This window comes from Silurus aristotelis (genome assembly GCF_946808225.1).
Source record: "Silurus aristotelis genome assembly, chromosome: 27".
In the NCBI taxonomy this organism is placed as follows: Eukaryota; Metazoa; Chordata; class Actinopteri; order Siluriformes; family Siluridae; genus Silurus; species Silurus aristotelis.
This window is the reverse complement of record NC_139600.1, coordinates 16,055,454-16,127,542: the sequence shown is the minus strand read 5'-3', so window position 1 is coordinate 16,127,542 and position 72,089 is coordinate 16,055,454. Positions and strand designations below refer to the sequence as shown.

At 41.9% G+C, this 72,089-nt stretch overlaps 1 long non-coding RNA gene across 1 annotated transcript; it reads right to left on the bottom strand.

The window, feature by feature from the left end:
• Positions 1-45,478: 45,478 nt before the first annotated feature.
• LOC310721524 lies at positions 45,479-53,202 on the bottom strand. Its single transcript, XR_014532088.1, has 3 exons — positions 53,098-53,202; positions 45,798-46,039; positions 45,479-45,703 (listed from the first exon to the last, which is right to left on the bottom strand). It is a non-coding gene; the product is annotated as an uncharacterized lncRNA (long non-coding RNA).
• Positions 53,203-72,089: the final 18,887 nt, after the last annotated feature.

The following is a 72,089-nucleotide window of genomic DNA, read 5'->3' as shown; positions in this document are numbered from 1 at the left end:
ATCATCAAACGCTTCCTAATTGGATTTTCTTTCAGAACTTGAGTAAAAGTGAAAGAGGGAAAAAAAATATCCTCCCTGGTGTGGTCTTTAATGTTTAGTGCCTCAGTGTCTCTTTCTTTCTTTCGTTCTTTCTTACTTTTTGAAGAAAAGCAATACATTTATTTTGACGGCATTTCAAATTGTGAAAAAGTTGAAAAAGTTCTCAGGTGACACAGAACCATGAGGAGACATGAGGAAAGGCAGAATCAAAGGGTGGTAGCAAAATCATTCAATCAATCAACCAATCAATCAATTAATCAGTTGATAATTAGAGAACTATTTAATGCTAGTATTTTACTAGCTAGTTAGATAACTATTCAGTGCTAGCAGTTTATTAGCTACTTATATAACTATCTAATGCTAGCATTCTTCTAGCTAATTCGATATGAAGCTGGGGAAAAGCGAACACAGAACCATGCCATAAGTTTACTATATACTTTGTTAACTATCTAATGCTAGCAGTTTACTAGCTAATTCGAAATGAAGCTAATGCTAGCAGGCTTTTAGCTACATAAGACAACTACATAATGCTAACAGTTTGCCAGCTATATCTTTCTCTCTCTCCCCTCTCTCTTCCCGTTTATCTCTCTATCCTCCTCTCTCTACCCAACCCCCCACCCCCTCATCTCTCTCCCCCTCTCTCTTCCCCATTTATATCTCTCTACCCTCTTAGCTCTACCCCACCTCTTTCTCTCCTCCTTTCTCTTCCGCCTTCTCTCTTCCCCCCATATCTCGCTCTTTCCCCCCTCTCTCTTCTCCCCCTCTCTCTTTTCATTTCTCTTTCCCCCTTTCCCCCATCTTTTTCTCTCACTCCCTCTTTTTCCTTTTCTCCTCTCTCTCTCTCTCTCTCTCTCTCTCTCTCTCTCTCTCTCTCTCTCTCTCTCTCTCTCTCTCCCTCCCTCTCTCTCTCTTTCCCTCTATCTCCCCCCTCTCTCTTTCTCTCTCCCTCCCTCTCTCTCCCCCCCTCTCTCTGTCTCTATCTCTTTTTCCCTCTCTCTCCCCTCCCCCCCTCTATCTCCTCTCTCTCTCTCTCTCTCTCTCTCTCTCTCTCTCTCTCTCTCTCTCTCTCTCTCTCTCCCCCCTCCCCCCCTCTATCTCCCCCCCCCCTCTCTCTCTCTCTCTCTCTCTCTCTCTCTCTCTCTCTCTTCTCTCTCTCTCTCTCTCTCTCTCTCTCTCTCTCTCTCTCTCTCTCACTAACCTTTTACATGTTCAGCTTTTCACGTTCGCTGTTTGACATTTTCGCTTCTTTAGGCACAAACACTAATGCTGCGATTTTCTTTAGCACAAACCCAGACTTTCTTCTCTCACTCTTTCTTTTATTCTTTATTCACTCTTTTGTGTCAGGAATAAAGAACAACTCTTACAGCAAAAAAGAAAAAATAGTAAAGTCTTGGCTATCGCCCTTTTTCCTTACATTAGTTTCTGATATATATATATATATATATATATATACAGTACAGACCAAAAGTTTGGACACACCTGCTCATTCAAAGAGTTTTCTTTATTTTCATGAATATGAAAATTGTAGATTCACACTGAAGGCATCAAAACTATGAATGAACACATGTGGAATTATATATGGAATTATATACATAACAAAAAAGTGTGAAACAACTGAAAAATATGTCCTATTGTAGGTTCTTCAAAGTAGCCACCAAGAGAATGCCAAGAGTGTGCAAAGCAGTAATCTAAGCAAAAGGTGGCTACTTTGAAGAACCTACAATATGACATAGTTTCAGTCCCCTGAGAAACAAACCCCAACACACACACACACACACACACACACACACACACACACACACACACACACACACACACACAAAATACATTAAATACTGTTAGTGGTAAAAATCATCAGTGTGTGGATGCCTCAGAAAACTCATACTGCAAGTAAAAATGCTGTGTGTGTGTGTGTGTGTGTGTGTGTGTGTGTGTTTGTGTGTGTGTGTTTGTGTGTTTGGGGTTTGTTTCTCAGGGGAAATATGAGTGCAGGAGTTTTTATATGGCTGATAAGCACGAGTTTAATAATCCTCACCAAATTAAATCCTTTACACTTCTAATAGAAACAGATCAGAGAAACCGATTTGAGTGAAACATTCAGGAGAAACGTCTTTAGGTTATGTATGTAACCCTGGTTGGCTTTGGGAAGGCTTCTGTGTTGTCCATGCTCTAAATCACGTGTGTAATCGGTCCAATGGAAAGTGCGGTGTCATCGGCGGGTCGACGTCATGACCAGGAAGCTATAAAACGCACATGGAGTGAAACTGGCGCCAGCTTCTGTAAAGGGAAGGAAGCGTTGAAGGGATGCAGGAGGTGTAGCATGGAGACGCAGTGTCTCGTTTTATCTCAGGGATCCAGGGCTACATACGTAACCTGGTGACGCTCCCTTTTAGGATCTTGAGCTGCGTCAACAACGCTTTAGAAACGAGAGTCAAATCACGCCGGACTGACCATTTTCTGCTTAGTGTGGATGGGCATAGCTAGCTCGAAGGACTGTGGGGCCAGGAGTGGTACTAAGGTCGTGGCTAAAAACCTGACAGGGTCAGCAAGGTGGACCAGCCCACAGCGTTGCGGATGTCTTGGAGAGAAACTCCAGAGAACAAGCCTTTGAGGGTGCCACACTCTGGGTCAAGTGAGCTCTGACCCCAAGAGGAGCGGGGCAAGAAGAGGACTCGTAGGAGGATGAAATGTTATCCACAATCCATCTGCTTAACGTCTGCTGGTTCACAGGGAGGCCTCTCTTCAGAGAGCCATAGCAGACAAACAGCAGACTTTCTCCACAGACTTGTTCTGTGGATGTATTTGTACTGTGCTCGTACCGGACACAGTCAGTTCAGCTTTTACTGGTCTGGGCCTGGAAAGGAGAAGGAAGAATGCCTGGAGCATAACAGGTCATGGGATGACCGAGAGCACCTTGGGCTGTTATGATACTGTTCCTTAAGGATGCACAGGTGAATGACAGGTGTTTAGTCCAATGATTGGTAAGATTCCATTCACAAACTATACCTACCTTTTCCGGTTTGTCTGACTTGTCGTTGTGTTTTCAGAGTTGTTAATTTGTTTTCGGATTTGTTCATGTGTTTTGCACTTCTCGACCACCGTAGAATACTGATGAAATCAAACAACACACGAACACACGTCCATGTTCCCCACTTACACTGTATAACAAAAAAAAGATTATAAAAACAATAAAACTCACTTATGAACCCCCCCCACACTCTTCATACTCACTCCACGAGAGCTGGATTCTAAAGATTCTAAAAATAAGGAACATTAAATATTTAATTCAAAGAAAAGTAAAATCACAACACTGCCCCTTAGCGAACAATCTGGTCAACCTGTAATCAATCTTCTAATCCTGAAAACCTGTAAATGTAATTCTGTAAATCTGAAAAAAAAATCCTCTTTTAATGATTTTACACTACAAGAACTTCAGTGAGGAACCATTTGAAGAAACCAAAGATCTAGTCTAGATGAAACTAGGGAAGGTTCCAAGGAGAACCATGTTAGTCTTTAAGAACCTTTAAATGTGTTGCGTATGAGGGAAAAAACATTAAATTCAATTTACACACACACACACACACACACACACACACACACACACACACTGTAAGTTGAACTTCATATTGAGCTTGAGTGAGTAAAGTTCGAGTCGCCTGAGTCTCACTGTTAACATCAAGTTTGTGATCAAACTGATACTGTGTGTGTGTGTGTGTGTGTGTGTGTGTGTGTGTGAGTGTGTGTGTGTGTGTGTGAAAGAGAGAAACTGATATACGGTTCAGTATCTCTGGGGCTCTGATCAAACTGCAAATTATTGCTGCTGGTGATTGTGTGTGTGTGTGTGTGTGTGTGTGTGTGTGTGTGTGTGTGTGTGTGTGTGTGTGTGTGTGTGTGTGTGTGGACACCTGCAGAGCAAAGATTACAGCTCATCAATCCAAAATCATGTCCACTCAGACTTATTTATCAGGTTCGAAAGTCATATTTATACAGAAATGTCTTCAACTTTTTTTGAAGTTCTCCTCAACTTTCACAGAAGAAGGCACACAGTCTGTGGTGGGGTTCTACAGAGAAACAAATGAACCTGAAATGTAGGTAATTCGGTCTTCTCTAAAAGTTCCTCTGAGGTTCCTTGAAAATTTCAGAGTGCATAGCTGCCTGAAAAGGTTCTCCTTGGAACCCTGAATGTCCAGGAACCCATTTTAGGTATTCCCTTCTTTTCTTGAGAACCTTGATGAGTTCCTATACCCACGTGAACTGAACAAGTTCTGAATGGATTTACCTTGAAAGAATGAGGCTTGCACGGACATGTTCCTCATGTAGGTTCTTCATGCAGAATTCTGAAACCAAAGAACCCCCAGAGGAACAATTTTTTAATAAAGGCTCTACAGCATGCATGCAGAAGCTTGGTGGTGAGGGGATTTTAACTAATGACCTTCTCATCAGAAGTCCATTGTATTAACCACTGGAGCTCCTCATAATTTCTCTTTATAGTAAACCTTTATTCTATCTATCTATCTATCTATCTATCTATCTATCTATCTATCTATCTATCTATCTATCTATCTGTCTGTCTGTCTGTCTGTCTGTCTGTCTGTCTGTCTGTCTGTCTGTCTGTCTGTCTGTCTGTCTGAAGCTCGTTGATAAAAGCACTTTACAAATAAAACAGAATTTAATCCATTGAATTTGGTCTTCAATATAAAATGTAAATGTGTCTCCTTCAGTGTCTTTTGTAGCTTCAGTTCAGTTCATGTCACTCAGATGAAAGTTCAGGTGATGCCGTTTAGGATAATTATAATGTAAATGAATGTAAATGAATTCAAATCATAAAAAAATACACCAAATTAGTGCCTCAGGGACTTTTATACTTTAAACAAGTTTAAAAGGTAACCATGTTGACTTTCTGAGGTTAAAGACAAAACCGAAAGTACGGGTTTTGGAGTAAAAGAGAAACTCTCCTTGAAATGAAGGTTCAATATGGTCCAGTGGTGAACAGAGTAGTGATGAATGACGTGAATGTAATTCGCTACTGCACTTAAGTAGCTTTTTCATGTATCTGTACTTTACTGAAGTATTTCTACTTGAAGACACGTTTACTTGAACTTCACTACATTTCAAACTCAAATATTTTCCTTTTTATTTACGAGGATTAAAACGTAACTGGTGAAACACGTGGCGAGTCACCAATCAGGATTCGAGCACACGCTCTGTTTTACACGTGTTCTGATCGGCGCTCGGTGATTCTACTGATCACCAACATACAGTTCAGCATCAGTTCAACATCAAGCAGAACATTTAGAGAGGAATAAATGATGAAGAAACTCCAGACTCGAACTCACCACCACACACGTGACCTCATTTACACGTTTTATTAAAGAAGGTTTTGTGTTCATGATCATTATAATAGAAAACAATCAGTGTTTGAGTCATAAATCTCATTCTATTAATAGATCAGTGTGCTGAGAGTCACATTCGAGTCTTTACACAGAAACTGAGGTGATTAAGTGAAGAATCTTGTGATAAAAATGATAACAGGAACATTAGAGTTATAATAAATCACTACTTTGGAAACTTAAGTAAATTTTAAGGCAAAAACTTTTGTACTTTTACTCAAGTGAAAGTTTAAAGAGACATTTTTACTTTCACTGGAGTCACATTTTACAAAGTGAATCTCTACTTTAACTACATGGTCTGTGTACTTTGTCCACCAGTGTATTGGTATAGTGGAAATGGAGGGACCTGATACTGGTACCAGTGTAGCAGTTTTGGAGTAACAGTAAATGTGTTCTTTCAGAATCTGTTCCAGAGGTAAAAAAATGAGTTTCTATCGAATTTCTAATTTATTGGAAAAAAAATTAAGACTAGTAAAAAAACATTTTCTTACTCTCAATTACACGTCAAATATAGAGCCTCGCTGTCATTAAATAGGTCAGTCGTGTGTGTGTGTGTGTGTGTGTGTGTGTGTGTGTGAGCATGTGTGTAATAGAGAGAGAGAGAAGATCTTTCATCAGGCACCAATATTTGAGGTCATATTATGACACCTTTAAGGCAAACACAGGTGCAGGAAAGTCACATGACCTTCACACACACACACACACACACACACACACACACACACACACACACACACACAAACTCACAAACTCATTAGTGTGTGTGTGTGTGTGTAATGAGTGAAATATATTCATTACACATAGTGATGAAATGCTCAGTACATCAATAATGGATGCAACTTGTAAATGGAAACTGCACTGTGCTCTATTTTCGTGTGTCTGGGAGAGAGAGATAAAGTAAGAGAGAGAGGGGGAGAGAGGGATAAAGTAAAAGAAAGAGACAGAAAGAGAGATATAGCGAGAGAGAGTAAGCTGTGTGTATATATGGATAGAATACAGAATAAGTGAGGAGAGAACAGAAGATAGATAGATAGATAGATAGATAGATAGATAGATAGATAGATAGATAGATAGATAGATAGATAGATAGATAGATAGATAGATAGATAGATAAAAGAAAGCCTGATGGTCACTCAAGCTTCGTATCTGCTCTGAGAGTTGCTTTAGAAAACGCTGAGCATGTGATCACACAGAGGGTTTATGAGGTGCCCCAGCGTTGGGAATCAGTGAATATGGGAATATGAACTGACCAACCAACACAAGCCTTGATGATAGAACTGATTAAGAATAAAACCCCAGCAGGTGTGACAGATGTCCTCGGACTACAGAAAACCTTCGATGCTGCTAAAAGTGACTGATAACACAGATTAGAAACAGATGCTTATCAGGTCCAAACCAGCAGCTCTTGTTAACAGTGAGGTCACAGCAGGTTCTGAGCAGCTTGTGAGGGAAAAGGCATTATTCTGGACCTGAGATCCACTTGTCCTTGTCTCCTTTCTTGTATTGGAAGTACAATGTGACTGATTGGACCCAGTATTAGTCTGTACAACCCACCGTACGATGGGCTGAAGACCAGCATTCTCTTTTATTTAGTTTCTATGTGAAAGTTGTGAATGTAGTGGGGTTTGAAGTGCAGCAGTCATGTTGAATCTGGGATAATGGTCGGAAGGATGGAAAAAAACTTTTGGTCCTGAAGTGGTCAGAAGGATCTGACAGGGGGCAAAGGAAAGGGTTTCTCGCTTCGTTGCAGGAGCGGACTTTGACTGGAGCCTTCCTGAAAGAAAGAGCTTTCTAGAAAGAGAGACTCGAAAAAACACCACGTTAAAAAGAACTTCAGCTTCTCCGGAGTCCTTTCATATCCTCCAGCACTCTTAAAAAACGGTGACGAGCTGCCGTGCTAATTATCTGCCACCAGCCATGCACTATTTCTCCTCCACGTGTCTCCCGGTTTTCCACAATAGTAATGCTGAGCCGGTGCTGTCCGTTCAGCACTACACCAGCAGTGGTGTTCAAAGTAACTTCTCTTTGTTGGGTCTGCGGCTTGTCATCACACCAATTAGACTGGGACACAGTTTACAAAAAAACGTGTAATAAAGGCCGAGAAGTACACATTGGTTACGAACCTGAGAAGCCCTGAATGAGCAACGAAATCATGCTGACATGCCGACAATGATGACTTCATTAGTTTCCTGCAATCGAGTGTCTTCTTTAAAAAACACCAGAAAGCTGGTTTCTCCTGGACATCTGACGAATTACTCGATGCAACAAGCATAGACACGATCGCTGTTTTCTCCGCTGCATGCAACAGCACCAAAAGAAAGAAAGAAACACGAATATATGTTGGGTCATGTCCTATCCTCTGGGCATGTTTAGATAACGTAAGATAAAAAACAAATAAAGTCGGGTTTGATGGAATCAAGGGAAACCAATCTTGGGAACGTTGGGCTCAAGTGCACTCATATTTACACCACTGCAAACATGCCGTGTAAAAACTACCCACATTTGTGTTAAAGAGCGAGGGACTTTTTCCCTGTAGGACATGGAGGTAGGAATCATTTCCAGTAACACGACTAAGTCCTCGCTCCACTACACCTTCCCAATTCTGTCTCTGAAGCTATTCAGAAAGCACCCAAAACCTTTCCCCTTCTACCCAACTTCATGCTCCTGACCTGCACCTCACATTTGACTTTGGCCCTTTTGAATTTAGCTGAAGATTATTACTGGTAAATCTCAAAAGCCTCAGATGATACTTTGATGCCCTCATCATTATAAATTAAACCTGAAGAGAGCACCAGTCCCATTAAGCCCAGCATGCAACAACTGTACAACTGACCCAGTTTTCAGACCAAATTCTGGTCAAAACATCCAACTTGAGTGATGAAACCTTCTGCTGAAAAAAAAACCTGTTTAGTATATAAATAGATTCAGTCGAGCAGTGCCTCGCAGCACAAACTCTTCTGGGTCGGATTCTTAACTCTCCACATCTGCAGAAGGTTAGATTCCTTTAGTAGTTTTGACAGACGAGTGGTGCAATCTGCAGTCAAGTCCACTGTGTAGAACCAATCCCCTCCAACCTTAAGCCTGAAAAAATCTTTCCTCTATAATATCTGTTAACCATTAACTCTTCATGGTTAGTAACTACTACTATCTGACCTCTGGCTATTTTGTCCACATATTCCTTAAATGCAAGCACCTCTTTTCAGTCGAATTCTGCTCTTTTCTGTAGCGCTGTAACAGAACTTTCAGACTTCCACCTTCATCCAGAAAGAAATCTCTGACATTAGAACAGAAGCCTCACCTGAAAAAGTGATCTACCAGAGAAACAGCTTTAAATAGACAAAGAGAGAGAGATTCATAAACATTAAGATACAGAGAGACAGAAAGAGCAAAAGGTAGATAAAAAAGGAGATCAAAAGCAAGAGATAGTAAGATGAGAGACAGTTAACCAGAGACTGAGAGACAGTCAGTGTGAGAGAGAAAGAAAAGAGAGCGAGAGTAAAATAGATGGATAGATAGAATAGATGATGAGGAAACACAGAATGAACTGCGAGATGAAAGAGGGCAAACCAAGAAAGGAGGGATTAATAAATGATAAGAGGAAAAAATATGGAAGTGGCGACAGAAAGAATAGTGGAAAGATATGGAGTTACAGTGATGGATTGGGATGGATGATGGAGAAATGAGAAGAAGAGACGGATGGAAAGAAATGAAACACAAGTGCAATAATTGTGTATTGGAATTTCGGAAAGTCTTACTGAGACCTGCTCTAGCACAGAGGCCGAGAGAAGTCGAAACTGCAATAAAATGGACTCGCGATCGATTTAGAGATTTTATCGACTGAAAAAAGAAACAACTCTCACCAGGAAGTTATTAATGTCACGAGCAGTACGGAGACGAGAACGAGCACAGTGTATCAGGTTCTAATTGTGTCATGCATTCTCTATCACAATGGGGTTGGGCGGTCACTTTCTGGGCAACGTGTATGAGTGTGTGTGTGTGGGGGGGAGGGGGTGAAAGAAAGGCAGCCGGTGCATGAGAGCCTACATTGCCCTTCCATTAAGCTCACTGACCTTCCACGTCCTTCTGATTCGAGCTTCTAATTGCGGCGTGACCGTCAGCGACCTCCATGTAAAGGCTTTTTACACCCCTGTGCGGAGACAAAGTCAGCCGAAAGTAACACGATCACTCTGGAATTGCACTTGTTATATTTCTCACTCGGAGTCTTTGAGAGCACTCACGCCGTTTTCCTAGGAGCAGAATTTCTTTAAACCTGACCCTGAGCTTCATCATTCCGAGGTGTTATCCGTGATAGAAAGCTGGTTTGGGATCAGTAGAATTGAGTGTTAATGCGTTTAATACTGACGGAGAACAAGGGTGGAGCCCCGATGACCTTTTCCTTCCTCGCGATAAATGCGACGGTTTTGCTTGGGATAAGCGTTTTAGAAGTGATATGAGAGCAGGATTATGTTTCGATTCATCTGCCGGATCGGCTATGCTGCAATGCAAACAGGCCAAGTGAGGAATAAAAGGCCCTGCATCACGCCATTATAGAAAATTAATGGAGTAAAGTGGAGTTATTGTTACGACATCAAAGGCTTTTATTCGCCAATAACATCATGTCCTGGGGTGTTTTATTCCATCATAAAACAAGCTTTTTATTTATGAAACATTGGCACGTCATCGTCTTTTTATCCCTGCACAGCAAATATAATCCATTCCCTCGCTTAGGACACCTCCTACACCCGAGACTCCTTTCAGAAACGTTCATAAACATGTCCTCATAGAGAGCCTCATTTTACACACGCGTTTTGTTATTTGTTTATGCAGAGCCTCAGTGCGACAAGACGAGCCGTTAGATATCCTAAAACAGCAGCGCAGTCATATTGCGTGTCGACAAAACAAATCTGGATAACGAATTACGCTATTGCGGTAAATCAAATAAACCCCATCAAATATCTGTAACGAATATATCGAACTCAAACGATGTTTCGTCGACCGCCTTTCTTACACCGTCCGTCTACGCCTCATGTGTTTTCTTAATACCCTCGCAGTCTGTAGAATCAACATGACCGGCACATTTCCAGGTCCGTCTACATCCTTGACCTGTCCTTGTGCTCATCCTCACCTGTTTTGTCCTTCGGGAGAACAGAGAGATTTCTATGCGGAAGGCGCAAGGGGGCGACCCGAAGTAGCGCCGAAGTAATGATTCCGCATTAATTTAGAACTCGCCCCGCCTAAACGCTCCCCGAGGTAGGCTCGGTCAACTCATGAATTTAAAACCCTGTTTATTTCTTGTGTTAATATGTGGCACGTATAGCAGGGAGAATGGATTTGTGCTGACCTCATGGCTTCACGCCAGTGCCGGCTCATAAAAGGTCTTGTAAACAAAAAGGGACAGGACAGCCCGAGCGAGAGAGTGAGTGATGGAGCGAGGGAGAGAGAGAGAGAGATGGAACAGAACGGAACTTTCTGAAAATTTTGCGCGTCATTAAATTCGAAAGGCAACACATCAAATTCGGAACAACCTGATCCCGAGAAAAGGAGTTAAAACGGGATAAAATGGCGAATCCTCAACTCCGAGTTCAGTTCCAGTCCATTACTTTATCAGTGTGAGTTGTTAGACAGCTGTTAGATGGCGACGCAGCGCCGTAAACCCAGACAGTACTTCAGTCTGATGCAATATCAAGTCAAACTTCACTTTCACACCACCGTCTGATCATAGCCAAGTGTCAGGCAGGTTTGTTCAGATAAAGCTGACAAACACAGACAATCGTCAGTGTGTACAAGATAATACTCAAACACTGTGACCTGGGCAAACTAAAGTGTACTTTAAGACCTTCTGACCAGATGTCACTGGTAGGTCTCAAACTTGTACTCAAAATTCAACACCAAAAGTGTTCTTTAAGCCACACTAACAGTTATGATACAGCATTATGATACAGCATTCCTAGAGAGGAGACAGTCAAGGGCCTTGCTCAAGGGCCCCAAGTGTGGCAGTTTAGCAATACCAGGGCTCCAACCCCCTGACCTTCCACTCAGTAACCAAGAGTCTCAACCACTGAGTTACTGCCTTCCGATAAAGGAAGTTCTTAAGCATTCTTAGTTCTATGAAGATATGTGGTAACTAAGTTACATTCTCATTTATGGCATTTGGCAAATGCTCTTATCCAGAGCAGCGTACAACTGTGGAGCTGAGGGTTAAGGGCCTTGTTTAAGGGCCCAGCAGTGCCAGCTTTCAATGCAGAGCCTTAACCAATAAGCTACAACCTCCCTACATTTCCCACAGCAAATACATTCAAGACCTCATCATTTCCACTTGGTAGATTTATCCCAATTGGATTTAAGCAGCACTTCCAACAATGGATTTGGTCACAAGGCAGCTTTGCATTCATCTGGCTTAAACATCAATTTGGATCCAAAATGGTGACTGTATAAGCAGCTAGAAAATGGAAGAACCCTACAGAGAAACTCAACTCGAAATGGAACCTGTTCTCTTCTGGGTGACACCAATTTCAAAGACATTGTTGCTGGCAAAAGACAAGCTCATTGGGGCAAAGAACATCTACACAGACTGGTGTATGAGAGCAGAGCCACTTTACCTCTCCTCGCTAGATCCTTCTTTCTTTGTAAACAGGCAATTATACATGCATTGGCCATTGTACATATATGAAATGGTGCAAATAATTCACAAAGACATCCAGGAAGTAAAGAATAGAGAATGAGCAAGGAATTTAAAAAAAGTGCACTGATAGCTTTGGTTTGGAGTGTTTTGTTACACTGCATTCAGTTGAACTTGCAGGAAGTGGGAAACTGGAGCTCGGAAGGACGTAATTGTTGACCTTGATGCCCTCCCTGTGCACCTATGTGTTATGCTGTACAAGAAATTACTTATAGATTAAAAGCAGTTCAAACTGCAGGGACTTTCAAGACTTGAGTTGCATCAATGAACAAATGAACAACGATTTCAAAAACAAATCCTGTGGAATTCCAGGACCATCCATCTGAGAGAGGATAGGATTCCAAAAGTCTTCTGGTTGTGTTTCTGCTCTTTCCTCCATTAATCAGAGCCACACTAACCAAACCTGGGCATGTGTGAAGGACATCATTAGACACTTTAAGAATGATCAAGCTGCAGTTTGAATTTAGAAGGAGTAATATAATGCTAGCTTTAGATGAATCGCTGCAAGGTTTGGAGTTTTATGTTACATTGCATTTGATTTACCTTGTAAGTCCGAGCTACAACTACCTACTACAGCACTTTTGTACGTCGCTCTGGATAAGGGCGTCTAATAAATGCCGCAAATGTAAAATGTAATGTAATGTACCTACTTCAGGACTCTGTCGCTTGTCCGGCAAAAGCAAGCGAGCCAGCTAATCATGCCGATGCTTTCAGCTGCGATATTGATTTGAGGTTGCTCGCTAAACTCAGGAGTTGATTGGAATTATGAATTAATTGGACATGTTTACATTTTTGTAATCAGAGATCAGAAACGATGACTTTCATTTAAACATCTGTAATAATTTTACTTTCTTGGTACGACTTGCGAACAGTTCTGTCACACATCAATAAAATTTGATTTGGTTCTTCAAGGGTTCTTGAACCATTCACCATCCCATTTCACATTTAGTCCCCATTTGCTGTTATAATAAGAGGATTTGTAAAGTTTCATTCAGTCAAAAGGGTGTTAGTAAAGTCAGGTACTGATGTGATGAGGTGAGAGGACATTATTGTAGGAGATCTTCCACTCCAACCCATGTAAAGCATACTTTCATGGAACACACTTTGTGCAATTGTCATACTGCTGCAGATTTGGGATCAGGGGAAATGAAAATTTCCAGCTACCACATCCCAAGGCGAACTTTACAATTGTGTGCCTCCAACTTTATGCTCACACTTTGAACAACAAATGACTAGAAAATTCATGTGCCCCAATATTTCTCTCCATATAATGCAGTGACGGTGTTTTTCTTTAACCTCAAACACTTAAAAGAAGTTTCTGTAAAAGTTCTGCAGAAGGAACAACCTGAAGAACACTTGAAGTTTAGCAAGTTCCATTCGAATCAGATTGGTATTGTTTTAAAGAATAGAGTAAATTAGTGCCTTTCTTCTTCAACAACACTTGACAATGTGCTGGTGTCTCGCCGGCCTGTCAGCGGAGCAGCTCTGCTCTCCAGAGAAGCCTTTAGAAGATCAGAGTCAATCCAAGGTCTCACCAGCAGCCTGAGAGAACATGCGACACACCACTCTGCATGAGAATTAGACTTGATGACTCACATACACGTGCTTGTGTGTGTTTGCACTCTTCCTCCATCTCTCTCCATCTCAAAGGTTGAAACAACCAGTGGCCTGTTGCTACGGTAACGCCAAAGTCAAACTGCCTGTTTCTCGATCGAGTGGGATTTGTATCCCGGAGTGTGAGATCGTTCTGTGCAGATTGTATGCAAAGGCTTTTCTTTCGTTCTGTCCTGAAATATGTTTTTTATTGAAGACAAAAAATGAAGAAACAAAAACGCAGCTTGTCGAATTTTCTTAAAAAAAAATCTTAACTGCTTTGAAAATTCCGGAAATTTCTAAAGTTACAGCTTGTTACAAAGATCTAACATTAAGGAATACCACAGTGTTCTAAAACAGGGTTCTACTTCAGGGTTTACAGCAAAGTTCAACCAGAAGGTTTTAACCACAGTTTTCTAACACAGGGTTCTAGCACATAGTCCAACCACTGGGTTCTAACCTAAGGTTCAACCAGAGTGTTCTAATACAAGGTTCTAACATGTGGTCCAACCACATGGTTCTAACATAAGGTTGGATCACAATGTTCTAGCATAAGGTTTTACCATAGGGCTTCTAACACAGGGTTCTAGCAGAGGGTTCTAGTACATGGTCCAACCACGGGGGTGTAACACAATACTTTAAGACTGTAATAATAATAACTTTGCACAACAGACATATAAACACACAAACCATGAAGCTAATGAATTCCGACATGGTCCTAATAATGTTTTGATTATTACCTCCATCACAATCGATCCTGTTAGAGTGCTTAGACGAAGGTTATGTCACGCCGCTATCGCAATCAGACCCGTCTCCCTCCCAATGCCCTCGAAAACCCCACCTAAACTACACCCCATAACTATCGCAATCCCACATTCATTTCACACTCGTTCCAAGCTCGGAGTCTGAGAGGGAGAGATGGGGACATTTACAATCAACCCTGTGAGATCTAGCTAAGCGCTGCTAGCTCGAGTGGATAATTAGCAATCCAGTTTCATATCACTTCCACAAATAAAGGTAAAAAGGAAACAGTGCTGCGTTTAGCCACATGCTAAATTAAATTATCGGTGAAGAAGCTAGGAGCTCAGGAAGCCAAACACACACACACACACACACACACACACACACACACACACACACACACACACACACACACACACTGATCAAACACTGAATGTCTTTTTGTCCTCGATCATGTTTGACTCATGCAGTTATAAAACTTTCAATTTCATACAAAAACTACTTTTGATTCTTTTCTTATTCTTGTGTGTGTGTGTGTGTGTGTGTGTGTGTGTGTGTGTGTCTAATAGTTTGTCTGTATATGTGCGTGCATGTGTGTGTATTGTGTATGTATATGTTTGTGTATGTGTGTCTGTATATATGTTTGTGAATGTATGTGTGTCTTTGAGTGTGTGTGTGTATTTTGTATGTAGATGCGAGTGTGTCTGTGAATGTGTGTCTATATATGTTTGTGTATGAGTGTGTGTGTCTATGTGTGTGTGTGTGTAAAGTGTATGTAGATATGAGTGTGTATCCGTTTGTGAATATGTATATATGCATATGAATATCTGTATATATGCTCGTGTGTGTGTGTGTGTGTGTATGTGTGTCTGTATATATGTTTGTGTGTGTGTGTGTGTGTGTGTCTGTGAATTTGTGTCTGTATATATGTTTGTGTATGAGTGTGTGTCTATGTGTGTGTATTGTGTATGTAGAAATAAGTGTATATATATATGTTTGTGTGTGTATGTGTGTCTGTATATATGTTTGTCTATGTGTGTGTGTGTTTGTCTGTGGATATGTGTGTCTGAATATATGTGTGGGTGTGTGTATTGTGTATGCAGATGTGAGTGTTTGTGGATGTGTGTGTCTGTATATATGTTGTGTGTGTGGGTGTGTGTATTGTGTATGTAGATGTGAGTGTTTGTGGATGTGTGTGTCTGTATATATGTTGTGTGTGTGGGTGTGTGTGTGTGTGTATTGTGGATGTAGATGTGAGTGTTTGTGGATGTGTGTGTCTGTATATATGTTGTGTGTGTGTGTGTGTGTGTGTGTGTATGTGTGTGTGTGTGTGTGTGTGTGTGTATTGTGTATGTAGATGTGAGTGTTTGTGGATATGTGTGTCTGTATATATGTTGTGTGGGTGTGTGTATTGTGTATGTAGATGTGAGTGTTTGTGGATGTGTGTGTCTGTATATATGTTGTGTGTGTATGTGTGTGTATTGTGTATGTAGATGTGAGTGTTTGTGGATGTGTATGTCTGTATATATGTTGTGTGTGTGGGTGTGTTTATTGTGTATGTAGATATCAGTGTTTGTGGATGTGTGTGTCTGTATATATGTTGTGTGTGTATGTGTGTGTATTGTGTATTTAGATGTGAGTGTTTGTGGATGTGTGTGTCTGTATATATGTTGTGTGTGTGGGTGTGTGTATTGTGTATGTAGATGTGAGTGTTTGTGGATGTGTGTGTCTGTATATATATTGTGTGTGTGGGTGTGTGTATTGTGTATGTAGATGTGAGTGTTTGTGGATGTCTGTGTCTGTATATATGTTGTGTGTGTGGGTGTGTGTGTGTATTGTGTATGTAGATGTGAGTGTTTGTGGATGTGTGTGTCTGTATATATGTTGTGTGTGTGGGTGTGTGTATTGTGTATGTAGATGTGAGTGTTTGTGGATGTGTGTGTCTGTATATATGTTGTGTGTGTGTGTGTGTGTGTGTGTGTGTGTGTATTGTGGATGTAGATGTGAGTGTTTGTGGATGTGTGTGTCTGTATATATGTTGTGTGTGTGTGTGTGTGTGTGTGTGTATTGTGTATGTAGATGTGAGTGTTTGTGGATGTGTGTGTCTGTATATATGTTGTGTGTGTGGGTGTGTGTATTGTGTATGTAGATGTGAGTGTTTGTGGATATGTGTGTCTGTATATATGTTGTGTGGGTGTGTGTATTGTGTATGTAGATGTGAGTGTTTGTGGATGTGTGTGTCTGTATATATGTTGTGTGTGTATGTGTGTGTATTGTGTATGTAGATGTGAGTGTTTGTGGATGTGTATGTCTGTATATATGTTGTGTGTGTGGGTGTGTGTATTGTGTATGTAGATGTGAGTGTTTGTGGATGTGTGTGTCTGTATATATGTTGTGTGTGTATGTGTGTGTGTATTGTGAATGTAGATGTGAGTGTTTGTGGTTGTGTGTGTCTGTATATATGTTGTGTGTGTGTGTGGGTGTGTGTATTGTGTATTTAGATGTGAGTGTTTGTGGATGTGTGTGTCTGTATATATGTTGTGTGTGTGGGTGTGTGTGTATTGTGTATTTAGATGTGAGTGTTTGTGGATGTGTGTGTCTGTATATATGTTGTGTGTGTGGGTGTGTGTATTGTGTATGTAGATGTGAGTGTTTGTGGATGTGTGTGTCTGTATATATATTGTGTGTGTGGGTGTGTGTATTGTGTATGTAGATGTATGTGTTTGTGGATGTGTGTGTGTCTGTATATATGTTGTGTGTGTGGGTGTGTGTGTGTATTGTGTATGTAGATGTGAGTGTTTGTGGATGTGTGTGTCTGTATATATGTTGTGTGTGTGGGTGTGTGTGTGTATTGTGTATGTAGATGTGAGTGTTTGTGGATGTGTGTGTCTGTATATATGTTGTGTGTGTGGGTGTGTGCATTGTGTATGTAGATGTAAGTGTTTGTGGATGTGTGTCTGTATATATGTTGTGTGTATGTGTGGGTGTGTGTACTGTGTATGTAGATGTGAGTGTTTGTGGATGTGTGTGTCTGTATATATATTGTGTGTGTGGGTGTGTGTATTGTGTATGTAGATGTGAGTGTTTGTGGATGTGTGTGTCTGTATATATGTTGTGTGTGTGGGTGTGTGTGTGTATTGTGTATGTAGATGTGAGTGTTTGTGGATGTGTGTGTCTGTATATATGTTGTGTGTGTGGGTGTGTGTGTGTATTGTGTATGTAGATGTGAGTGTTTGTGGATGTGTGTGTCTGTATATATGTTGTGTGTGTGGGTGTGTGCATTGTGTATGTAGATGTAAGTGTTTGTGGATGTGTGTGTCTGTATATATGTTGTGTGTATGTGTGGGTGTGTGTACTGTGTATGTAGATGTGAGTGTTTGTGGATGTGTGTGTCTGTATATATGTTGTGTGTGTGGGTGTGTGTATTGTGTATGTAGATGTAAGTGTTTGTGGATGTGTGTGTCTGTATATATATTGTGTGTGTGGGTGTGTGTATTGTGTATGTAGATGTGAGTGTTTGTGGATGTGTGTGTCTGTATATATGTTGTGTGTGTGGGTGTGTGTGTGTATTGTGTATGTAGATGTGAGTGTTTGTGGATGTGTGTGTCTGTATATATGTTGTGTGTGTGGGTGTGTGTGTATTGTGTATGTAGATGTGAGTGTTTGTGGATGTGTGTGTCTGTATATATGTTGTGTCTGTGGGTGTGTGCATTGTGTATGTAGATGTAAGTGTTTGTGGATGTGTGTGTCTGTATATATGTTGTGTGTATGTGTGGGTGTGTGTACTGTGTATGTAGATGTGAGTGTTTGTGGATGTGTGTGTCTGTATACATGTCGTGTGTGTGTGTGTGTGTATTGTGTATGTAGATGTGAGTGTTTGTGGATGTGTGTGTCTGTATATATGTTGTGTGTGTGTGTGTGTGTGGGTGTGTGTATTGTGTATGTAGATGTGAGTGTTTGTGGATGTGTGTGTTTATATATATGTTGTGTGTGGGTGTGTGTATTGTGTATGTAGATGTGAGTGTTTGTGGATGTGTGTGTCTGTATATATGTTGTGTGTGTGGGTGTGTGTATTGTGTATGTAGATGTGAGTGTTTGTGGATGTGTGTGTCTGTATATATGTTGTGTGTGTGGGTGTGTGTATTGTGTATGTAGATGTGAGTGTTTGTGGATGTGTGTGTCTGTATATATGTTGTGTGTGTGGGTGTGTGTATTGTGTATGTAGATGTGAGTGTTTGTGGATGTGTGTGTCTATATATATGTTGTGTGTGGGTGTATGTATTGTGTATGTAGATGTGAGTGTTTGTGGATGTGTGTGTCTGTATATATGTTGTGTGTGTGTGTGTGTGTGTGTGTGTATTGTGTATGTAGATGTGAGTGTTTGTGGATGTGTGTGTCTGTATATATGTTGTGTGTGTGGGTGTGTGTATTGTGTATGTAGATGTGAGTGTTTGTGGATGTGTGTGTCTGTATATATGTTGTGTGTGTGGGTGTGTGTGTGTATTGTGTATGTAGATGTGAGTGTTTGTGGATGTGTGTGTCTGTATATATGTTGTGTGTGTGGGTGTGTGTGTGTATTGTGTATGTAGATGTGAGTGTTTGTGGATGTGTGTGTCTGTATATATGTTGTGTGTGTGGGTGTGTGCATTGTGTATGTAGATGTAAGTGTTTGTGGATGTGTGTCTGTATATATGTTGTGTGTATGTGTGGGTGTGTGTACTGTGTATGTAGATGTGAGTGTTTGTGGATGTGTGTGTCTGTATATATATTGTGTGTGTGGGTGTGTGTATTGTGTATGTAGATGTGAGTGTTTGTGGATGTGTGTGTCTGTATATATATTGTGTGTGTGGGTGTGTGTATTGTGTATGTAGATGTGAGTGTTTGTGGATGTGTGTGTCTGTATATATGTTGTGTGTGTGTGTGTGTGTGGGTGTGTGTATTGTGTATGTAGATGTGAGTGTTTGTGGATGTGTGTGTCTGTATATATGTTGTGTGTGTGGGTGTGTGTGTGTATTGTGTATGTAGATGTGAGTGTTTGTGGATGTGTGTGTCTGTATATATGTTGTGTGTGTGGGTGTGTGCATTGTGTATGTAGATGTAAGTGTTTGTGGATGTGTGTGTCTGTATATATGTTGTGTGTATGTGTGGGTGTGTGTACTGTGTATGTAGATGTGAGTGTTTGTGGATGTGTGTGTCTGTATATATGTTGTGTGTGTGGGTGTGTGTATTGTGTATGTAGATGTAAGTGTTTGTGGATGTGTGTGTCTGTATATATGTTGTGTGTGTGTGTGTGTGTATTGTGTATGTAGATGTGAGTGTTTGTGGATGTGTGTGTCTGTATATATGTTGTGTGTGTGTGTGTGTGTATTGTGTATGTAGATGTGAGTGTTTGTGGATGTGTGTGTCTATATATATGTTGTGTGTGGGTGTGTGTATTGTGTATGTAGATGTGAGTGTTTGTGGATGTGTGTGTCTGTATATATGTTGTGTGTGTGGGTGTGTGTATTGTGTATGTAGATGTGAGTGTTTGTGGATGTGTGTGTCTGTATATATGTTGTGTGTGTGGGTGTGTGTATTGTGTATGTAGATGTGAGTGTTTGTGGATGTGTGTGTCTGTATATATGTTGTGTGTGTGTGTGTATTGGGTATGTAGATGTGAGTGTTTGTGGATGTGTGTGTCTGTATATATGTTGTGTGTGTGTGTGTGTGTGTGTATTGTGTATGTAGATGTCAGTGTTTGTGGATGTGTGTGTCTGTATATATGTTGTGTGTGTGTGGGTGTGTGTATTGTGTATGTAGATGTGAGTGTTTGTGGATGTGTGTGTCTGTGTATATATGTTGTGTGTGTGTGTGTGTGGGTGTGTGTATTGTGTATGTAGATGTGAGTGTTTGTGGATGTGTGTGTCTGTATATATGTTGTGTGTGTGTGTGTGTGTGTGTATTGTGTATGTAGATGTGAGTGTTTGTGGATGTGTGTGTCTGTATATATGTTGTGTGTGTGTGTGTGTGTATTGTGTATGTAGATGTGAGTGTTTGTGGATGTGTGTGTCTATATATATGTTGTGTGTGGGTGTGTGTATTGTGTATGTAGATGTGAGTGTTTGTGGATGTGTGTGTCTGTATATATGTTGTGTGTGTGTGTGTGTGTATTGTGTATGTAGATGTGAGTGTTTGTGGATGTGTGTGTCTATATATATGTTGTGTGTGGGTGTGTGTATTGTGTATGTAGATGTGAGTGTTTGTGGATGTGTGTGTCTGTATATATGTTGTGTGTGTGGGTGTGTGTATTGTGTATGTAGATGTGAGTGTTTGTGGATGTGTGTGTCTGTATATATGTTGTGTGTGTGTGTGTGTGTGTGTATTGTGTATGTAGATGTGAGTGTTTGTGGATGTGTGTGTCTGTATATATGTTGTGTGTGTGTGGGTGTGTGTATTGTGTATGTAGATGTGAGTGTTTGTGGATGTGTGTGTCTGTGTATATATGTTGTGTGTGTGTGTGTGTGTGTGTATTGTGTATGTAGATGTAAGTGTTTGTGGATGTGTGTGTCTGTATATATGTTGTGTGTGTGTGGGTGTGTGTATTGTGTATGTAGATGTGAGTGTTTGTGGATGTGTGTGTCTGTGTATATATGTTGTGTGTGTGGGTGTGTGTATTGTGTATGTAGATGTGAGTGTTTGTGGATGTGTGTGTCTGTATATATGTTTTGTGTGTGGTGTGTGTATTGTGTATGTAGATGTGTGTTTGTGGATGTGTGTGTCTGTATATATGTTGTGTGTGTGGTGTGTGTATTGTGTATGTAGATGTAAGTCTTTGTGGATGTGTGTGTCTGTGTATATATGTTGTGTGTGTGTGTGTGTGTATTGTGTATGTAGATGTAAGTGTTTGTGGATGTGTGTGTCTGTATATATGTTGTGTGTGTGTGGGTGTGTGTATTGTGTATGTAGATGTGAGTGTTTGTGGATGTGTGTGTCTGTGTATATATGTTGTGTGTGTGGGTGTGTGTATTGTGTATGTAGATGTGAGTGTTTGTGGATGTGTGTGTCTGTATATATGTTGTGTGTGTGGGTGTGTGTATTGTGTATGTAGATGTGAGTGTTTGTGGATGTGTGTGTCTGTATATATGTTGTGTGTGTGTGTGTGTGTGTGTATTGTGTATGTAGATGTGAGTGTTTGTGGATGTGTGTGTCTGTATATATGTTGTGTGTGTGGGTGTGTGTATTGTGTATGTAGATGTGAGTGTTTGTGGATGTGTGTGTCTGTATATATGTTGTGTGTGTGTGTGTGTGTGTGTATTGTGTATGTAGATGTAAGTGTTTGTGGATGTGTGTGTCTGTATATATGTTGTGTGTGTGGGTGTGTGTATTGTGTATGTAGATGTGAGTGTTTGTGGATGTGTGTGTCTGTGTATATATGTTGTGTGTGTGGGTGTGTGTATTGTGTATGTAGATGTGAGTGTTTGTGGATGTGTGTGTCTGTATATATGTTGTGTGTGTGGGTGTGTGTATTGTGTATGTAGATGTGAGTGTTTGTGGATGTGTGTGTCTGTATATATGTTGTGTGTGTGTGTGTGTGTGTATTGTGTATGTAGATGTGAGTGTTTGTGGATGTGTGTGTCTGTATATATGTTGTGTGTGTGGGTGTGTGTATTGTGTATGTAGATGTGAGTGTTTGTGGATGTGTGTGTCTGTATATATGTTGTGTGTGTGTGTGTGTGTGTGTGTATTGTGTATGTAGATGTAAGTGTTTGTGGATGTGTGTGTCTGTATATATGTTGTGTGTGTGGGTGTGTGTATTGTGTATGTAGATGTGAGTGTTTGTGGATGTGTGTGTCTGTGTATATATGTTGTGTGTGTGGGTGTGTGTATTGTGTATGTAGATGTGAGTGTTTGTGGATGTGTGTGTCTGTATATATGTTGTGTGTGTGGGTGTGTGTATTGTGTATGTAGATGTGAGTGTTTGTGGATGTGTGTGTCTGTATATATGTTGTGTGTGTGTGTGTGTGTGTATTGTGTATGTAGATGTGAGTGTTTGTGGATGTGTGTGTCTGTATATATGTTGTGTGTGTGTGTGTGTGTGTATTGTGTATGTAGATGTGAGTGTTTGTGGATGTGTGTGTCTGTATATATGTTGTGTGTGTGTGTGTGTGTGTGTGTATTGTGTATGTAGATGTGAGTGTTTGTGGATGTGTGTGTCTGTATATATGTTGTGTGTGTGTGTGTGTGTGTGTATTGTGTATGTAGATGTAAGTGTTTGTGGATGTGTGTGTCTGTGTATATATGTTGTGTGTGTGTGTGTGTGTGTGTGTATTGTGTATGTAGATGTGAGTGTTTGTGGATGTGTGTGTCTGTATATATGTTGTGTGTGCGAGTTGCCTGGCGCATGTGCAGACGTTGCAGTTCGGCAGCTTCACTGTAACACAGTTACACACAGTCACTTAAATACATTGTTCTCTCAAAAGTCTGGTTTACGTTGTGTGTTGTTGTTGTTAGTGCATAATTTAGGTAAGTAACAATAATAACACTGTTGTTGATGGTTTGCAGTGTATCAAAATATGATATAGTTATTATCACAGCTTTATTTACTTCTGGACGCTCGTCTTTCAATAGTTTGTAATTCATACTCTGTTGAAGGAAATTCAACCGTGCATACGAACATACACTCGTCAATTCTCAGGTGTCTACTGTATCTAGTTCACGTCTGTGGTGTGTGAGAGACAGGAGATGATGCAGCAGTGGATTTAAAAAGCTACGCAAGGACAGGAAGCAGGTTGATGTGCTGAAAACGGTGCAGTGAGAAGAAAAAATATTTCACTATTAAAGTAAAATTGTCCGAAAAATAAATAATAAAGTAAAAAACTGATACCTGAAAAAAACAACTTAAGTACAGTAACAAAATATTTGTACTTCATTTCTTCTTATCTCTGGTGTGTGTGTGTGTGTGTGTGTAGGTGGGTGTTAATACACCCCCAGGTCTGATTCATTACCCACAATTCATCTGGGCCGCACTTCAGGGGAATAAAGTGAGTGTGAGTGACTCTCCACTTCAGCTCGGCAAAATCGAACTCCATGTTTTAAGTGGAATACCGGAATAAAGCGCACACGCACGCACGCACACACACACACACACACACACGCACACACACACTTTAAAAAACACACACAAGCTCCAAGCAGATGAAGTAGCAGCAATGTTTTATTTCAAATAAATTAAAAGATTATGGGGATTAAAATGTTCACTCGTCACTGTGTGTGTTTCTGCTGAAAAGAAAGAAAGAAAGAAAGAAAGAAAGAAAGAAAGAAAGAAAGAAAGAAAGAAAGAAAGTAAGAAAGAAAGAAAAAAAGTAAGAAAGAAAGAAAGAAAGAAAGTAAGAAAGAAAGAAAGAAAGAAAAAGACATGGTGAGAAAAAGAAAAAACAAATCATTAGCAAAATGTGCAATTTTTTTCAGATAAAGATGAAAGCAAAAAGAAAGAGAACACAGAGAGAGAGAGAGAATTTTGTAAAAGACAGAGGTAGAAGAGAGATAGAGATAGAAAGACAGATAGACAAACAGAGAAACAGTGATTAGAGACACCAATATAAAAAAGAGACATGCAGACAGACAGACAGACAGTCTCTCAACTCACTCTGATTAGCATGCAGCGCTCATCATTGTGTGAGGAGAAAGTGTGCATGAAATAAATTGAATGACCTTTACACTGCTCTGTCTAATATAGAGTGTGTGTGTGTGTGTGTGTGTGTGTGTGTGTGTGTGTGTGTATTTGTGCGCGTCCAGCTTCAGCCAGGATGCTATTATTTCTCTGCACAGTGTAACCGATTCAATCACGACACCCACTCGTGCGACTCTCAGTGTATTATTAAGGATTTTATTTGCTTTTTTCTGAATGCACGCGCTGTATTTTCTCTAATCTGTAACTCTGCGTCAAAACACCACTCGCCTTCAATGTGCTTCTCAAAATTGTTTTCTAAGGGGGCAAGACCCTGGGAATGTAGAACTCAGGAAGAAAAAGACCATGGGAACATAGAAAACTAGGAAATATAGGACCCTGGGGACATAGAATTTAAAAACCGTAGGACCCTGAGAACATAGCACCCAGGATCTATAGGAGCCTGAATGTAGAAACCTAGAAATAAAGGATCCTGGGAGCAAATAGACCAGTTTTTTGTGGACCTTGTTGACCGCCATAGGACCTTAGAGACATAGAACACAGGACCTGGAAACAAAGAATCCAGGAACTACAGGACCCTGGAAACATACCCCTAAGAATTATAGTATTCTGGGAACAAAGAACCTGGTTCTTTTGTGGAGATATCAAACATTGAGAAAACCCTGGAAACAATGATTACAGAAACCATTGGACCTTGGAAACATAAAACCAAATGAACTTATGGCCCTTTGAAACATAAATCCTGAGGAACCAATCCTAAAACCCAGGAACCATAGGACCCTGGAAACAAAGCATCCAGACAACTATCGTACCCTGAAAAGATGGAACATGGAACTGAAGGCAATACTGTGCTCTGGAAACCCTGTAAACAAAGAAACCAGGAACCATAGGACCCTGGGAACAAAGAACCAAAACTATTAGGCCTTGAAGAACAACTATATGTCCCTGGAAACAAAGAATCCAGGAACAATAGAACCCTGAATACAACGAATCCAAGAACTATTGGACCCTGAGAAGATTGAAGATACAACTGAAGAAAATACTGTGTGCTGGAAAATAAGAACCCCAAAAAAATAAAGAACCCAGTAACCATAGAACATTTGGAGCTTAGAACCTAAGATTAATAGGACACTGAACATAGAATCCACTAACCATATGACCTTGTAAACAAAGCACCCAGGAACTATAGGACACTGTAAACATAGAATTCAGGACTCAATGGTCCCTGAAAACATAAGAACCGACTAGACCCTTGGAATATTTTGCACTGAAACTTTAGGCATGTTGGTCCCTGAGAACATTGAGCCCATAGTATATTAAAGAGTAATAGGAAACAAGGAAACATGGAAATGTTGGCCCTGGGGAACATAGGACCCTCAATACAGTATATAGCACCATGTGAAATAGGAGCCCCTTGGAAAAGGATGGCCATGTCACCTCAAACCTGGGATCCATAAAGCCCCAGAAGCAAAGGCCCTGTGAAATGTTGATGCTGGAAACATGGGGCCTCAGTATATAAGATCATCAGGAACACTAAGTTCTCAGAATATAGGACCCTGATAACAAAGTCCACAATATATCTAGGTTATACAGGTCACCCTATCCAGTAAATACAGAACCAGGAAGAAATGCCACTGGTTAAATTGGATGCTAAGAACAGTGCTGCTTCTTCATGAAGAGAATAGTGAGGTGATATTTCCAGGCAGGCAGTGAGGTCCCTGGGGAAGGCAAATTGTTTGTCAGAGATGGAGCGCAAAAAATTCCCCCTAGGCTTGGGACAACTTGCGCAATACCGCTTTGTTCGAAGACAATCCACTGAAGTAGCACTTACTTTGGCAGCACTGCAAAATATATACCAGCGTAGGCTTCCGTTGTCTTTTCACGTATCCTGACTCCATAATCGCCTGCTCTCGTGGTCGCGCTTTTCTTTTGTTTTTTTGTCGTGGCCTCCATCCTCTCCGTTCGATTTCTGGAGCAGCACCATTGAAATGGAAATGTTTAAAGAGCTCTTAAGCGATGTCAAATCACCTGGTGCTACCGAGATGCTGGATTACTGTCAGCAAATTGGCCTCTGTGCTTCATTTGGCTGTACACTTAATTCTCGCTTACACTCTTCTCTCTGAATCAAGTAATGGATAGGAATCCATAAATCCCAAAGCAAAGCAGAGGAGGGAAATAAGCATGCCTATTAGGGTGCAAAAGCAAAATGGATGCTAAGCAAAAATGTTTTGTGTTGGGAGCTGGTGTGGAAGCATCCATTATTTAAAACTGCGCTTAAATTCGACACTAACCTGTAAAGAACTGCTCTGAATCACACCTTTAGGATCCCTATATGGCCCTGGAGATCTACTTGCTTTGACAATTCTCTCTTCCTCTGATTGCCTGAAATAAAGTTGCAGCCTTTCTTCTGATGGTGTTTGATACTTAGTCGAGCATACATCCTAAAAAACGACTCCATTAGGAGCGCTGGATGCTTGCATTGGAATATTTGTCTCACAAGGCACCTAAATACAGAATGTAACCTTGTAAAAAAGGGACTTCTACATTGAGGCTGCATCAAAAAGTTTGATCTAAAGAAGTAAATAAAAAAAAAAAACAAAAAAAAACATGCTGGTGTTTGCATGAAACATTGTTATGGTGTATTGCAAGGGGAAATAAACATCATCTGAAAAGCACCAGAAGGAAAGCATGGAGCTTGCAGAATTTAAAGTGTAAAAACTCACATTTGAGGCTCCAGCAATATGGAAATAAGACCTTAGGAATGTAAGTCAAAGCAGCACCATGGGAATGTAGGAGCCTGAGAATAAGAACTTGTAACTGGAGGACTCTACATTTATTAGTTACATTTATGGCATTTGGAAAACACCCTTTATCCAGAACGACTTATGTTTATCTCAATTATACAACTGAGCAGCTATGGAGTTCAGGGCCTTGCTCAGGGGCCCAGGAGTGGTAGCTTGGTGTGGCTGGGATTTGAACTTACCAGCTACATGAGCCTAAAAGCTCCTCAGGGCATTTGGTCGAAAGCTTATTCGAGATAGCTTACAGGTAATTTTTTTTTTTTTATATACCTGAGCATTTAAGGGTTAAGGGCCCAGTAGTGGCCATAGGAATACAGGATCCTGGGAACATTGGGTCTGCGGAAATAGGACTCTGGGATAATAAGACCCTGTGACTATAAGGTTCTAGAAACAGAATCCTGAGGAAATAAACTCTGACTATTTGGTGCTATGAACATAGGATGCTAAAAAACATATGAGGCCCTCAGAAATTAGAACTTGAGAAGTATAAGAACCATAGGTGATGCCGAGAACATGAGAACCTCTGAATATAGGCTTCTACAAACATAGGAACCTGAGAACATATAAACCTAAGGGAATGGGACTTTGCATAATGAGTTTTGAGCATGGGCTTCAAGAAACATAGGATCCTTATAGAAACATATGACCTATAAAGTCACTATAGGGTTCTAGAAACATGGCATCCTGAGAACATGGGAACCTGGGACTATAGGGTTCTAGAAACATCATATTCTAGGACCATCGGGCTCTTGGAGAATAGGACTTGGAAATCATAAGAACTTTTGTCCATAGGCTTCTAGAAACGTAGGATACTGTGAACATGAGAACATGTGACTACAGGGTTCTAGAATTATAGGATCCTGGGAACATTGGGACCTAGAGGAATGGAACTTAAGAAGCAAGAGAACCTTAGACGATAGGCTTCCTGGATCCTGAGAACATGAGAACCTGTGATCAAACAGTTCTAGGAACATAGGCCCAAAGTAAATGGGATTCTGGGAACATAACATCAATGGGGTTACAGACCCAAAGGATCCTGAAAAAAAAAGACACTGGAATATACAACATGGGAACATTGGATTTAGGGTTTTCATTTCAAATCCAACTAGAAGCTCTGCAGAAGCCCTGGAACCACCCAAAAGAAACTTCTGGAGAGGAACTCCATTTTGTATTTTACATTCAAGGTTCCATCAAGCGTCCTTATGCATATCTGAGTCTTCCCTGTAGTGGTTCCTCAACAGAAGCTGCAGAAGGATAAAGAAAAACAGCATGGCTTCATCCCTCACTACAGGAAACACAGAATCAGCACTCTTTGTGTGTGGGGGAGGAAGAAGAAGAAGACAGAGAAGAACAACAGGGAATGTGTATGTAGGAGTTACAACGAGGAGAACTCGCATGAATCCGAAAATCCTGCCAAAAACTGGCTCTGGGTTTCTGGCTCTCGAGTCATCATTCGTTCTGCACATTTTTTGTAATCTAACTGAACTGAAACGCTTGTTGATGAGCTGATGAGTTGAGCGGCGTGTATTAGGACTAGAAGTGGGAATCTTGTGATTCCAGCCAATTTCTATTTAGCATGACAAAAAGCTATTTTAAAGCATTTCTCAGAGCATACTGAGGGATCATGATGATGGTGTGACCTCATTTAACTGTTAAAGCAAAAATGTCAAAATGCTTTAGCCTGGTTCATGCATGTACAGGATCTGGATTTCAACAATGAAATTTTAAATCAAGAGTGTACAATCACTTTTAAATTAGAGAATGCAAATTTCACGGAGGCGTTATTTGTCAACGGAAACGTAGCTTATTGAAAACGCTCTCCAAAGTGGATACATTTTAAAATGGAGTGTAGACTTCAAAAAATAATGACGCATTTTTACAGAGCCAGAAAGTAAATAAACAGCAGGTGGAAATGATGCAGGTCGAATTTCTCTTACAGTTTGTACATGCGCAGTACAGGGACTTAATTGATCCTGTATAATAACTGACCCTGTATAATAACTGACCCTGCATCATAACTGACCCTGAATAATAACTGACCCTGCATCTATAACTGACCCTGAATAATAACTGACCCTGCATCATAACTGACCCTGTATAATAACTGACCCTGCATCATAACTGACCCTGTATAATAATAACTGACCCTGTATCATAACTGACCCTGTATAACAACTGACCCTGTATCATAACTGACCCTGTATTATAACTGACCCTGTATAATAACTGACCCTGTATCATAACTGACCCTGCATCATAACTGATCCTGTTTAATAACTGACCCTGCATCATAACTGACCCTGTATAATAACTGACCCTGCATCATAACTGACCCTGTATCATAACTGACCCTGTATCATAACTGACCCTGTATGATAACTGACCCTGTATAATAACTGACCCTGCATCAAACCTGACCCTGTATAATAACTGACCCTGCATCATAACTGACCCTGTATAATAACTGACCCTGTATCATAACTGACCCTGTATAATAACTGACCCTGCATCATAACTGACCCTGTATAATAACTGACCCTGTATCATAACTGACCCTGCATCATAACAGACCCTGTATAACAACTGACCCTGAATAATAACTGACCCTGTATAATAACTGACCCTGTATAACAACTGACCCTGAATAATAACTGACCCTGTATCATAACTGACCCTGTATAATAACTGACCCTGAATAATAACTGACCCTGTATCATAACTGACCCTGTATAATAACTGACCCTGAATAATAACTGACCCTGTATCATAACTGACCCTGCATCATAACTGACCCTGCATCATAACTGACCCTGTATCATAACTGACCCTGCATCATAACTGACCCTGTATCATAACTGACCCTGTATAATAACTGACCCTGCATCATAACTGACCCTGCATCATAACTGACCCTGTATAATAACTGACCCTGTATCATAACTGACCCTGTTTAATAACTGACCCTGTATCATAACTGACCCTGCATCATAACTGACCCTGTTTAATAACTGACCCTGTATCATAACTGACCCTGCATCATAACTGACCCTGTATAATAACTGACCCTGTATCATAACTGACCCTGTTTAATAACTGACCCTGTATCATAACTGACCCTGCATCATAACTGACCCTGCATCATAACTGACCCTGTATAATAACTGACCCTGCATCATAACTGACCCTGTATCATAACTGACCCTGTTTAATAACTGACCCTGTTTAATAACTGACCCTGTATCATAACTGACCCTGCATCATAACTGACCCTGTATAATAACTGACCCTGTATCATAACTGACCCTGCATCATAACTGACCCTGTATAATAACTGACCCTGTTTAATAACTGACCCTGTATCATAACTGACCCTGCATCATAACTGACCCTGTATAATAACTGACCCTGCATCATAACTGACCCTGCATCATAACTGACCCTGTTTAATAACTGACCCTGTATCATAACTGACCCTGCATCATAACTGACCCTGTATAATAACTGACCCTGTATAACAACTGACCCTGTATCATAACTAACCCTGTTTAATAACTGACCCTGCATCATAACTGACCCTGTATAATAACTGACCCTGTATCATAACTGACCCTGTTTAATAACTGACCCTGTATCATAACTGACCCTGTATCATAACTGACCCCGTATCATAACTGACCCTGCATCATAACTGACCCTGTATAATAACTGACCCTGTATAATAACTGACCCTGCATCATAACTGACCCTGTATAATAATAACTGACCCTGTATAATAACTGACCCTGTATAACAACTGACCCTGTATCATAACTGACCCTGTATCATAACTGACCCTGTATAATAACTGACCCTGTATCATAACTGACCCTGCATCATAACTGATCCTGTTTAATAACTGACCCTGCATCATAACTGACCCTGTATAATAACTGACCCTGCATCATAACTGACCCTGTATCATAACTGACCCTGCATCATAACTGACCCTGTATGATAACTGACCCTGTATAATAACTGACCCTGCATCATAACTGACCCTGTATAATAACTGACCCTGCATCATAACTGACCCTGTATAATAACTGACCCTGTATCATAACTGACCCTGTATAATAACTGACCCTGTATAATAACTGACCCTGCATCATAACTGACCCTGTATCATAACTGACCCTGCATCATAACAGACCCTGTATAACAACTGACCCTGAATAATAACTGACCCTGTATAATAACTGACCCTGTATAACAACTGACCCTGAATAATAACTGACCCTGTATCATAACTGACCCTGTATAATAACTGACCCTGAATAATAACTGACCCTGTATCATAACTGACTCTGTATAATAACTGACCCTGTATAACAACTGACCCTGAATAATAACTGACCCTGTATCATAACTGACCCTGCATCATAACTGACCCTGCATCATAACTGACCCTGTATCATAACTGACCCTGCATCATAACTGACCCTGTATAACAACTGACCCTGTATCATAACTGACCCTGTATAATAACTGACCCTGCATCATAACTGACCCTGCATCATAACTGACCCTGTATAATAACTGACCCTGTATCATAACTGACCCTGTTTAATAACTGACCCTGTATCATAACTGACCCTGCATCATAACTGACCCTGTTTAATAACTGACCCTGTATCATAACTGACCCTGTTTAATAACTGACCCTGTATCATAACTGACCCTGCATCATAACTGACCCTGTATAATAACTGACCCTGTATAACAACTGACCCTGTATCATAACTAACCCTGTTTAATAACTGACCCTGCATCATAACTGACCCTGTATAATAACTGACCCTGTATCATAACTGACCCTGTTTAATAACTGACCCTGTATCATAACTGACCCTGTATCATAACTGACCCTGCATCATAACTGACCCTGTATCATAACTAACCCTGTTTAATAACTGACCCTGCATCATAACTGACCCTGTATAATAACTGACCCTGTATCATAACTGACCCTGTATAACAACTGACCCTGTATCATAACTAACCCTGTTTAATAACTGACCCTGCATCATAACTGACCCTGTATAATAACTGACCCTGTATCATAACTGACCCTGTATAATAACTGACCCTGTATCATAACTGACCCTGCATCATAACTGATCCTGTTTAATAACTGACCCTGCATCATAACTGACCCTGTATAATAACTGACCCTGCATCATAACTGACCCTGTATCATAACTGACCCTGTATCATAACTGACCCTGCATCATAACTGACCCTGTATGATAACTGACCCTGTATAATAACTGACCCTGCATCATAACTGACCCTGTATAATAACTGACCCTGCATCATAACTGACCCTGTATAATAACTGACCCTGTATCATAACTGACCCTGTATAATAACTGACCCTGTATAATAACTGACCCTGCATCATAACTGACCCTGTATCATAACTGACCCTGCATCATAACAGACCCTGTATAACAACTGACCCTGAATAATAACTGACCCTGTATAATAACTGACCCTGTATAACAACTGACCCTGAATAATAACTGACCCTGTATCATAACTGACCCTGTATAATAACTGACCCTGAATAATAACTGACCCTGTATCATAACTGACCCTGTATAATAACTGACCCTGTATAACAACTGACCCTGAATAATAACTGACCCTGTATCATAACTGACCCTGCATCATAACTGACCCTGCATCATAACTGACCCTGTATCATAACTGACCCTGCATCATAACTGACCCTGTATAACAACTGACCCTGTATCATAACTGACCCTGTATAATAACTGACCCTGCATCATAACTGACCCTGCATCATAACTGACCCTGTATAATAACTGACCCTGTATCATAACTGACCCTGTTTAATAACTGACCCTGTATCATAACTGACCCTGCATCATAACTGACCCTGTTTAATAACTGACCCTGTATCATAACTGACCCTGTTTAATAACTGACCCTGTATCATAACTGACCCTGCATCATAACTGACCCTGTATAATAACTGACCCTGTATAACAACTGACCCTGTATCATAACTAACCCTGTTTAATAACTGACCCTGCATCATAACTGACCCTGTATAATAACTGACCCTGTATCATAACTGACCCTGTTTAATAACTGACCCTGTATCATAACTGACCCTGTATCATAACTGACCCTGCATCATAACTGACCCTGTATCATAACTGACCCTGTATAATAACTGACCCTGTATCATAACTGACCCTGAATAATAACTGACCCTGAATAACAACTGACCCTGTATACCAACTGACCCTGTATAACAACTGACCCTGTATAATAACTGACCCTGTATCATAACTGATCCTGAATAATAACTGACCCTGTATCATAACTGACCCTGTATTATAACTGACCCTGCATCATGGCTGACTGCAGTTTGGTAATAAGCTAGGATATGCAAGGAAAGAATTGCACTGTGCTGTAAAATGACAAAAACATATAAAGGAACAAGCAGTGCTCTACACTGGCTTCCTGGCGGACATGGGATTTAAACCTTTTACTGAGGGCAGAACATTTCCTGCTGTGCTGCCACTACCTGTCAAAAGAAGGGGAAGATTAAAAAGGCACTTTTGGAAGTGCACAACAAGACATATTGCTATTAGTCGATATCAAAAAGCCATCTGAATGAACCAACATGGCATCCCTCTCTCTCTTTCTCTCTCTCTCTCTCTCTCTCTGAGTGAAATGTTTGGTAAAATGTTTGAAATAATAATTATTTTAATAGCCACCACAGAAAGAGCATCATTAAAAAAAAAACTTTCAAACATGTATAGCACATAATAATGTCACATAATTAGAAACATTAAACTTTCCATCCAAGGGCTCCCCAGTTTAACCCAAACTGTCGTTCACTGCTGCTTTCATTGCTGCTCTGCCCCATTATTTAAAAAATAGAGTCATGGTCTTTGCATTTTGATAAAAGACAACCTTGACCCTTATGCGTGCCACATGGAAAGCCCTGAGCAAGTTCAATATTGTACCTTTGTGTGAAGCCCATCACAATGTAACCTGAAGGACTTCAACTCGGCTAATTTTACTTGGTCAAGAAGGAAATTTAAATCTATATTTATGATTTTAATGAAGTTCAGAAACGAAGACCTGCAGCCAAAAATGAATAAAATATAGGCAAGAGGAAACTCTCAACCCTTTGAGGGCTTGTCCTACTGGTTCAAAGAAGAGAATCAATCTGGGACATGCATTAAAGGGAAAACATAAAATATAGTACTAAGGGACAGACACGGAGAGAAAGAAAGAGAGGGAGTGAGTCTGCCAAAGAAATTCCACCTTTCAGAAAAAAAAGAAAAAAGAACAAAAGTTTGGGGTCCACCATTTCAGTAGATGTTGTGAGTGTGTTTGCATTAAAAGTTAATTGTCCTTGGAAAAAAACAATAAATAAATAAATAAAAGCCACTGGTTAGTCAGAACCTCTTACTTTATTCCACTCATGTTTTGCAAGGGGGAAAATTCAACCCAAAGATTCGGCTCATGAACCAAAACTCATCAATGGTGGTCATTAACCCCAAAGAGTCAAGAATTAATCACAGACTGAGACTGACATGCTTTATAATAGGACCAATCACAGAATGCCTGATTGAAGTCACTCTAGAACCAGGACCAATCTTAGACCACCTTAGACTCCAAACAAGTCAATTCAAGTCAATTCAATATATTTTATTCAATAAAATACATTTTGCGCTTTTAACAATAGACATTGTATCAAAGCAGCTTTACACAGATAATGGGGTGATAAAGGATAAATAAGATGTTCTTAAGTGTTAGTTTGTCTCTGATGAACAAGCCGGTGAAAACTGTGGTGAAGGAAAAACTCACAGAGATGCTGCAGGAAGAAACCTTGAGAGGAACCAGACTCAAGAGGGAAACTCATCCTCATCTGGGAAGCATTTATTACAGATAAATGATGTTGAGTCCAAATCCATCTTTAAAGCTCCTGTGCTACTCCGTAATTTCATGGATCTCCAGGGCGTTGATAAGAAACCGTCCCCAGCTGCACAGAGTCGCCTCCAATCGAAGAGAACTCTATCCAGAGGCCTGGACGAAGAGGGTGACAGGAAGAGAAGGATATGGATTATTATGTCTCCTTATTGTTGTATGAAAGTTAATGTCACTGTGCAGTTTGGACTCCAGAAGGTAACACAGACATGAGGGATCTCTGGGATAAGAGATGACCCACCACACCACCGTCAACAAACCTGAGTGAGCATGTGAGAGTGAGGGGATGACAGCATCTATATATCCCAGTTTACCAAACACTCTATATCCATGCTCCCTCCAAATCTGCTCCTTTACCTCACAAACACCTACTGACTAAAGACTTCACTAAATATATGTTTATTTGTCTTTGACTACCAGATCCCAAACACTCTAAGATAAGCACTTGGGGGACACCTCAATTCATCCATCAATTCTAAATCCTGAAGAAAGCAGAGCAGTTTGGATCTGTTGGAAAACACTTGGATCTGGACAGCTACACAACAATTCCAGAACAATGTCAGAACAATCCAGAAATTTTTTGACTTCAATGATTCCATAAGAAGGACCAGATTTGAAATACATAAAATCACAGAACACCTAAACGTATAACAAAAGTTCCCAAGCAAGCCCAGATTTTGCAGAAGAAAGACGCATCACAGATCATCTTTGGACTGCTAAAGACTGCAGTCAGAGGCTCTCTAAACCTAACCATTTCTGAAGAAGACCAAAAATCCTAACCAATCACAGTAATTTAAAGAAGAACTATGGGCGGAAGGGAAGAGAATTGACACTGTATTCGGTCCGAATGTAGCCACATAACCACACGATTCTTCTACTTCAAACCTCATTTCTAAAACTCTTCTTCTGACGGACAAATCAAAGTGGCTCTTAAAACTGACTGACATGAAAGTGAATGGAGGCTGTTGTTGCTGTTGTCTTTCTGTAGAGCCGCACTGTAAGTGCCCTCCACACACTCTTTAATAATACACACACACACACACACACACACACACACACACACACACACACACACACACACACACACACACACACACACACACACACACACAAGGTGCTTTATGCTCCAAATGCGAACAAACCAAACAACTCATTAGAGCAACATCCTGTTTTGGTCCTCGGTCATGTTTCATTATTTAAAGCCGTGCTCTGTGTGACATCGCCGAAGGTCTTCTCTTCCGATTGCATGTGTTTTTTTTAATTTATTTTTGATTTCTATACATTTGTTTAGTCGCTAGAAGCATTAACAACATTACTGGCAGCGAGCTCTTAGAAGCCGAACATTCAGAAGCCAGACTGAACACTGAACGTCGCCAATCAGGTCTCCAGCCAAAGCAGAGAAACAAAGCCGGACCAGTGAGTATCGGTGGACTTGGATGCAAATGGATCTTGTGTAATTGGATTAACAGTAGACCAGCAATCAGTAGATCGGGGCAGATGTGAAAAGACCCGTGAGGAGCCAGAGCAGACCCTGCGTAGTGCGTTTTGGTCAATCAAACCTACAGCCAAGGCAAAAATTTCATCAGAATGTTCTGAAAATGGCCAATTACATTAAGAGCAGACCAACAACCAGCCAATCAGGATCAATCTGGCACCACGACCTGGGACAGACTCCTGTACAAAAAAGAACGATTATTTAATTAAACCCCGAGCCAAACAAATCAGAATCAGGTGAGTTGGTGGGAAATTTTCTTCCAATCCGTTTTTTTCCAATTCACGAAGCAAACAAATAGCTGAGAACGTGGTAATCCTAATAGGTAGCCAAATTATATTTTTTCTTAATTTCTTTGGCCAATTATACCCAATGCGGAGCAATTGAATGCTCAGAATACGATTTAATGCTGTAAACGAATCAAAATCGGGGCTCCATTGAAAGACCTGTCAACTAGAAATGGGCGTTTCCAATCACCGACAGGTCACTCGTCCAGAATTGCACACGATCCCGATGATGAGCCAATCAAGGACCCCAGACGTGACGCCTGAGCGCCGTCTTCGACTGCACATTGTAAACAACAAGCGCAAGACTAGGCACGTTGCGCTACAATGAACACACAAATTTACTTAATAGAGTGAACATAATGTCACACGCTGCCTCGTTAGACGAGCCGAGCGACGGCTATAAAGTTTAGCTCTCCACATAAACAGTATAAAATATGACGCCGGAACGCTAAATGGCTTTGAATAATCAGCAACATAGACAAGACAAGCAGCCGCTCAGGTTACAAATGACTTTTCTCATTAAGGATAATAAGATCCATCTACGTATCTATCGCTATAATTAATAGATCAGAGGTAGAGTCATTGCTCGGGCTCTCGCTAATTACCTCCGCGGCGTGATTAAAAGCCGAGCAGATTTATAACCAGTCACCCAAAACAGAAGCAGCACGAGGACAAGCCTGCTTTTAAAAGTCGCAGTATACATCCGTCTGGCTAAAGTTTTTTTGTAGTATGGTAAATATACTTTTCATTCTTTTTAATATTTCATTATAATGAGCGGAAAAAGGTTGTATTATGTACAGGATATCACAGAAACCTTCAGCGGCAGCTTGAAAAATAAAGAAATAAAGAATTAAATAATTATATATTCAGAAACGACTATTTTAAGTAATAAATAAACAATAGACAAAACATTGTCAATTATTTGGTGTACTGTAATTATCTGAATTATAAAGGGTTATTTTCATGTGCATTTTTCTTTTCTTTTTTTACTTTGAAGTGCAACTATACGCTTAAAAAAACTATAACTTGAAAAAATGTGAAAAATTATGAATGAGTACATTTCAAATATATTTTTTTTATTTTAAACAGTAAAGTGCACATTTATTATAAATAATTGTAGAACTTTTAGAATATTGTAAAAAAAAAAGGAAAAAAAAGTTAAAAAATACCAAAAAAACAATAAATATATATAAAAATTGTGTAACAGTTTCGAATTTTTAAATAATAATATCAAAATAACGATAAATAGGTAAATAATAATAATAATTAAAGTGTTGTTTATTTAATAAAATATTGTAACAAGTCTGAGTTTTGTAAATTAATGTGTACTTTCTTTCGGCTTCTCCCAATAGGGGGCGCCACAGCGGATCATCCGCATGTTTGATTTGGCACATGTTTTTACGCTGGATGCCCTTCCTAACGCAACCCTCCCCATTTATCCGGGCTTGAGACCGGCACTAAGAGTGGCTGGGGTCGGTTCCCTGACCGGGGATCGAACCCAGGCCGCAGCAGTGAGAGCGCCGCATCCTAACCACTAGACCACCAGGGAACCTGAGTTTTGTAAATTAATAATAACTAAATAATTAAATAAAATAATAAAAACAACAATCTTCTTCTTCTTCTTCTTTCGGCTGCTCCCATTAGGGGTCGCCACAGCGGATCATCCGTCTCCATACCACCCTGTCCTCTATATCTGCCTCTTCTACACCAACTACCTGCATGTCTTAATAGTAATAAAAATACTACTACTACTAATACTTATTTAGTAACAGTTAAAAAAAATTAAAAACATTTCTATGCCAATTTTTCAATCCCTTTTTCATTCTCATGGAATGGATACAATTGCCAAGGACATGTTAAAATAAACTCGCTGCTGTATAAGAGAAATAAAGCACTTCTGTCAGGCTGCAGACGCGGAAGCAGATAAAGTCCAATCATGTTCTTTATTGAGGTGCAAAAAACAAAACACTCATACACCAATGAAAACAAAAGCAAACCCAGACATCCGCTCGTAACGAAGTATCCACTATGAGCGCGAATGTCAAACGCCTAATCCCAATGCAAGTAAAGCTTTCGGCAATGAGTACTTCAATAAGGAAATGGAGTTCGGAGAAATAGCCAGCGGTGAATCCCGGCGTTTGAGCAGCCACGCGATTTACCTGCATGACAATACAACGACCGACAGCCTGTGACTCAAGAACGTGAGTTTATGTAGTCTGATCTTTCATGAGCCACAGCTGTCGGTAATCTTGGAAAGCAGCGTGACTGCTATCGAGGGGGGCGTGGCAGGGTGAATCTCTGACAGCTACAGAGGGGGGCGTGGCAGGGTGAATCCCTGACAGTACCCCCCCCTCCAGGGGCGACACCTGACGCCCCAAAACCCACCTATGCCAGGCGGGCCAGGGCACTCCGAGGAAGGCCTCCTTAGACGCCTGGGAGCAACGGAGGCCTGGTAAGCATCCTCTGCGGAGAGCCGGCATGGAACACCTTGCAGGAGGATCCGGAACGGAGCCACGCCCTCGGTGCTGACGGGAGGCTGAGTAAAGCCCCTGGCGGGGATCGAAGCCGGAGCGATCTCCATGGCGGGGAACCGGAACTGGACGCCAACCATGACAATGACCGGGGAGTGGAGGACGTCCCGGGCGGAGACCAGGAACGTCGTACCACCCTCAGAGGGACCTGGAGGACCGACGTCGCCGTCAGAGGGACCTGGAGGACCGACGTCGCTGTCAGAGGGACCTGGAGGACCGCCGTCGCCGTCAGAGGGACCTGGAGGACCGACGTCGCCGTGCGGGGATCCTGTAGGCGATCCGTCGTCCTGAAGAGGACCTGGGGGCGAGACGTCGCCCTGCGTGGAGCCTGGATGCGATCCTTCGCCCTGAAGAGGACCCGGGGGCGATCCTTCGCCCTGAAGAGGACCCGGGGGCGAGACGTCGCCTTCTGTGGAGCCCGGGGGCGAGACGTCGCCTTCTGTGGAGCCCGGGGGCGAGACGTCGCCTTCTGTGGAGCCCGGGGGCGAGACGTCGCCTTCTGCGGGCGCTGGAGACGAGCCGTCGCCTTCTGCGGGCGCTGGAGACGAGCCGTCGCCTTCTGCGGGCGCTGGAGATGAGCCGTCGCCTTCTGCGGGCGCTGGAGACGAGCCATCGCCTTCTGCGGGCGCTGGAGACGAGCCGTCGCCTTCTGCGGGACTGTGGGGTGAGCCGTCGCCTTCTGCGGGACTGTGGGGTGAGCCGTCGCCGTCGGTGGAACCCGGGGGCAGCGGTTCAACTTCCCTTTTGCAGTCCTGGAGCCGGGGTGAGTGCACAAGGAAACCCCTGGGCGTAGGGGCGCTCCTTGGGACCCTTAGGAGCAGATCGGAGCCCACTGAGCAGCCTGGAAATGAGGTGAAGCCTGCCTGGAGATCCACGAGCGGAGAAGGGCTCGCCTGGAGGTCCACGACATCAGTGGAGCTCTCTTTGGGACACTGAAGCGGAGACGAGCTCGTGGGGTCGCTCGGAGGCGGAGACGAGCTCTCGGGAGGAGCCTGGAGCGGAGTCGTGCCCTCTGGAGGGACCTGGAGCTGGGCGGAGCTCTATGGAGGGACCTGGAGCTGGGCGGAGCTCTCTGGAGGGACCTGGAGCTGGGCGGAGCTCTCTGGAGGGACCTGGAGCTGGGCGGAGCTCTCTGGAGGGACCTGGAGCTGGGCGGAGCTCTCTGGGAGATCCTGAGGCGGAGCCGAGCTTTTCGTGGGCATGTCGCCTTGAAAGGGGCTCTGGGATGTGGCGTCGTCTGGAGAGGGACTCGGAGAAGTCACTTCGCCTTCTGTGACCGGAGGTGGCGGCGCGGCGCTCTCGTGAAGACTCTGTGGCGGCGCGGCGCTCTCGTGAAGACTCTGTGGTGGCGCGGCGCTCTCGTGAAGACTCTGTGGCGGCGCGGCGCTCTCGTGAAGACTCTGTGGCGGCGCGGCGCTCTCGTGAAGACTCTGTGGCGGGAAAGCACGCTCCTGGAGACACTGTGGCGGCGTGGCACGCCCACGGGAACCTCGGAACAGAGCGGCACGCCTGTAGAAGCTCTGTGACGGCATGGTGTGCTCGCCGACGCTCGGAGATGGTGTGGTGAGCCCACGAGAACCCCGGAACACAGCGGCACGCCTGTAGAAGCTCTGTGACGGCATGGTGTGCTCGCCGACGCTCGGAGATGGTGTGCTGCGTCCACGAGAACCCCGGAACACAGCAGCATGCTGGTAGAGATCCTGAGATGAAGCAGCCCTTTCATTAAAACATTGGGGCTGAGCTGCAGGCTCATGGGAAATCCGGCACGGAGCCACGTGCTCTTGAGAACCTTGGAATGGAGCACATTCCTCCTCAAGGGAACTGTAGTGGAGATCCACCACCTCAATCCCCAACTTCCCCAGAAGCAGCCCGCTGAATTCGGCGAGTGAGCCGAATTTGCCCCCTTTGGCGCTCCATAGTGAGCTGGCTTTGGCAAGAACTTCACCAGACAGGAGGGAAATACAGAGGGCAATCTTGGCTCGTTCGGAAGGAAACCGGGAAATGTTAACAGCCACATACTCGCCGATGCCTTGCAGAAATCCGCCCAATTCGTCTTTTTTCCCCGAGTAACGAGCCGGTAATCCCCTCGCGCTCTCTGAGGGGCGTGGCGCAGCCGCGCTCTCATGATCCGGCTTCTGTGGATCTGATCCGCGAGGAGCGGCACCGAGCTTCCGGAGGAAATCCGAAGCCGGGTTCAGCTGCCGATCCGTCGCGGTCGGAATCGCGGAATGGCGAATCCGCGTTCGGTATAGGTCGGTCGTTCTGTCAGGCTGCAGACGCGGAAGCAGATAAAGTCCAATCATGTTCTTTATTGAGGTGCAAAAAACAAAACACTCATACACCAATGAAAACAAAAGCAAACCCAGACATCCGCTCGTAACGAAGTATCCACTATGAGCGCGAATGTCAAACGCCTAATCCCAATGCAAGTAAAGCTTTCGGCAATGAGTACTTCAATAAGGAAATGGAGTTCGGAGAAATAGCCAGCGGTGAATCCCGGCGTTTGAGCAGCCACGCGATTTACCTGCATGACAATACAACGACCGACAGCCTGTGACTCAAGAACGTGAGTTTATGTAGTCTGATCTTTCATGAGCCACAGCTGTCGGTAATCTTGGGAAGCAGCGTGACTGCTATCGAGGGGGGCGTGGCAGGGTGAATCTCTGACAGCTACAGAGGGGGGCGTGGCAGGGTGAATCCCTGACAACTTCATTCCATGTTGTTAAAAGAAAACGATCAATTTGCAGGTCAAGAGGCTTCATAGTCATTTCAACCAATTACAGTGCAGAACACAGTAAAATGAGACAACGATTATCCAAAACCGCGGAGCTCCATGGAACAACCAAAATTACATAACGTGTGCAAACAACATTTAGTGCAACAAGACAACAAAATATCACCAACACCGAGCAATGCAAATATACTGTCCATATAATCTAAATTCTCTACATCTAAATGCCTGGTGATGACTGGGTAGAAGTTGGAAAAAAAAACCTGTGCTGATGGAGGCAACATAGCCCAATGATCTTCTCCACTGTCTTCAGCTTCAGTGTCAGGATGCAAAATGGTGCGATTCCCAAGTCAAGCAGTGATACGACTGCTCAGGTTCTCAGGCTCTCGACAGTCCTTGTGTAGGATGTGGTGAGAGCTGGGCTTTCCTCAGGCTCCACTGGAAGTAAAGATGCTGCTGTTCTTTCTTGTTGGAGTTGGTGTTAAGAGACCAGATGAGGTTCTTGACACAGAGTAGCTGTTGATGTTCAGCAAATTGTGGTTCAGTATGAATTCTAATCACTAATGAAAGCGCTTTAACACAAGCAGCACCAAATCCCAAACGCATTGATATTCCAAAAGCCAGGCCACTTGGGGTCAAGAGAGTTTGCGCATGCAGTACCGTCCTCCGTTTGATCGACAGTGTACATGCCAATTAGCAGGAATTTCACCTATAATTGAACAGAAAATCGGAACATAATTACTGATTAACTGATCTACTCTGTGTGATTGGAATGATTCAGTAATTTCACACTCCCAGCGAGGCGATAATGGGTGTCACTTGCCTGTCTTCATCACTGTTTGTTGACCTTTTGCACATGTTAAACCGAAAAAAAAAAAAAAAAAAGAATTAATATTCGAGCCCGACGCTGGATAATCTGCACCGACGCGGTTCGAGCCGGGAGACGTGTTTACTCAGAGTGTTTAGGAGCCGCAGTTAACCTCGGCCAAGGTCGCTTATTTCAGCTGCCGTTCTCCATTTTCAGGCTTGTTGTGGCCTTGTATTGCTTTCTGTGAATCCTATCAGCTTTACCATTACCCACAAGGCTTTCTAATTTCGCTCGATTTGAGCCCGCGGTGGTGGCGAGCGAAAGGAAATTGCAGGGTCACGCCTGAAAAAGCAAAGATACGGGACAGAGCGGGTTTCGCTTCGCCTTTGTTTGCTTATTGTTTAACATTTTTAAATAAGGCTCGCCTGAATTCAAGATCGGGCCGCCTTTTTATTTATTTATTTGTTCTTTTATTCTCAGTGTCTCGCTGTAAACAAGAACCCAGGGGCTTTATGTCATATTAAAGTGTAAAAGAAATATTCGGAGGTTATGAGGCGTGATCTGGCGGCCGAAGACAAATGGAGCGAGTACACAAGCGTTAAATTCCTCTAATAGCGAAATCTAAGAGCAATAAACAGCTAACGAGCTCTGATATGATCTACTAGCTGGAGGACTAAGCATTATCGAATGAATATAAATGAAGTCCAAGTGAATTACACAGTCTGAAAAACATTAACAACAACATAAAGAGTCTAAACAAAAAGGGCCTATTGTGTCTAGAACAAAGAAAACAGAAAAACCTTTTCCAATCTGCGTGGCTGAAAAAGAAAAAGCATCGTCCTTTCACGCGTACATGAAAACGACACCCAATTAAATATGATTTCAGGGTCAGGCTTTCCAAAAGGTTTATGGCGTCTTCATAGCCATATTACGAAGCACTTCTTCTTCTTCTTCTTCTTCAAATAGCAGTCATTGTGGAACTGTCTGACTGCCATCTAATTCCCGACAGCACAATAAGATCACTTTTAGCCCAACAAAAGACGTCGGGGGAAGCGGCGAATTTGATTGGCGCCCCATTATCGTCCACGGCGACGATTTATTTTGGAAACGACAAGCTGTTACCGTGTTCTTTCGCCTCCGTGTGCTAAAACAATGCGGACAGCATATGGGGCTTATCTAATTAATGTGAAAATCATTCATTAATCACGTCATACAAACTAGCATGTTATAATCTGGATTTAATGAGCTAGCAGCATGCCGTGACAGATGACACGTTTCTCTGAGTGTAAGCAAGATGGGGATGAGATCTGCAGGGAGAAGGAGGTCTGGTCCATTCCAGTAGCCATCTATCCATCTCTCTAAATGTGTATTAATCACTGTTTTTACTCATGAAATCCATCCACTTATTCATCCATACATCCGGTCGTTTATCAGTCCGTCCGTCTGCCCATCTGTCTGTGTATTCATCTGTTTGTCTTTCCATCCACTGATCCATTTATTACCCATCTAATACATCTATTTACCTATTTATCGAACTGCCCATTCACACATTCAGCCTTTATTTTTTCAAAGAATTAATCCATCCATCCATCCATCCATCCATCCATCCATCCATCAATACATCTACATAATTTGTCCACCAATCTAGTCAAGTCAGCCAACCAGCCATCCCTCCTTTAAATTGTTTACCCTGCCAGCCACTGATTTATACACCAACCCATCCATCCATCCATCCTTCCAGATTTTTTCTCTCTATTTAGTAACTATTTAGTCTATGAAATCCATCCATAATTCCTTTCAATTATCTTTTGAGTTATTAATTACTTAACAGTCCACCAATCTACCATTCCATGCATCCATCCATCCATCCATCAATCCATCCTTCCATCAATCCATCCATCAAAACATACATTCATGATCCATCTATCTATTCATGTGTCCATTCAGTCATCAATCCATTAATGCATCTAAGTGTAACCCATTTATGTTTTCATGGAATCCATCCATCATTTTAGTTAATAGTTTTTCTCTATTTACTAAGTTATGAAAATGCATTTATAAATTGTGCCTTAATTGTAGTTTTTTTTTAGATTTGAAAAATCTGCCAATCCATCCATCCATCCATCCATCCATCCATCCATCCAGATATCTTACCAGTCACTTCATCTATCTATCTATCTATTCATAATTTATTTTTTTTATAATTCTTCCTTTCAACTGTGTTTTGAGACATTTTATCAGTCCCACCCTCCATCCATCCATCTAGCCATCCATCCATCCATCCATATATAAATAAATAGCTAAAAGAGGAGTCAAAAACCTGCACGAAACAGTGAAAATACCCAAATTCTGCTAAAACAAAGACAAAAAGACAGAATAATCAGCAGCGAAATGAAAGAACAACAGAGAGACAGAACTCGATCACTAAGTAAAAGTGGGTTCAAGAGGAACTTTACATATTGTACTTTACCTGTAGGGTTTATTGAGAGAAAAAAAAACAGAGCTGTTTCTATTGTATATAAATATTAATAAAAGCATTGCTTTGTTTCAGGCTGAATTTCATTCTTCTGTTTATGATTCGCAGATTTATTTAATCAAAGATTTAGCGTTTTCTGTCTCCCTCCTGAACTCTGTCCTTTGAATTGCTGTGTAATTGCATCACACTCAGGGCATGTTCTCACTCTCGACGTCCATACTTACACATATTCCTTTCCCCCGAAGCTGCTCATTGAAGAGAGATTTGAACATTAGCTGATGTGCTAAATCATGCGTGGTGCTGGACGGAGAGGAATCAGAGAAGCTTCTCTTCTCTACTCTCTCACGAGACAAATCCCGTTGCCTGGCCATCCATATCCGTATCCAAATCCATATCATGCTCCCTCATATCCTTGCCAGTGATTGGATTCGTTGACCCGCTCAGTGGTTTTTATGCTAATGATGAAAAGATTGTAAGTTCTGCAGACAGCGCTGGTCCTCGAGCAAGAACATTAATCTTCAGAGGATAGCCTAAATTAAATTTGCTCACTTATTAATCGCTTTATATCTTATTCGTGCGTTCATCTTCAAGTAAGCTCTTTATCCTGGTCAGGGTCTCTGTGGGATTCCAGTCCATCGCAGGAAAGCACATACATTCATTACCATCGAAGGACGATTCTGCTGATAGGATAACCAGATATCGGGTTGTTTTCAGGTCAGAGGAAACTAGAGAACTGGAGTAAAACCCATGTGGACAATGTGGATCCAGAGGCTGTCACTGAACCATGAATGCTATAAAAGGAAATGGAGAACCTAAAAAAAACATTAACATTGGAAGAACATGCAAAAATCCACACACGCGTTTAACCCGAGCTAATTAGACAGGAGAAGGTTTAAAAATTCTACTAATTAGTGTACAAACGGTCACAGGTTCTCTTCTGATCCAAAAAACATCACCACTTAATGTCATGCCAGATCACCTGAGTTCCTAAAAAATACACTTCAGTTCCTTGTTGATTAATACTGCATTAACTAAAGGGTTCTACTTCTTCTGGACGGAGTTCTCTTAAAATATAAACCGGTCGCTCCTGACAAGCATGTTCTCTCCATCCTTGAGAAAAGACCCATAAGGTCCAATTACATGAGGACATAAACATGAGGAGAACTCTCAAGTTGAGGAGATATTTTTAAACCAGGTTCCTCTCAAGGTTTCTCCCTCATTTCATCACTGGGAGTTTTTCTTATCTTGTCATCTCCGGCTCAGATTAAATACAAACATACGATATGCTGGGAGCGTTAGCCCCGCCCCCTCATTCTAACCTTTATTATAACCGGCTATATCGTTTCATTGACGGTTGGCTTCATAAGGATTCGCAATAACGAGACACAAACAAAACGCTTCTGGATGCAGTGGAACCGCAGGCGGGTGCGATTTCATCGCGCTTAGTCAGAGTCTGGAAATCGGCCTGCGGTTTCCCTGCCAGTATCATTCCATCGTCGCTCCTCGATGAGCCATCTCCACCGATAAGTAAGAGTCCTGTTGGTGATATTTAAAATGACATTTTATTTATGGAGGACGTCAGAGCCGAAGGAAGACTAAAGCTCTTTGTGATGGAAATTGAAAAATGAACAGCGCTTTGTTATTACCGAATGCATAAATGTATTTAAATTCATGAGATTCGACCGCCGCCGTGGCCCGGAGAACAAACGTCTGAGTGTGTGTCCTTATCGAGACGGCGGATCTGAAACCTGCTAATTTACTCTCAAGGAGTTGCTATGATAACGGATTTGGGGTGATATGCTAGCGCTGGGCTAACTTTTACATTGCTATTCTCATGTTAATAACATCGACGTACGCTAGAATTACGCTAATGCACATTTTTGGTAATTCATCACAAGTCTGTGGGCACCACCATAAAATTGGTTCAACATCTCATTTCTCATTCAGTCTCCATTTGCTCTCCACTCTTTTCTGAGATGGTCCATTAGATGTTGCGGAGATTCATTGAGCCGCATGGGCGCTTTTACCGTCAGATACTGATGTCGGTGAGGTGAGGAGGGTCCTGGAGTGCAGTCAGCATGAGAAATCCACCCCAAAGATGTTCAAAAGGGATGAAGAGCCTCCACAAGGCAAAATTCCATGCCACTGCATCCAAAGATGTCCAATACAATTGGGTGACTTTGTGGGAACGTTTTAGGGAAGCACAGATAGCTGGAAAAATTAGGTGTCCCATTACTTTTGGCAACAACATGTATGTTAATTTTTTTTCGCCTCAGAAAATCATCAACTAGAAACACTTTCTTGCATCAGTAACCCGTAATTTATTATTATTATTATTATTTTTTCCAATTGAATGAAAAATTGAGGTTATTGTGCTCTTTAACGTCCATCAGACTGACAGGCATTCTGCTCCTTCACAGAGTTCTCTCTCTCTCTCTCTCTCTCTCTCTCTCTCTCTCTCTCTCTCTCTTTCTCTCCATTTCTTTCTCTCTGTATACCCTGATATAAAAATGTCTCATTGAGGATGTGGATCCTTTTTTCATATTTTCCTCATTTCCTCCTCTCATCTTTACGTCTCTGTCGACGTGTGGTTTCCCAACCAAATGAAAATGTAGGCTTTTCTATTTTCAGAGGCCATAATTATATATTTTTTTCTCTCTCTCTCTCTCTCTCTCTCTCTCTCTCTCTCTCTCTCTCTCTCTCTCTCTCTCTCTCCATCCTTTCCTCCCTCCTCTTTCTACCCTTCATGCAGGTCTGCGCTCCACTCGGCCTCCCTGTCTTCAGAGACCGAGCCTGGCAGAAAGTTGGCACGAGGCAGAAGCGAGGCTGGCGGAACACGAGCCGTTCATTGCCCTCGGGTTAAACGGACAAGATGGCGGCATGGTGGAGGGGGAGGAAAAAGAGTTTTCTCAGGGAGGAAGAAAAAGGCTGTTAGCGTTCCATTCAAGCGGAAAGCCAAGACAAAAAGCCTTTGTCAAGAGCAAGCAGAGTTCGTATGATCCCAGCGGTCATGCTAGTGCACTCGCCATCATTCAGCGCTAGTTTCTCAATCTGAGTCTGGTTCGTGTCGTGCCTCGGAGCACAAGAACTTCCCATCAAATTCGACGGCATCATTTCACAAAAACGACTAGTCCAGAATGACTGAACTTAAATCCAAGCTATTCTGAAAAATCGTAGACTATGGCGAGAGAAAAGATGATTAATAATTATATAACGCTGAGATCGCTAACTTTCAATTCTGTCAGTCAACAACCCTGACGACCTTTCAGAGAAAGCTATTTCTGAAGGGATGTTTACCCTGATGCTCAAACACTTGCCAAAGCAAAGCAGGAAAAAAGTGGTATAAAAGTGTAATCAGGTGAGAGTAAATGATGACAGGATCCACAGTCTGAGACTTTAGGAACCAAACTCAGATTCGGTTTAGGCGTGATGAATCCTTTAAGCAGAGTTGTTGAAAAAAAAAACCTGTCAAACTGAACAGAAATGTCAAAGCATGGAAACGAATAATACAAAGAAATAGGAAAAGTTCAGGTGAGAATGTAAGATATAAAAAGATGCACATGCAGACATACAGATAGACAAATGGTGAGGATGGTAGAGGAGAATAGTGGAGAGGCGACACCTTCACTGTCAATAAAAATCACAGAGGCCACACCTCCTATATCAGGACCAACATACAGAAAGGCCACACCTCCTTAATTAAGACTGAGATACAGACAGGCCACACCTCCTTAATTAAGACTGAGATACAGACAGGCCACACCTCCTCTTCACTGCAGCACTTAATTAGAATCAGCTTATTTGCAGTTATAAATCCACTCAGCTTTTCTCCTCTAATTTCAGTCAGAAAGAAAACGTGTAGTCAAAAGCGTGACTGTAAATAAATAACCGTACAGTTTCATTTTGATGTTGATGGACGTTGTTCTTGCTGTAAGGTCTGCACTGACCAGAAGAATATCGAAGAGGACGTGGCTGAAATATTAAGAAAGCGCGTTTTAGCGTTGGCATGGAAATCCACACTCGAGTAATAAGAGGAAAGGCTCGTGCCCACACAATGAGATCTTAAACCTGTTTTCCCATCGACTCTGAAGAAAAAGGATCAAACACACCAACACACACTCAGAGAGTCTGGCAGGCGGTGAGGGGTATGAGCAAGATGAGGATGAATGCATAAAGAAAGAGAAAGAGGCAGGAAGACAAAGCAAGCGTGTGTGGAAGGTTGAAAAAAAAAAACCATGAGCCATCAAATGATAATGGAATGTAATTATACAGATGGGATTTAAATGGAAAAGACAGTTTGGAGTGAATTGTAATTAGGAACGATACGCTTGACCTGTTACAACGCAGGACATTTTCCTCTTACTGACACCCCTGAACATTAATCTATACTGTACTCCAGGAGAAATTCCTAAACGTCCTAATGAATCTGCCTGAAGATTAAATGAATAAAAGAATGAAATAAAACATTATCATATGCGTCCAGCGTTTCTGCTATAACTCCACCTCCAAATTTTAGTGTGCAGAGCCTAGATGTAGCTGATTCCTGTCCTAAATCATCTAAAACATAATTTAAATCATTTTTTTTGTTACCCTATACAGCTCATTCATTTATCTCATTTCACATTTAGTCCCCATTTGCCATTGTAATAACCTCCATTCTTCTGGGAAGATGTTCCACTAGATTTTCTTTCAGCCACAAGGGGGCATCAGGTACTGATGTTGGTAGGGAGGCCTGAGGTGGCATTCCAATTTAGGATTGGTTCTCCAAGTTCAAGTGAAGGGAAACAGTTTAGGGAAGGACCTCATACACAGATCAGGCATAACATTACGACCACCTGCCTAATACTGTGTTGGTCCTTTCTGCTGCTAAAACAATCGTGACCCGTCGATCATCAACAGTCTGAACTTCTTCAGCTGTTTGAGCTAGAGGAGCTTGTCTGTTGGATTGGACCACACGGACCAGCCTTCACGGACCAGAGTTTTGGAGACACTCTGACCCAGTCATCTAGACGTCACCATGTCAAACTCGCTCAAATCCTTACGCGCGCCCATTTTTACTGCTTCTAACATCAACTTTGAGCACAAAATGCCTAATAAATTATTTACCCACTAACAGGTGCCATGATGAAGACATCATTCATGTTCACTTCACCTGCCAGTGATCTTAAAGTTATGCCTGATCTGTGTATATGGCTGGACAAATTAGACATTAGACACCCAAGATGCCACAGGTACATTGTGGAAAAGAGGTCTTTTACTTTCCTGTGAAAAAAGTGTTGAAAATTGTATGTTTCCTTTTTCTATTTTGTGATGAAAGTGAAGAAATTGTAGCCTGCAGCTCTATACAGTGCATGGAACAACATTCAAATGTTAAAGATGTATTATTGGACTGTATTAGTGTACTGCATTAGCTGGATTATTTGATTTTGATGCTTACAAAACACACACACGTCTCTCAACATAGTTTTCTATCTTGATATCATTTAACCAAGTAACCACTGGGAAAAATCTCAGCACCGATTTCTTTAAACTACAGCCATTACAGCATACAATGTAGATGTCCATCAGGTGTAATGACTTTTCCAAACCATGTCAGTCAAAACACGACCACGGCGAACAAAGGAAGAACAAAAATGGCTGAAGTTTGGGCTGTTTATCTACACTTGATAGACACAACCTAGCACCATCTAAAAAAAAAAAAAAAAACTACCTGAGCTCTTTAAATCTGTCCAATCCTACCACCATGTAGAACCTTCCAACCCCCTCTGCTTAAACACTGGCCCTGGAGATTTATTATCAGAGTTTAACCCTTGACGACCTTCCACCTTGCAGAACCATCCAACCACCTGCCAAGGGTTCATCTTAAACCCCACACAGATTTATAATTATGGAGTTTATTCCTTTATAATCTACCACCTTGTACAACCTCCCAACCTCCAGAAACAGCCTCACTAGTAACTCATAAGCATTTAGAATGCGGCACAATCCTCACCAGGAGTTTTTTCCCCTCAAGACAAACCACATTATAAAACCTTTTACCACCTCGTTCCTCGTAATTTAGAACCATCAAGCTTTCAGCTCGACACCTGCTTGTGAAGAATCAGCATTTGCAGAGTTCACTTCCAGATGATCTTCCACAGGAGTGTCCAATCTCTTACACAAAGGGCTGGTGTGGGTGCAGGTTTTAATTCCAACAAATCAATGGCCACACCAGATAGTCATTAAAAATGAAAATCATTAGATTTAAACAGGTAGAATTTGGTGTGGACTTGCTTGGTTAGATTTAAAACCTGCACGGCTCTTTGCAGAAAAGATTGGACACCCCTGATGCAGATGTTTCAGAGTTTAATTCCTAAAGAAGTCCCAACCCCTGGAGCTCCTTGTTTAAGTGTCTAACCATCTTCCACCCAGTTCCTGGTCATTTATAAGCACTAAGCTTTCAGCCTGGACAGCTTTCAGATCTGAAACTACAGGTTTTTTAATTCCTTGGATTTCGACCACAAAGTGGAACCATCCCAAACCTCCAGAGTACACCAGAGCAGTGTAAAGCACAACTTGCAGTTTAACAACTTCCAGTCGACAACATGCTGAAGTACTGCTACCTCTGAACAGCACCAGCGTGCAGAGCTCATGTTTTATCTTTTTAACGTTAACCCCACACAAACCTCTGTTCGTACATTTCTCTTTTTTGGTTTTCTTGTTTCACCACTTTTTCTTATGTTTTATCCTCTGTGGCACCCTCTGGAAAAGTGCACACTCATTAAAAAAACTACACACAGGTGTGTGCTCATTAACACTTACTTCCTACAGCCCTCAACCACACCCTTGCTTCTACACAGATCTCCATGCAGCACAGGGACACTGTCCTGCTGGAACAAGGTTAGGTCTCCTAGTTCAAGTTAAGGAAAAACTTACTTCTAACACATCCAGTGATGTCCTGTACATCTGGTGTCCTAATACACCTATGTCTATGTCTGCATTGATCCAGATAAATGTGAAAATAGTGCTTTCGTGTAAAAAAAAGTCCACACTTTAGTTTTGAATCATTTCCCAAAAGTTGTTCATTCACACTGAAACCACTGAAAATTCTTACGCAAGATGCTTCGACCTGCATTGTTTTCAAAAAGCTATGTTTTCCTCATCTGAAAAGCCGTCTTTAAAAAGGCCAAAATTTAGATAAAAATCTGCACTTTCAAAACAAATTAAATGTTGTGGACCTGGCCAAAAATTTGAGACCAACCCTGCTCTTGGGGATTTATATATCTCAATGTTATAAAGTTTCAACCACCATGGAAAAGCTCACAACCTATAGCAACAATGTTCCTGGTCTTTTTCTAAACCAGGAATTAACACCAAAGCCTGCATTTGAAGATTTAATTCAATTCAATTCACTAGCTTTATTTGTAGAGTACTTTCAACAATGGACAGATCTTCCCAGAGATAAAGTGCTTATAATGTTTATATATATATATATATATATATATATATATATATATATATATATATATATATATAAAATTGTGTCTACATTTGTAATGTATATTTGTTCCTTATAATTGTAAGTTTATCACTAATGAGTGAGCCAGTGGCGACTGTGGTGATGGAATATCTCCTTGTGATGTACCATGAAGAAGAAACCTTGAGAGGACCCAGTCTCAAAAGGGAGCCTATCCTCATCCTCAGCACCGAATGTCTATTTATTGTTGAGGTGTTCAGTGATAGCGCTTAAATGCAGTTCCTCAGGAACTTTATGGATCTTTTGGCTGTTGATTTGATTGATCAGAGTCTGTGTTTTTTTCGGTTGAACCTTCCAAACCACGCAGCAACACCAATCCTAGAGATACATTGCCATCAAAGACTTTTGTCTAAAATCCTGCTGTTTGAGGTTCCACCCCAAAGAGCCTCCAAACTCCTGTAGTCTTATTTATACCCACCAAGTCGTCACACTTTTCTCCTGAACATTTATCATGCCAGAGCCTCCATTTCCAAACGTTTACCAGTGCAGCTCCAGCCCTAATTGAGTACACCTGGCTGTAATATTCAACTGCTTCAAAACACCATGATTAGCCCGAGCAGGTAAATTAAGATTCGCCGGCTTTGGAGGCAAACTGTGCTGATTGGCAGAACTCCAGGATTTTGGACTGGCCACCATTGGTATTAATGAATAGCTCGGGCGCACACTAGATTCTGAGAGCAAATCTGAGTTGCTAATGAGGCTCCAAGGGAAAATAACCAGGATCTAATTTCTCCAAGTCTGCAGACTGTGCGGCCTGTACAGCTTTATTTTTAGTGCCAAATGTCCAGATCACTGTAGATGAATCCAAGCACATCATGCCTTCTGCTCTCACAGATTGATTTTACTGGAACATACACCAAAAAAGAAAAAAGAAAAGTCATCAAAATTGTGCTAGGAATTTGAACCAGTGTGAGCTCCTTAGGGTTATATTAATACAGATACATTTGAAAATGACATTTTTGCATAAAAAAAAGTCGCTCATACACACTCAAAGGTCTGGAAATGCGACCAGAGTAATTTCTGCCTGGCTTTTATTTTATTTTCCGGCTCTTTAAACTGTTGCAGCACTTAAAAATACTTAAAATACGTGTAATTTTTTTTCAGTTATACAAAAAATTCTGTTTCAATTAAGACTGTTTCTCCTCGCCATTTCCTCTCTTAAGCGAGCAGGGGATCTTCAGGCCCCCTCTTTTCTGGAGTTTACTCCAAGCATGGTCAGTGCCTTCTTTTACCCTAGAACGGGTTACATTTCAAAAGGTGCCTTTGGTCCTCCCACGACCTGTCAGTCTCCAGGCAATCTATCCTCCTTCTTTTCAGGCCCCAGACCAGAAAAAGCTGAATTTGCCATGTCCGGTCCGAGCACCAGGACAGGTCCGTGAAGGAAGTCAAACAACTGTCTGCTATGGCCCTCAGAGGAGAGGCCTTCCTGTGAACAAGCAGGTGTATTGTGAATGCAACTGCATCCTCCTACAGGTTCTCTTGTCACCCCACTCCCATCGGGGTTAGAGCACACTCAACCCGAAGTGTGGCAGCCTCTAATGCTTGGTTCCCTCCAAAACATCTGCAACGTTGCAGGCTGATCAACCCTGCTGACCTTTGTCAACTTCTGGTCCACTCCTGGCAACTCTGTCCTTCGACCTAGCTGTGCCCTCACACACTAGACAGGGACTGGCCAGTCTGGTGGTATTGGACTCTCGTTCCCAAAGCGTTGTTGATGCAGCTCGAGTTCCTGAAAGGGAACGTCTCCAGGTAACCCTGGTTACCTGAGAGAACGAGACGCTTGCGCCTCCATGCCACACTGCCAGCATCCCTGCAGTGCTTCCTTTTCCTTCTCAGAAGCTAGCACCAGCTTTACTCCATCCACGTTTTATAGATTCCTGGTCATGACGTAACCCTGTTGGTGACGCCGCCACAGATTACAGTGCATTATTTATATCAGAGCATGGACAACGTGGAAGCGTTCCCAAAGCATTGTTGACCAGCGTCTTATTTAACCAGGGTTAAATACCTGGAGACGTTCTTGTGGTTCTTGCCTTGAGGAAAGTGATCTTCTGAACATCTCTTTTTGTAATCAACTCCCTCTTCCCTAACAGAACTCCTCTTCCACATCTTTTAATTAACATCTCTACATTTAATTAAGACTTTTAACTACTTTGCTCACTTCTCTGGGTTAATTACGCAATTTATTAGCCGGGCAGGTTCCTCTGTCTAATCTGTGATTGTCTAGGACCACTGGTTTCTACTCAGCCATTAGTTTGTGTCTCTGCCATGTGATTGAATCCCAACTCACGGAGCGCCAGTGCTCAAGGCTCGAACTCTTGGTCATGACGGGCTCCTTCGATTAACCTCTGAATCGAAAAAAGTCACGGTGCAACTTAAACCGTTACTCACCAATTTCAAACGTCCTGATGACTTTTACAGCCAGGTCTCCAGATCTCCAGGTCTCCAAGTCTCAGTCCACTGCTAAGAAATCTTTTCAAAAATGAGTAGCTTTGAGTTGAATTACACACCTGAAAGCAACTGGGAGGAAAAAGGAGAGGGAAGAAGAGGAATTTAGTGAACAAAATGGTCAATAAATCATCTGTTATTAGCACGGAGAAAGAAAGAAAGAAAGAAAGAAAGAAAGAAAGAAAGAAAGAAAGAAAGAAAGAAAGAAAGAAAGAAAAATGAGAGAATGACTTTGCAAAAGCAGAAATTATAACTAATTGAATACAAACATGAAATATGAATGGAGAAAAGTGAAAGAATAGCACACAGGTGATGAAGGAAGGAAGGAAGAAAGAAAGAAAGAAAGAAAGAAAGAAAGAAAGAAAGAAAGAAAGAAAGAAAGAAAGAAAGAAAGAAAGAAAGAAAGAAAGAAAGAAAAAAAAAGAATTAAAGCAAACTGTTTATCCGTAAACGGCTGCATGATCAGTTTGAATTGGTGTCGACTGAGCGTGAAGATGGTGTGGTGCCAGCTGAAAACCTGCGAGCTGATGGAATTGTGAGGAGAACAGGAACAGAAATGGAACCAGGTTCCAGCTGGGGCCATCAGAAAAGCACAACGAATCGGAATGGAGCGAGGTGATTGCAGGATGGAATGAAACAAACAAAGCCAGCACACCTCTGTCCAGGTCCATTTCCACGGATAAGTCTTTGCATTAAGTAAGTCCTGGAAGCGCGATTTCCCCGGAGAAGGGGAGGAAATAAACCACTGCGGGTAATTCAGCACGGAGGAGTGTAGAGGGGTGTGAAAGAATATAAGAGAGTGGAGGAGTGTAGAAGAGTGGAGGAGTGTGAATGAATATAAGAGAGTGGAGGAGTGTAGAAGAGTGGAGGAGTGTAGAAGAGTGTGAATGAATATAAGAGAGTGGAGGAGTGTAGAAGAGTGGGGGAGTGTGAATGAATATAAGAGAGTGGAGGAGTGTAGAAGAGTGGAGGAGTGTAAAAGAGTGGAAGAGTGTGAATGAATATAAGAGAGTGGAGGAGTGTAGAAGAGTGGGGGAGTGTGAATGAATATAAGAGAGTGGAGGAGTGTAGAAGAGTGGAGGAGTGTAAAAGAGTGGAAGAGTGTGAATGAATATAAGAGAGTGGAGGAGTGTAGAAGAGTGGAGGAGTGTGAAAGAATATAAGAGGGTAGTTTAGAGGAGTCGAGGAGTGTTAAAAAGTTAAAAAACAGTGTGGCGAAGTGTAGAGGAGTGAACAAGTGTGAAGTACTAGAGTGTAGAGAAGTGTAAAGAAGTTTGTGGAGTGAAAAAGAGGGGAAAAGAGTGAATAAGTATGGATGAGTGAAGAATAATGGTGGAGTGCAGGAATGGTTAAAGAAGTGGAGGAGAATAGGAAAGTAGAAAATTGTGGAAGAGTGAAGAAGTGTAGAAGAGTGGAAACGTGTAGAGGAGTAGAAGAGGGGAGGAGTGTAAATTAGTGTGGAGGAATGAAGAGGAGTTTAAAGAAGTGGAGGAGTGTAAATGAGTGGAGGAGTGTAAATAAATGTAAATGAGTGTAAAGGTGTGGAGGAGTGTAAAGGACTTGTGGGGTGTGAAGGAGTGTAGAGGAGTGTAAAAGAATGGAGGCGCGTAAAGGAGTGGAGAAGTGTAGATGAGTGTAAAGGAGTGGAGGAGTGTGGAGGAGTGTAAAGGAGTGGAGGAGTGTGAAGGAGTGGAGGAGTGTAGTATAAAGGAGTGAAGGAGTGTAGAGAAGTGTAAAAGAATGGAGGCGCGTAAAGGAGTGGAGAAGTGTAGATGAGTGTAAAGGAGTGGAGGAGTGTGGAGGAGTGTAAAGGAGTGGAGGAGTGTGAAGGAGTGGAGGAGTGTAGTATAAAGGAGTGAAGGAGTGTAAAGGAGTGGAGAAGTGTAGTGTGAAGGAGTGGAGTGTAAAGGAGTGGAGGAGTGGAGTGTAAATGAGTGGGGGAGTGTAGTGTAAAGAAGTGGAGGAGTATGAAGGAGTATGAAGGAGTGGACGAGTGTGAAAGAGTGAAGGACTGAGTGTTCGTTTTCAAATCTGTATGATCAGAAAGTTCCCGTGATCTCGGCGTGATGTAGATGGCTTGCCGCGGCGATAATCTAGCAGGTTAGCAAAGCCGAGCCGTTGCTCATAGCCGAGATCAAAGCCACGAGGACGTGAAGTTTGAGAGAAGAAGCCGTGAACTCGTCCGTCACCTTCCCAATCTCAGCGTTCATTATTCATCAAAACTCTGAGCTAATCTTATTCACAATGAATGAGCTGTCATAGTGCTAGCGCTTAGCGCAAACCCTGCGTCAAATCGGGGTTCCTCCAGTCAGGAATCATGATCCGTCCCTAATGATCCGGTTCAGCTAGTGTGTATAGCGTGTAACGGCTAGCTCTGATAGAGCTGTAGCCTTTACAGATTTACATGTTTGCTAGCTCAACCTTTTAGCTAAATTAGAGCTAAGGGGGTTTAATGCTTCAGTTAGCATAAGCTCCATGTCAGAATGGGATGCTAGTGTAAATGTGTATGCTAGCTTCATGAGTTCACGTTGATCAGTTTATTATCAGTGACTGATTTTTTTATTTATTTACTTTATTTTATTTTTCTTATCAGCGGTTCAGTTAGCACAGGCCACGCGGGTCACCATCATCTAGCCTCATTAATGTTAGCTCTGAAAGACCACCGCGACTGGATTTCAGCTCAGGCAGGACGAACCTTCTGGCTCAGAGCTAATCATAAGGAAAACCATGGCTGCAGTTTCCTCCCTGAGTCCTCAACGATAACTGTCAAGACTTTCAGAGCCAACACACACACACACACACACACACACACACCACACACACAAATGAAACATAGCAGATATTTCCCACATTTCAAGCCGACCCCGTGAACATCCTCATTACAAAGCGTTTCTTAACTCGCGAGTTGAACAAGGACAGGGTTAGCAGGGTTAGCATGTTGCAAGTGCGGCGTGCTAATTAGTGCAGGAGCTGCACGTTCCTGGCCGGAGCTAGCAGGCTGATCCCGCTGAGGTGAAATCCATATTTTTAAAGGTTTTTAAAAGGCCTGCTTGGTCGTAATTAACACTCTGAGTGTGTGTGGTTGTGTGTGTGTGTGTGTGTGTGTGTGTGTGTGTGTGTGTGTGTGTGTGTGTGTGTGTGTGAAAGATAAAGAGTTTACTATAAGGCTAGTTTCAAAGATTGATTGCTTCTTAGGTTAGTTTCTGCATTGGCTCCATATAAATGCTAGCTAAATATCCTGTTAGTTACAATATTTTTTTTAAGCTAGTTTTTGAATTAATATGTTAATGCTAGCTATGGGGTTAGCATGTTTATTACAATTGTAGTTTCTGGATTATCATTTATAATTATAATACTAGTTTAGGAATTAGCCTGTTTTCTTTTTATGGTCCGGAGTTAGCGTGTTTAATAATCTTTCCTTAGCATGCCTAGCATCACGCTCATAGCATGTCGTATAGAACACTAGTTCCTGTGCTAGTCTGTTAATGTTATAAACACTGTATTTCATTTTCCCCGAGCATGCTGCTGTCATCACTTGTGGAGGCTGTGTGTGTGTGTGTGTGTGTGTGTGTGTGTGTGTGTGTGTGTGTGTGTGACAAGGTTTGACATTTTGAAGAACATGTTTATTTCAAACAGCCTGCAGCTAAAACTCCCATTAGCACTCGGCACAGGGAAAGAGAGAGGGAGAAGGAGAGGGGGATAGAAAGAAAGAGACAGGGGGAAAAGAGGTAACGAGAAAGAAAGAGAAAAAGAGACAAAGAAAGAGGGAGCAGAAAAGAGAAAGAAAGAGGGAAGAAGAAAGAAAAAAGAGGGAGGCAAATAGAGATAGGGAAAGGAAAAGAGAAAAAGAGAGAGAGAGAGAGAGAGGAAAAAGAAATAGGCAAAGAGAAACAGAGGGAATGAGAAAGGCCATGTTTTCTCCAAAGCACCGGGAGGCTGAGGCCCCTGGGGCCACCTAGAGTGCCTGTGTGGGACTTGGTGTCATGTTGGAGGCTCTATCTGAGCCTCCCTTAGAGCCATTGGCCAAGGCATCCTAAAGGCATCTCATAGTCAAGACTATGTTCCTCCTGGCCGTTTGCTCTCTAAAGAGACTAGGGGATTTGCAGGCCCCAGACCAGAAAAAGCTCAAATGGCTGTGTCCGGTCCGAGCAGTGGACCCTTACGTCCACAGAACAGGCTTGTGGAGGAGGTCAAAACAACTGTTCATCTGCTATGGCCGTCCGAGGAGAGGCCTTCCTGTGAACAAGCAGACACTTAGCAGGTGTATTGTCAATGCAATTGCATCTTCCTACAAGTCCTCTGGTCGCCCCGGTCCCTTCGGGGTCCGAGCGCACTCGACCCAGAGTGTGGCAGCTTCTAAAGCTTGGTCCTCTGAAGATTCTATCCATGACATCTGCAACCACCCGCTGACCTTTGTCAGGTTTTATAACACACTCAGGGCCTTCACAGCTGTGCCCTCACACACTAGGCAAGGATTGTGGTATTGGACTCTCGTTGGCAAAGCATTGTTGATGCAGTTTGAGTTCCTGAGCGTCTCCATGCCACACTGCAGCACTTCCTTCTCCTTACAGCAGCTAGCGCCGGCTTCACAAATGCGCATGTGCATTTATAGCTTCCTGGTTGCGACTTCACCCCGTTGGTGACGCCCCTTTTTCCATTGGACAGATTACACATGTAATTCAGAGTGTGGACAACACAGAATAGTTCCCAAAGCGATGTTGATGCAGCGTATCGTTTCTTCAGGGAACCAGGGTTAAATACGCCATCTGTTCTCCAGGTTTCTGCTCCCCACAGTTGGCCTGGTACCCTAACCCTGATGCAAATCAAATGAATTATAAATGCACGCATAAGTAGAAGCTCACAAGGAATAATATTTTGCTTAAGAGTTAGCGAGGAGGAAACACATGATGAAGATGAGCTCTGTGTTGGCAGGTCGTGTTTCGAACCCTTGCCACCTGAGCACACAGGTACAGGAGTTAAAATATAAACCTTTGAGCTAAAATTCCGAAAGCTAGAGTACGCTTTACTTTTTATAGTCTTAGAAAGCAAGCAAGCAAAATTCTGTTCCCTGCCACCTGATTCCCTGATACCAGCCCCTGAACTTTACTGCCCGGACCCCACCCCCAGGTGTGCACATGAGCAGCTTGCCGAGTTTATATTAAAGAGATTTCACGCGGCACGGCTTCCGCGAGCTCAGAGTGAATATTTTATTTTCACCTTGAACGCTTCCCCAGTCACCGGAGCTCCTCTGCAAACAGATTTCAATTAACTCGGCGTGATTAAACGCACTGAGACGAAGCCTTGACGCCCAGATATTTGCTGAACACTCTCTCATTAACTGCCACGGGAATTTGCGCGGGTCTTCCGCTTTCACGTTCGTCAACACATTAGGATTGGAAGCCAAACGTTTCAATTACCGCCAGATTAAAAATGCATTAGGGCAACCTTTATGGAAAGTTTCAATAATAATAATTATAACAATAATAATAATAATAATAATAACATGACCTTTAAGCCAAATCATTCAAGAGCAAACTATGGACCAAAACCAATGTTTTCTCTTTTCCAGTTATTTCTTGTTTGTTTTTAGTTTTTAATAGTTTTAGTACGATTTTAATAGTCGTTTGGGATCGTTGCTTCTCAGACTCAACAGAAATTATCCCCATGTCACACTGTAGGACCTCAGTTTTCATAAACTGTCAAAAACTGACACACATCATCAATCACGTTCAGACCCGCCATGTCTCGCTAACGGTAGCTAGCAGCAAACAATAAACGATCTGTAGCGTACATTTTGTTTGACAATTCTTGTTAATAAATACATCCTACAAACTCTCCTCTTTCCTCCCTAACTCGACACGCTTCTCTTGTTTCGACGTTTTCCCTGAGATGGTTCTAAGATGTCGTGCTGATTGCGTCAGCAGGTTTGGCGCTCCTATTGGTTCACGGTTTGACGCCGATTGTCGTAGGCGAGCAGGGAAGAGTCTGAAATCTTTGAACGCTGCCAGAATTACATCGGAGGGAATTAAATTCAAACGACTGTCAGTGAACATGTCAAACCAGCGATCAAAGACTACAGATTTTAGCTTCGGATTATAGGAATCTTTTAGGATTTTCTAAATTCCAGTCAGAATTATCAATCATCTCATTTATACACCTGAGAAGTTAATGCCTTGCTCAAGGGCCCAGTAATGGCACCTAGAAGGTGCTGGGATATCAACTCTATACTAATTCGAATTTCATCATTGTTGTATAACCAGATATTACATTATAGAAGTGGTAGCTAAGTGATTGATCAGTGCTTATGACATTGGATTTCTAATTGAAAGATTATTAGTTCAGATTCACCAAGCTGCCACTGTTGAGTTTTAAAACAAGTCCACTGCTGGGCCCTGGAGCAAGTCCTTTAACCCTCAACTACTCAGTTGTATAAATAAGGAATACCATGTTAGTTTCTCTTGTTCTCGATTAGATTTATCAAGTTTTGTTTTGGTAGAAGAGTTATATAGTTGAGTGTACCATTATCAATGCTTTTAATAAAAAAGAAATGCAGTGTCCTAATCACTGAGCTTCCACTGCCCTGATTCATATTGTATTTGATTCATTGTCGTACAAATTAATATTACATTGTGAAAGTGGTAGCTCAGTGATTACGATGTCGGACTTTGGATCAAAAGGTTGTGAGTTCAAATCTCAGCTCCACCAAGCTGCTACTACTGGGCCCTTGAGTAAGGCCCTTAACCCTCAACTACTGTTGTATAAATAGGGACATTATAAGTTGCTCTGGTTAAGGGGCACCTGCCAAATTTATAATGAAGGCCGAACATACAAGCCAAAGAGGCTTGAAATACAACACCAAGGCAAGACAATGCGATAAACATTACATAACTGCAAAACTACAACGACTAAGAATGAAAAAGGTGGGACTTAATCTTTAGTGCTCATTATTACCAAAACCAGTCATGTGACAGGAATCGGTGAGGCGCCCTGGTTGAGAAAAATAAATTAATCTATTACATATTTCGGCAAAACCCTGACACATGAATGCTAAATTAACCGCAATCCTGTTAAATCCGCTTCCAACCAGCTACCTCCACTCCTAACCATAACCCACACTACAGTATATTTGCCAAAGGTTTGCAGACACCTGGTCATAAGTATGGCATGTGCTTTTTAAACACCACATTCCACATTTAAAAAATATTTAAAAATAAAATTTCTTCACTGGGAAGATGTTCTACTAGATTTTGGACTGTGCTTGTGAATATTTGTGTTCATCAGCCACAAAGGTGTTAGTAAAGTCAGGTTCTGATGTAGGTGAGGTGAGGTGGTTCCTGGGGTGCAGTCAATTCATCCCAAAGGGGGTTCAGTAGAGTTGAGATCAGAGCTCTATAGCAGGCCACTGAAGATCTTCCTCTCGCTTTGTGCAGGAGCATTGCCATGCTCGAACAGGTTTGGGTTTTAAAGTATAAATGATTATACCGCATCCAAAGACATTCTTTACAATTGTGTGCCTCCTGCTTTGTGGTAACAGTTTGGAGAAGAACCGCATATAGCAGGAAAGGTCTGGTGTCTTTATACTTTTCTCCATATAGTGTATTAATTCTTCATAATGTTATAAATATTAGCTCATATGTTTTTAAACCTCAGTGGGTTCGAAAACTGAGATCAACCGTCACTAGTTCAATGACACTTTAAGCCTTCTTTGAAAAATTTCCATTTGGCCTCAAAAAGTTTTAGAAGTTGAATTGAATTATTTATTATATACTTCCCACAACCCTGCTGTTGGAGCTAATGGTCGACTATAAACTGCACAGTTGAGGGTTAAGTACCTTTTTATTGTGAGGACACTGCTTAGAATTCTTTTGCTCAGTTTTCCCTAACCTGAAACCCAGAGGCACCGATCTCCAGCCCACGTCCTCAACCGTCATCTTTTGTGACTTACCATATTTCCAAGCTCCTCGTCTGCGATTCGGGTCGTTTGCCAGCATGGCGCCATGAAGCACATTTTTTTGCGAGCGACATTCTCATGGCCTCCCACATGGAGCTGGAGCAAGAAGTGCATTCGTTCATGTCAGGAGGGGGCGGTGCGATCGCTCCCGTAACCGCCGATGTGTGTCAGGATTGAACCTGCAGCTCCTACAGGGAGCCGTCAATCACACTTAACACAGTCAGAGAAACAGATAGATAAAGAATGAGAAGAAGAAGAAACCTGGCAGTGAAAATGGAGATAAACGATGTGGCATATTGTAGTGGCATATTTGTTGCTTATATTTACATTCTGAGATCGTGAAATAGATGGGGTTCAGCGCAATTTGGACTCCTAGCTCCTGAGTCTGGTCTTCTCTGAGGATATTTATGGAGGTAGTCTCTGGTGCCAGTGTTTTAAAAAAGTTATAATGCTAATCTCCACTAAGATTTGGATTGACTCCTGTGTAACGCTGGTATTTTGTGAGAAACATCTACCCCCAAAATGAGCTCGATTAGCATTAGATGAAGTGTTAATTACGACACACATCGTTTCTGCTTCACGGAAAAGCAGAGGTTCCTCTGTGATTGTTAGCGGTGTCTCCGAGACAACTCCAGTAATGCTGAACGATGAGCTGCTTCCTCCAGACACACCATCGACCGGCTCTCGCTCATCTCTTTGAGCAACCTGAAATGACTTCCTGTGAGACTTAGATTAGGAACTACACGGCAAATCCCATCGATCGAGGCAGCAGGAGAAGAGAGAGTAAAAAAGTAAAAGGGGAAGACAGATTCCAATGAAGCAGGTATGTTTAGTCTTACACTGGAACACTTCTTCTTCTGACAATCTTTTGAAGAGCCGTCTAACAAACCTTGTGAAGAAAACAAAGGAAAAGTTCCAACTCAAAACTAGCAAAATGAACTACAATGAGGGATTTTAATGACAGAATGAGGAAGAGTGGGCAATGCCTAGAATAAATGAGAAAATTGCATGTGAACATGCCTTTAAATGGAAAAGTGAAAAAAAGTGGCCATGTCGTGAAGTAGAACAGATGGGCGTGTCTTAGAGTACATCCAGTGGGTGTGTCTCAAAGTAAATCAATGTGTGTGCAACTCGACCACATGGGTATGTCTTAGAGTGGGGGTGTCTTAAAATGAAAAATATGTCCGTTGAACTGGAGCAAATGGGTGTGTCTTAAGGTCTAGCAAAATGGGTGTGTCTTTGAAGTATGGCAAATAGGCGTGTCAAAGAAAAGCAAATGGGCTTGTTTCGAGGTGGAACAAATAGGCATGCCTTGATCTGGAGCAAATAGGTGTGTCTTCAAGAGGAAACCAGTGAGTTTAGGCTGTGTGTTTTGAAGCTTTAGATGATCAAAGGTGGAATATAGTATAAACTATAAAAACCATGTCCACCTGAACTTCCTTGGCAAGGTGACTCTTGTGCCTTGGAGCATGAGGAAGGTTAAACTCTGGGGTTTTTTAAGCATCTATTTATGACATGCAACATATGTCGGCCATGATGCATTTTTCGCAATAACTCCCTCTGTCTCACTTCCTCTGAGGGGAAAACTAATTAAAGACTAAGAACCCAATAAACTTGCAGGAAAGCCTGGGCTTATCTAAACCTGAAGCAGCACGGCAAACACACACGCACAAACACACACACACACACAGTACAGATGCAGCATCCGACCTCACAGGCACATCACAGGCGTCGTGTTGTGTGTGTGACCAGCCATGATGCTATTAGCATAATTACAAAGCGCCTTAGCCCGTTAGTAATTAGTTCCAAGCGAGCAGCCGAGGCTAAGTCACAGCCAACTGGGCGGGCGAGGAAACAGTTCCAAAATACGAGGCAGAGATCTGCCAGAGCGACGGCCTGCGAGCCAATTAACCTCTGTGTTAATTAGAAAAAAGAGGGTTTTGATTTAATTGGAGGAGGCGGTTTTAATAGGAGGAGGGATATTGGACGAGGTCACACACTGTGATAGAACTCTTGTGTGTGTATGTGGGTTTTTGTGCACTTCCTGTAGATGCTTCCAAGCCTTCATTATTTGCGAGTAAGTACAGAATCCCGAGAAGGGCAATTCCAGTGTTGCTACTTAGCATGTTGTCATGTGACCTTACAAACAGATATTCAGCAGGAAAATATTTTCTTTCGTCGAGAAGCTTCTCTGAGAAAGTGGAAGACACTGGGGGGGAATGTTTGTTACACTTCAAGATGAAAACGGTATTAATTAAAATAGTAGTAAATTAACGCAGAACGTGTGAAGCGTGTGAAAGCGAACATGCTAAAGGTTTTTTCTCCAAACAAAAAATTCTTCTATACCGAGAGAAAGAAAGCTCTTGGAATAGAAAATGCATCCTAATCAGTCAGGACAGAGAATTCCTGAAACATATCGAAGAAACAGGAACTTTCTTTAAGACACATGCAACGTCACGACGGGGGAACAGGGAAAGATGTTTCGGTCTCAGCGAGTCCTTCGAGCTCCGGCGTCCTCATTCTAAACGCATTCTGGAGCTGCCACTCAGAAAAGAGCGAGGGAAGGACTGGAGGAATGAGCAAAAAAAGAGATAAAAGATGTGTCCTGTCTGAAAAAACAACACACAACCTTCAGCTTCATCTCAGAGGTGTCTGAACTATCATTAAGGAACCGAGGTTAAGCTCAGACTTCCATCTATCAGCCTGAAGCAATGTTCAGTGTATTCTTATGGGGGAGAAGCGAGAAGGTAGAACCTTACACCAGAAGGTTAACTTTCACAAAAAGTCATTAGGAGACAACATTGGAAAAAAATTAAGTTAATTAACCATTAGAACAACCTTGAGAACCATGCTGTTCCAGGAACATGGTAGAACATAACATGGTGGACTGTAATGAGGCATGGTGGATCATATCATGATGATTTATATTGATATATTGTAAAACAGGTAGAACATGATATATATTGTGGTTAGACACATCATGGTGGAACGTACAGTGATGGAACATGACATAATATCATGGTGGAACGTACTGTAGCATGGTGGACCATTGAAGATAACATGATATGGTGTAATGTATTGTAACATCGTGGAACATATAACGGTGGAAAACATTGTAACACGTGAAACATAAATTGGTATTATGGTGGAACACATCATTCTGGAACGTATTGTAAAATGGTGGAACATATAATGGTGGAACAGAGCATGGTGGTATGTACTGTAACATTGTGGAACTCATAATGGTGGAGCATATTGTCACACTTGGAACTTAACATGGGATGATGTTGGAATGTATCATGGAACATGAGGTTTTCTTGTAATTTGATGTACATTGCCTGCATTAATAATTAACTGATGGAATTTCTACACAGACATATTTTGTGTGTGTGTGTGTGTGTGTGTGTGTGTGTCAGGAACTGTAGCTTTTATTAAAGCTAAGTCAAATATAATTGGGCAGATTTTTCATCATGAAAACGTTTCATCAAACACATCTTTCTTTTATCACTCATCACCTGATTAGCTTCCTTGCTTCGTTCATGTGTGTGTGTGTGTGTGTGTGTGTGTGTGTGTGTGTGTGTGTGTGTGTGTGTGTGTGTGTGTGTATGCCAAAGGGATGTCTTCCAGTTAGCTGCCACAGGAAACAGAGAAAAGCCACATGCACACAGCTAATTGCCTCTGCCTTCAACACACCTTGTGTGTACTAGCATAAGCCCTGAAGAAGATCACAGATTAGGCTTAGGAAGCAGAATGTTCCCTCCAGTAAAGCTCCTTTTTGTTTGGTACAAAATCATGAAAGATTTCCAGGCCTCGTTCCCAGAAAATGTTTCAGATGGCACACATGAGCGCTTTGGCCGTGCGCTCGTAATAAAAACACACATATGGACCATTTCCAGAAAAAAAAACAAAAAAACACAGTGAGTAAAATAGCACAACGTTATAGAAATCTCTCGTTTTTTTTCTCTCGGTGTGTCACGAACACAAGGTCTGATCAGCCGCAATCCAAACACCATCGAAAAACTAGATGGAGAGAGGAACAAATCATTTCTGGCAAAAACAATTATTAAAAACTGACAGAGAGGATCAAATACCAGACAGACAGACAGAGAGAGAGAGACAGACAGACAGACAGACAGACAATTATATAGGCTGACAAATAGATAAATGGACGGACAAAGTGGACAGACCAACAGACTGTCAAGGGGATGGGCAAGTGGACATGCAGTTGGACAGACAGCCAGGAAGAGGGACCAAGAGACAGATAAATAGACAGGACGACAGACAAGCAGATGAATAGAGAGATAGATAGACAGCCAGTTAAGCAGAAAAACAGATGGATGTATAAAAGGCAGTTGGATAAAGAGACAGAAAGAAAGACATCCGTCTGTCTGCCTTCTATACATTTGTCTTTATACAAGGCAGACAGACAGATGGATGGATGGATGGATGGACAAACAAGTTTTTTCATCATTGTAATGTTACTTTTCTCAGCAACAGGATTTAGAATAACGAGTCCTGACTAAATCAGTAATCACCTGTTGAAATGAAATTCTGTTCAAAATATTAAAATATACACAACGTTCTACCGATCTGAAATTCAAGCAGTCAGACAAGTTTGTGAGATTCACTTCCTCTATTTTTGTTAAGACACAACATGGTGAAACATCTCACTGTGGAACATAACTTGGTGGGATGTAACATGATGGAATATAAGACAGTAGAACATTACATGGACCAGAACACAGTGGACCCTACTGTAACATGGTGGAACAGAGCATGCTGGAACAAAACATGGTGGAACACAACATGGAGGAAGATACTGTAACATGGTGAAACAGAACATGATGGACCCTACTGTAACATGGTGGAAGAGAACGTGATGGACAATACTGTAAAATGGTGGAACAAAACATGGTAACACAACATAGACTAACATGGTGGAGGAGGACATGATGGACCTTACTGTAACATGGTGGAGCAGATCGTGGTGGACCCCATTCTAACATGGTGGAACAGAACATGTTGAACCATACTGTAACATGGTGGAACATAATGCCATGGACCATACTGTAATGTGATGGAACAGAACATGATAAAACAGAACATGATGGACCATACAGCAAAACACATCATGGTGGAACCGATAATCGAAGAGCACCAGATGGTGGAACATAATAAAGAAGAACATTTCTTTGTAATCATGCTTAAATAGATTTTGGAGTTTAAGACTTCACTTTCTATCACTCTCTCTCTCTCTCTCTCTCTCTCTCTCTCTCTCTCTCTCTCTCTCTCTCTCTCACTCACTCACACACACACACACACACACACACACACACACACACAGACAGATACCTATTTCCCAGAATAAAGATGAGTGCAAATTATCTTCTTCAAAGTTTCCTGTTGGTGATAAAGTCATCTTGCAGAAAGACGAACGAGGAGAAGCTGCTACGCTCTGGTTTTGATCCTACGTTCCGCTCCTCTGAACCAAATTTCCACGTTTGAGGTTCTTCCTTTCATCAATATGTTAATGATGTCCTGCTAGCGCTCTTTTCCCCGAGCAGATAGTCATTTTTTCCCCCCTTTTCTCGCCGTATCTTCCTTCCACAGACATACACTAATGCTAATGCTAGCTAACACATGCTCCAAATCAGGGGCTGGATGGATTTTATTCATTATTAATGGACTTTATAACTTGCTGCTGTGAATTTGAAATTCTGTCTTAATCCAAAAACGACCAACTTTATTCAAGAAACAATTCATACACCACTGATTTATGTAGGGGGGATTTTTTCTTTGCTAATTTTTAGCTCAATGGATTCAATTTGAAAATGCTAGATGATGATGAGGGCGAATTAAAAGAAAACAATTACTACAGCTGTTGAAACTACTCGTAGAATCCATAGAGAGAAAACGAGTGAGAGTAATGCTAATAAACTAGCACAGAACCAGGAATATTCTAGAAAATGTAGCCACAAAAAGAGAGAGAAATTACATTGTGTTAGCACAAAGAATGAAATCTGTGAAGACTCATGTAAAGAGAAATCATTGCTAGCGTAATCAGTGTATTATATTGATTAGGGAGTGAATTCTGTGGTAAAAACTGGTTTAATCAATGTTTTATGGTTAAACTTCACCAAATAAATCCACAAATTAGCAAAATCTGTGGTAAAATGCATTCTGAAATCAAAGAAGATGCTAGCATGCTAGTTGAGCTGCTAAATCATGTATAAGTGTGCTAACGTTGTATAAGCGCACCATTGACGCTAATGAGATTCGATCTATGTGCTTATTTTGTTAAATATCTTCTATGTTTGTCGTTAGCAAGGCGCAACGTAGTGTAAAATATCGTAGCTTGCTACCACCTCATCATTCAAGCGCCTGTATGTCCAATTCTATCTTATACCACACCGCTACATTAAGGCGTATATTTTGGAAACGAGCTAAGTTTACTTCCCTCAGGTTAAAAGGCGATAGCACTCGAGATGCTACTAGCATTAGCTTCTCATCAGCGTCACTATCAGTCACTCTTTTGTTTTGCTTTCATACCATAAGACATTTTTCTGGTCGGATTTTCGTAATTTTTTTTTTTTTGTGAAAGCCGAGCAGCCACAGCAGTAATTCTGAACTTCTTATCCACTCGTATCCTACACTATCCTACACAACTGTAGCGTGAAGAGCGTGTGGTCCGATTTTACCCCGAGCACCAAACTGGGTTACTGCAGTGTGAAAACGGTCAAAGACGAGCAAGATGTGAGGCAGAAAATCTCTCCTGAGTGACTTCACTGGCCCGGAGTCTCTCTCTTTCACACACACACACACACACACACACACACACACACACACACACACACACACACTGGGCAGATCCTCTGGTGTATTATTGGATTAGTGCTAGAGAAGTTGAAGAATGTGTGTGTGTGTGTGTGTGTGTGTGTGTGTGTGTGTGTGTGTGTGTGTGTGTGTGTGTGTGTGCATATGAAAAAGAGACAAAAACAGACTTCCTGTGGGGCTTTTGGCCTTAACTGTCTTAGATTAAATTAGCTGAGCTTGCAGTCATGTCTGGACTGGATAAACCCAGACAGACAGGCAGACAGACAGACAGAAAGAGACGATGGTGGCATGCCGATACTGTAACCAGTCAACCAAGTCTGAAGTTAGGAAAAGGTCTTTTACATTAGGCATCCATCACTGCTTTATTTATTTCTATATTTATATTGATTTATCGAGTAGCCTCGCTCTTGTACACCTCACATTTGTTATGTATCTAACATTCTTTTAATTTTAATGGGAAACCCAATCAACACTCTGATGTAGGAATGTGTGAGATGAGGTGAGATGTACAGTATATGAGGTGTAGGATGCATTGCAAGTCATTTAGATTGATGTTGAACTGCTTCTTTTACTGCCCCTGACACACACACACACACACACACACACACACACACACACACACACACACACTGATGCCACTATCACTGAAATGGCAGAATCTAGGCCACATATCTTTCAGGAGACTCAAAGGCACAGAGGACACCTCTTGTACTATGAGATGGACAAGAAATTAAGCCACACCTCCTTTGCTGAAAATCAGAACATGAGGGCCACACCTTTCTGTTTGGGGCTGACAGTTACAGAGGCTAACCTCCATCTTTGTGGCATAGTGGACACACCTCATGCTTGGAGATAGACAGGTAAATAGGCCACACCTCCTTTTCTTGATAATAAAAAAAAAAAATCTGTGCAACAGCCACAAACTGGAAGTCCATGCCTTCTTGTTTGAGAGTGATTGACACAGAGGCTACACCTTCATCTTTATAAATCCATATATAAATGATAATGGAATTAATTCTCTATCAGTCCATCTGCAACTGGTTTACCAGGCCATGGGGTAAGAATTCCATCAGTCTCAGCCTGAAAACTGGAGCAGTGGTAGTGGAGAAGTGGTGGAGGATAGGGGCACATTTTCCAGTGGTAGAAAATGAGAAAGCATTCTGCAGTGGTAGAGAATGGGGGATTATTCTGCAATGGTAAAAAATTGTGGAACGTTTTGCAGTGGTAGAAAATTGTGGCGCATTATGTAGTGGTAGATGATGGGGGAACATTCTGCATTGGTAGAAAATGGGAGAGCATTCCGCAGTGGTAGATAATAGGGGAGCATTCTGTAGTGGTAGATAATGGGGGACCATTCTGCAGTGGTAGATAATGGGGGACCATTCTGCAGTGGTAGATAATGGGGGACCATTCTGCAGTGGTAGATAATGGGGGACCATTCTGCAGTGGTAGAAAATGGGGGACCATTCTGCAGTGGTAGATAATAGGGGACCATTCTGCAGTGGTAGAAAGTGGGGGAGCATTCTGCAATGGTAGACAATAGGGGAGCATTCTGCAGTGGTAAAAAATATGGAAGCATTCTGCAGTGGTAGAAAATGGGGGAACATTCTGCAATGGTAGAAAATAGGAGTTCATTCTGCAGTGGTAGAAGATGGGGAAGTATGCTGCAGGGGTAGAGGATGAAGGAGCATTTTGCAGTGATAGAAATTAGAAGTGTGTGGAGTAATAGAAAGGTATCGTTCAATCAGTGGTGGAGATAAATGTGAGGTAGGGGGGTGCTGGTCCATTTAGTTTTTTTGTACGAGAGCATTACTGATTTAAATCTGATGCAGTGACTACAGGAAGGTGCTATTAATGGGCCCTTGACAAAGGCTCTTAACCCTCAACTGCTCAGTTGTTATTCTCTCTGGATAAAGCCTGCCAAATGCCATAAATGTAAATGTAAGCCAGTCAAGAAAGAATCTAGGAAGACTGAAAACGAGGCATGCTGCTGCACTCTGGATCAGTTGCTTAGGTCAAATGTCACTCAGGCTGAGCAGAGAGGATTGAAGGGCAGAAGTCAAGTGAAGGACTGAAAAAAACCTGAGTATCC